Source organism: Pelobates fuscus, chromosome 9, assembly GCF_036172605.1.
Source record: "Pelobates fuscus isolate aPelFus1 chromosome 9, aPelFus1.pri, whole genome shotgun sequence".
NCBI lineage: Eukaryota > Metazoa > Chordata > Amphibia > Anura > Pelobatidae > Pelobates > Pelobates fuscus.
Window position 1 is genome coordinate 163,061,047 of NC_086325.1, and position 71,357 is coordinate 163,132,403.

A 71,357-nucleotide genomic window follows, 5' to 3' on the forward strand; every position below is an offset into this window, starting at 1 on the left:
TGTTAAGATTTTGTGCAATATGTTGCCATATCAACAAAGAACAAAAGCCTCTCTCCTTATTACAATACAGTCACTGAATTATATGGTAGACATGGCTCCCTGGGCTTATTGCTTTAAGGATCCTAAAGTTACTAACCTTTAACCCCTTAAGGACCAAACTTCTGGAATAAAAGGGAATCATGACATGTCACACATGTCATGTGTCCTTAAGGGGTTAAATATATCTAGGGGTCTGCAATATCAAACTGTTAATATACATCAAAGTACGGCCCATTCACTCGGACAGCATTATGAACAGAATCAGATAAACTATCCTTAAACTATAAAGGGTTTCTGTAGTTTCCATAATAGAGCTCACATGCACAAAATCAAAACACATCTGATTTTATCAACCTTATTTTTTTCCCTTGGACTATACAATGAAAAAACAAACAAACAAAAAAAACAAAACTCACTTACATTTATATTATACTTGTACAGGTTTATGTAATTTTCAATACCCCCCCTAAAAAAAAAAACCAAAAACTTTAAAATTACAAAAAAAATAAAAAATAAGGAGTCCTACCTCGCCCTGACGTCTAGCTTTGGGGGAGGGGCTGAAGAAGTTGTGATGTACAGAAAGGTCATTGCTGAGTAGAACAGTCTCTTTCTCCAAAATATACTGTTTTAGCAAAGGGGAAACTTCATCCCCAAAAAGTGCCTGATTATCCTGCCAAATCTGTCTCTTTACTTCCACGGCACAAGCCTTGTACAGTTCTTTATCTGCCATAACCAGCTTCAACTTCTTCTCAGGTACCTGAAATACACAGATTGATCAATTCAATAACTGTCTGAACACATCTTCGCTAGCTATCTACAGTCATCAAAGGCCTTAAAAGAACACTCCTTGTTTAATGTTTATCTATTTAGTAGATCTACCCCCAAAGAAAACATGCTTGTATTTATGACTGTGTTTTATTTGGGAGAATAATAATAATAATAATAATAATAAAAATATATATTAATAATAATAATAATAATAATAAATATATATAAATATATATATATATAAAAAATATATAATAATAATAATCTTGTTGCAGACTTTGTTAGCCCTTTCCTGTATCGGAAACACAGATTTTTAGTCTATTCCTGGGAATACATCATCGAGAAGCCTCCGAGCAGGAGCCGATAGAACACTCAATGAGAGACAGTACAGCTCTGAGAAAAGAGAGCCAAACCTCCCTGGCAGTCTGCGCTCTGTGTGAAGGGGTTTCTGCCCCCAGCTTTAAAAATTATCCATTTAATTTTTAGAAAGTGTCAAAAAACGACATGCTCAAATGCTCCTTTAGTCCTCTCATTCCGATAATCACGACAAAATTACAGGAAAATAATGCACTTAACTCCATGTACAGACATTTCATGTAATTTTAATTAATATCAGGCATATAAAAGAAATGAATACTGAATTTTGGACTTCATTTTCCATTCTTTTTTTTGGGCTGTCTATTAGGCAAGGATCAATAAAGCTCTTTGTTGTGGTCTTAACATTAAATAATAAGCATTTTTTTTCCTGGTACAAAGAAGGGTATTATATTAACCTTTGAAAATCATCTAAACACCAGTTTCCAAACTATGTTTTCACAAACATTTTGCCACCACCTGCAGCTGTGTACATCTAAAAGAATCAAACTGGGATTCGTATTGTATTCAGTGAGCACTTCTACATACAGCTAAAGGAAAACACCATACAAACATGTGCAGGCCACTTGTGAAAGTAATCGAATACACATTTTTTTAAAACAACAAAAGGTAAGCCAATCAGGGGCTTGCTTGATCATGCGCACACAGTTCTGTCACTTTCCAAAGATTCTCACTTTGCAGAAATTAAGGGAAACTTGCAGCAGATTATGTGACTTAAGGATTAAAAAAATAAAAACACTTTTGTTTTTAAATTTGAGGTAAGTCCACACTGGATTGTCCCTTTGTGACAGATTACTGACCAGTAAGGGGAGGGGACCAACCTACCTTTGGCAGATGCTTCATAACACACATGACTACTGGCTGTATAGAGGGCATCTTTACTAAAACAAAACACTTCTCCAAAAGATCCTCTAACTTCTTGTACCTAAAAAGAGATAAAACACAACAGAGCCAAATATAGAATATCATTCTGAAAACATCACAACAAAAAGTCCAATGTCATTTAAAGAGGAACTCTTCTTTACAGGATTTTACACAATCTAACTAAAAGCATTTTTTTTTGTTTTATCTGTTTCATTAAAAAGAAATCTCATTAGTTTTTATTTTTTTCGGTTTACATGCTGCGCCAGGAATGGCAAGTTAATTAAATTAACCCCTGCAGTACCTCTCCTCATTCTTTCCTTCCGACGCAATGACTGAGACCCTCTCCAGGAGTTTCTCCCTCAGCTCATCAAATACAGTCTGATGGAACTCCAGCCGTGGGATACTGTGCAAATCCAGGAATGGCAGAGCTGATTGCAAAGAGGGTAGCAGTACTCCATTTTCAATCTGTTAAAAAAAAATAATAGCAATCATGACATTTACTATTAAAAGGGTACTGCACAGGTCTACAAAATTAACCTAAACTAAGAATTTCAACAGACACAAGAGGTAATACAATGAATATACAAGCCAAGTTCTTCAGATGTACATTTTGTGTACATTTTGTGTCTAGAATTAATGAGTGGAGTGAGGTAGTTGTAGAGTAAGAAGATGAAACGGCATTAAATGTTGCGGTTACAAATTATGTGAGGTAAGACGGGATAGACTGCTAAAGAGAAATGCTTTAAGAAGGTACAGACTTTTCTCAAGCATTCCTCTCAATCAGAGACCAGTTATAAATTGAGAGTATCAGCTGACAGTTATAAATTAAGAGCATCCTATGATCAGCACCCACTGAAAGGAGGCAGAGGGGCCAGGACTTTGGGGGTTAAACCGTTTATAAAACAGTTTAACCTCATAAGACAAGACAGTGGCCAAAACCTCCAGAAACCATAGATCAACCAGTCACTTTTAACCCCTTCTGGACCACCTGGGTTTATAACCCCCTCCCTGCTCCCTGAGAGGTGAGTAGGCAGGGCAAATGAAAGCACCATTACACACAGACAGCACGCACACATACCCCACAGCCTCAACCTTTCGAATTAAAACTATGTTGTGAGTCAGGACAAGTAGCTTGTCATGAGAAACAAGTAGTGTAGGCTACTACTTTAATCCCTTGGACAAGTATACTTTTATTTAGTTTTTTTAATTTCCACACCCCTGAGGTCCGCTTGGCAGGGAACGGGTGGTGTATGTCTCTGTGGCAAGCGAGAAGGGGTTAGGTTTCTGTGCCAGGGAATGGTTAGGTTTTATGTCTTTGTGGCAGTGAGGGGGAGGTTTCCAGATCTCTGTGAAATGGAGGGGCTTGGGATGGTTCCAGGTCTCTGTGGCTGGGAGAGTTTAAGGTCTTTGTGGCTGGGAGAGTTCTAGATCTCTGTGGCAGGGGGTAGATGGGAGGGTTCCAGGTCTCTCTGTGGCAGGGAAGGGGTAGAGAAGGATCCAGGTCTCTGACAGGGAGGGGGTGGGGAAAGTTCTAGGTCTCCCTGCTGGCAGGGAATAGGTGGGTTCTAGGCATCTGTGATAGGGTGGGGAAGGTTCTAGGTCTCTGTGACAGGGTGGGGGTGGTTTTAGGTCTCTGTGACAGGGAGGGGAAGGTTCTAGGTCTCTGTGACAGGGAGGGGAAGGTTCTAGGTCTCCGTGACAGGGAGGGGAAGGTTCTAGGTCTCCGTGACAGGGAGGGGAAGGTTCTAGGTCTCCGTGACAGGGAGGTTCTAGGTCTCCGTGACAGGGAGGTTCTAGGTCTCCGTGACAGGGAGGTTCTAGGTCTCCGTGACAGGGAGGTTCTAGGTCTCTGTGACAGGGAGGGGGTGGTTCTCCCTGTTGGCCGGGAAGGGTGGGGGAGGTTCTAGGTCTCCCTGCTGGCTGGCATGGTTCTAGGTCTCCCTGCTGGCTGGCATGGTTCTAGGTCTCCCTGCTGGCTGGTATGGTTCTAGGTCTCCCTGCTGGCTGGGATGGTTCTAGGTCTCCCTGCTGGCTGGGATGGTTCTAGGTCTCCCTGCTGGCTGGGATGGTTCTAGGTCTCCCTGCTGGCTGGGATGGTTCTAGGTCTCCCTGCTGGCTGGGATGGTTCTAGGTCTCCCTGCTGGCTGGGATGGTTCTAGGTCTCCCTGCTGGCTGGGATGGTTCTAGGTCTCCCTGCTGGCTGGAAAGGGGTGGGGGGGGGTTCCAGGTCTCCCTGCTGGCTGGGATGGTTCTAGGTCTCCCTGCTGGCTGGGATGGTTCTAGGTCTCCCTGCTGGCTGGGATGGTTCTAGGTCTCCCTGCTGGCTGGGATGGTTCTAGGTCTCCCTGCTGGCTGGGATGGTTCTAGGTCTCCCTGCTGGCTGGGATGGTTCTAGGTCTCCCTGCTGGCTGGGATGGTTCTAGGTCTCCCTGCTGGCTGGAAAGGGGTGGGGGGGGGGGGTTCCAGGTCTCCCTGCTGGCTGTGAAGGGGTGGTTCTAGGTCTCCCTGCTGGCTGGGAAGGGGTGTGAAGGGGTTGGTGATGGAGTCCCGGACCTGGAACTGTTCTATGGCTTTCAGGGGTTCGGTGCAGTTGGCCAGAGTCTCCTTCAGATCTTCTCCGTTGGCGACACCGAGCTCCGGTAAACCAGCGAACATCCTGAGCTCCTCAACCCAAAACAACAGCACTTCCGGCTCCACTTCCGGTGCGGCGCACAACTCCTTCCCCGACAGCAGCGCTCCGGTCACTTCAGTTCCGGTGACAACGCGTCCTCGTTCATCGCCTCCTCCCACCTGTCATTACGTCACGTACAAACCCCGCCCCCTCTTTAAATCCACGGCCCGTCACGGTCGGAACTCCTCCCCCAGAGCATCTGAACCCCACCCCTAAACATCGTAGCCCCTCCCCAGAAGCACGGAAAACCCACCCCTAAACCGCGTAACCCCTCCCCTAACACAACTCCTCCCCATACATGTTACAAACTCCTCGCCAGGACACCGGGACTCCGCCCCTCGCAGGCAGAGTGTAATTACCCAGAGTGCAGTTCGCTCAGTGACACAGCCAGTGTCCCCTCAGAGCTCCATTATTGTTTATTATTATTATTACTTATTATTTATTATTTATTTATTATTATTTATTTTTACTTTTTATTATTATCCCCTTATGGATGTGTTCATTAAGCTGTATGTGTGTATTAGGCAGACCTAACTGGAAACAATATGGCAACATTTAAACCAAAATAGCTGATCTAGAAGATGCACACACCCTGACACAACAACACACACTGACATATACACACCCTGACACAACAACACACACTGACATATACACACCCTGACACACAGATAAACACACACATATACACACATACACAGGCAGATACACAGAAACACACACTGACACATACATGCACCTTCACATAGATACACACTGACATATACACACACAATCTAACATACATACACGCATTCATCATTTTTTTATTTGCTGCCTCCTTTCAGCTTACCTTTTGTGTCCAGGAGGGTGGCTTGCTTGGGATCCTACCAAAATATGTTTTAATAATAGAAGTTACATTAGTTACATAGTGTTCCTTACCACCCACTCCCCTCCCCTGCCCCATAGTGTTCCTTACCACCCACTCCCCTCCCCTGCCCCATAGTGTTCCTTACCACCCACTCCCCTCCCCTGCCCCATAGTGTTCCTTACCACCGACTCCCCTCCCCTGTCCCATAGTGTTCCTTACCACCCACTCCCCTCCCCTGCCCCATAGTGTTCCTTACCACCCACTCCCCTCCCCTGTCCCATAGTGTTCCTTACCACCCACTCCCCTCCCCTGTCCCATAGTGTTCCTTACCACCGACTCCCCTCCCCTGTCCCATAGTGTTCCTTACCACCGATCCCCTCCCCTGTCCCATAGTGTTCCTTACCACCCACTCCCCTCCCCTGTCCCATAGTGTTCCTTACCACCAACTCCCCTCCCCTGTCCCATAGTGTTCCTTACCACCGACTCCCCTCCCCTGTCCCATAGTGTTCCTTACCACCGACTCCCCTCCCCTGTCCCATAGTGTTCCTTACCACCCACTCCCCTTCCCTGTCCCATAGTGTTCCTTACCACCCACTCCCCTCCCCTTTCCCATAGTGTTCCTTACCACCCACTCCCCTCCCCTGTCCCATAGTGTTCCTTACCACCGACTCCCCTCCCCTGTCCCATAGTGTTCCTTACCACCCACTCCCCTCCCCTGTCCCATAGTGTTCCTTACCACCCACTCCCCTCCCCTGTCCCATAGTGTTCCTTACCACCCACTCCCCTCCCCTGTCCCATAGTGTTCCTTACCACCGACTCCCCTCCCCTGTCCCATAGTGTTCCTTACCACCCACTCCCCTCCCCTGTCCCATAGTGTTCCTTACCACCGACTCCCCTCCCCTGTCCCATAGTGTTCCTTACCACCCACTCCCCTCCCCTGTCCCATAGTGTTCCTTACCACCCACTCCCCTCCCCTGTCCCATAGTGTTCCTTACCACCGACTCCCCTCCCCTGTCCCATAGTGTTCCTTACCACCCACTCCCCTCCCCTGTCCCATAGTGTTCCTTACCACCGACTCCCCTCCCCTGTCCCATAGTGTTCCTTACCACCCACTCCCCTCCCCTGTCCCATAGTGTTCCTTACCACCCACTCCCCTCCCCTGTCCCATAGTGTTCCTTACCACCCACTCCCCTCCCCTGTCCCATAGTGTTCCTTACCACCGACTCCCCTCCCCTGTCCCATAGTGTTCCTTACCACCCACTCCCCTCCCCTGTCCCATAGTGTTCCTTACCACCCACTCCCCTCCCCTGCCCCATAGTGTTCCTTACCACCGACTCCCCTCCCCTGTCCCATAGTGTTCCTTACCACCCACTCCCCTCCCCTGTCCCATAGTGTTCCTTACCACCCACTCCCCTCCCCTGTCCCATAGTGTTCCTTACCACCCACTCCCCTCCCCTGTCCCATAGTGTTCCTTACCACCGACTCCCCTCCCCTGTCCCATAGTGTTCCTTACCACCGATCCCCTCCCCTGTCCCATAGTGTTCCTTACCACCCACTCCCCTCCCCTGTCCCATAGTGTTCCTTACCACCGACTCCCCTCCCCTGTCCCATAGTGTTCCTTACCACCGACTCCCCTCCCCTGTCCCATAGTGTTCCTTACCACCGACTCCCCTCCCCTGTCCCATAGTGTTCCTTACCACCCACTCCCCTTCCCTGTCCCATAGTGTTCCTTACCACCCACTCCCCTCCCCTTTCCCATAGTGTTCCTTACCACCCACTCCCCTCCCCTGTCCCATAGTGTTCCTTACCACCGACTCCCCTCCCCTGTCCCATAGTGTTCCTTACCACCCACTCCCCTCCCCTGTCCCATAGTGTTCCTTACCACCCACTCCCCTCCCCTGTCCCATAGTGTTCCTTACCACCCACTCCCCTCCCCTGTCCCATAGTGTTCCTTACCACCGACTCCCCTCCCCTGTCCCATAGTGTTCCTTACCACCCACTCCCCTCCCCTGTCCCATAGTGTTCCTTACCACCGACTCCCCTCCCCTGTCCCATAGTGTTCCTTACCACCGACTCCCCTCCCCTGTCCCATAGTGTTCCTTACCACCCACTCCCCTCCCCTGTCCCATAGTGTTCCTTACCACCGACTCCCCTCCCCTGTCCCATAGTGTTCCTTACCACCCACTCCCCTCCCCTGTCCCATAGTGTTCCTTACCACCGACTCCCCTCCCCTGTCCCATAGTGTTCCTTACCACCCACTCCCCTCCCCTGTCCCATAGTGTTCCTTACCACCCACTCCCCTCCCCTGTCCCATAGTGTTCCTTACCACCCACTCCCCTCCCCTGTCCCATAGTGTTCCTTACCACCGACTCCCCTCCCCTGTCCCATAGTGTTCCTTACCACCCACTCCCCTCCCCTGTCCCATAGTGTTCCTTACCACCCACTCCCCTCCCCTGTCCCATAGTGTTCCTTACCACCCACTCCCCTCCCCTGTCCCATAGTGTTCCTTACCACCGACTCCCCTCCCCTGTCCCATAGTGTTCCTTACCACCCACTCCCCTCCCCTGTCCCATAGTGTTCCTTACCACCCACTCCCCTCCCCTGTCCCATAGTGTTCCTTACCACCCACTCCCCTCCCCTGTCCCATAGTGTTCCTTACCACCCACTCCCCTCCCCTGTCCCATAGTGTTCCTTATCACCCACTCCCCTCCCCTGTCCCATAGTGTTCCTTACCACCCACTCCCCTTCCCTGTCCCATAGTGTTCCTTACCACCCACTCCCCTCCCCTGTCCCATAGTGTTCCTTACCACCCACTCCCCTCCCCTGTCCCATAGTGTTCCTTACCACCCACTCCCCTCCCCTGTCCCATAGTGTTCCTTACCACCCACTCCCCTTCCCTGTCCCATAGTGTTCCTTACCACCGACTCCCCTCCCCTGTCCCATAGTGTTCCTTACCACCCACTCCCCTCCCCTGTCCCATAGTGTTCCTTACCACCCACTCCCCTCCCCTGTCCCATAGTGTTCCTTACCACCCACTCCCCTCCCCTGTCCCATAGTGTTCCTTACCACCCACTCCCCTCCCCTGTCCCATAGTGTTCCTTACCACACACTCCCCTCCCCTGTCCCATAGTGTTCCTTACCACCCACTCCCCTCCCCTGTCCCATAGTGTTCCTTACCACCCACTCCCCTCCCCTGTCCCATAGTGTTCCTTACCACCGACTCCCCTCCCCTGTCCCATAGTGTTCCTTACCACCCACTCCCCTCCCCTGTCCCATAGTGTTCCTTACCACCCACTCCCCTCCCCTGTCCCATAGTGTTCCTTACCACCCACTCCCCTCCCCTGTCCCATAGTGTTCCTTACCACCCACTCCCCTCCCCTGTCCCATAGTGTTCCTAACCACCCACTCCCCTCCCCTGTCCCATAGTGTTCCTTACCACCCACTCCCCTCCCCTGTCCCATAGTGTTCCTTACCACCCACTCCCCTCCCCTGTCCCATAGTGTTCCTTACCACCCACTCCCCTCCCCTGTCCCATAGTGTTCCTTACCACCCACTCCCCTCCCCTGTCCCATAGTGTTCCTTACCACCGACTCCTCTCCCCTGTCCCATAGTGTTCCTTACCACCGACTCCCCTCCCCTGTCCCATAGTGTTCCTTACCACCCACTCCCCTCCCCTGTCCCATAGTGTTCCTTACCACCGGCTCCCCTCCCCTGTCCCATAGTGTTCCTTACCACCGACTCCCCTCCCCTGTCCCATAGTGTTCCTTACCACCCACTCCCCTCCCCTGTCCCATAGTGTTCCTTACCACCCACTCCCCTCCCCTGTCCCATAGTGTTCCTTACCACCCACTCCCCTCCCCTGTCCCATAGTGTTCCTTACCACCCACTCCCCTCCCCTGTCCCATAGTGTTCCTTACCACCCACTCCCCTCCCCTGTCCCATAGTGTTCCTTACCACCCACTCCCCTCCCCTGTCCCATAGTGTTCCTTACCACCCACTCCCCTCCCCTGTCCCATAGTGTTCCTTACCACCCACTCCCCTCCCCTGTCCCATAGTGTTCCTTATCACCCACTCCCCTCCCCTGTCCCATAGTGTTCCTTACCACCCACTACCCTTCCCTGTCCCATAGTGTTCCTTACCACCCACTCCCCTCCCCTGTCCCATAGTGTTCCTTATCACCCACTCCCCTCCCCTGTCCCATAGTGTTCCTTACCACCCACTCCCCTCCCCTGTCCCATAGTGTTCCTTACCACCCACTCCCCTTCCCTGTCCCATAGTGTTCCTTACCACCCACTCCCCTCCCCTGTCCCATAGTGTTCCTTACCACCGACTCCCCTCCCCTGTCCCATAGTGTTCCTTACCACCCACTCCCCTCCCCTGTCCCATAGTGTTCCTTACCACCCACTCCCCTCCCCTGTCCCATAGTGTTCCTTACCACCCACTCCCCTCCCCTGTCCCATAGTGTTACTTACCACCCACTCCCCTCCCCTGTCCCATAGTGTTCCTTACCACCGACTCCCCTCCCCTGTCCCATAGTGTTCCTTACCACCCACTCCCCTCCCCTGTCCCATAGTGTTCCTTACCACCCACTCCCCTCCCCTGTCCCATAGTGTTCCTTACCACCCACTCCCCTCCCCTGTCCCATAGTGTTACTTACCACCCACTCCCCTCCCCTGTCCCATAGTGTTCCTTACCACCGACTCCCCTCCCCTGTCCCATAGTGTTCCTTACCACCCACTCCCCTCCCCTGTCCCATAGTGTTCCTTACCACCCACTCCCCTCCCCTGTCCCATAGTGTTCCTTACCATAGTGCATCTTTTAGAGAAAAAAAATATGGTATCTAAAAGTCTACTCTTACCTAAGACTCTTATTTAGTTATTAAAAATTATTTTTAAAAAAAACTATACAATTCCTAACTTTCCTTGTTATCGAGAAGGGATTATTGTATCAATCGGTATTTTAAAATACCACTAATGTTTACATAAATATTTCTAATCCATTAATAGCATGCGCCTACATACATATAGAGAAAGGGAGGCACTATTGGGAGTTATTGTGCCCCTATAGATAGGCCTCCATTGCTTAGTTGTTTAGTGCAGTAAGTGTCACGCAATCTCTGAGTCACAGGTTCCACTAATGACAAGATTTGTGGCCTTTCATTATGCCTAGGTCAATAAAAGGATTGTAATGGAATTAGGCACTGGCCCATCTCTATTTCTCTCTATCTACATATTGTTTTCATTATTTCCCGTATCTGCCTACAACATGGCAGTATGTTTCACAATCAACATTTCTTGTTATGATTTAGAGTGTTGCAACCACTTTATTGTGAAATAATTGGCAAAGAGGGCTCGATTTTATCTGCACGCTCAATAAAATGATAAACAAAAACTATGTTTGTAAAACTGGCTTTTTATATACCAAACACTTTATTCACTAAAATAAGAATTCAAAGAGTTTTTCAAATATAAGGCCAAAGCAACCAAACTGGAAGATGACTTTTGAGAATTTGTCTGGTTCGGCAAGGTAATTTACACAAAAGGCTCCGAATGACACTGAATATGGTCTGGATTTTAGCTGGATCAAGTGCTGCCGGATGGCAAATAATTAAAGAAACACTATAGGGTCAGGAACACAAAACATGTATTCCAGACCCTATAGTGTTTAACCCCTTAAGGACCAAACTTCTGGAATAAAAGGGAATCATGACATGTCACACATGTCATGTGTCCTTAAGGGGTTAAAACATCATCAAGCCCACCTGGCCCCTCTTGCCTCCATAAATATAGTAAAATCTTACCTTTATTCCAGTCTGCTGCTGCTGGTTCTGCCCCTGATCTGCCTCATTGGCTGATATCATCTGAAGTGTTGATCTGAGCCAATCACAATGCTTTCCCATAGGGTTGGATGAGATTGTCAAGGAGGTAGACTAGGGGCAGAGCCAAACACAGCTCTGGCCAATCAACATCTCCTCATAGATCATACTGTGCATAACACTGTCCACCACCCAAATTTGTGACATTGCCCTCCTCCCGTGGTTAGGTGTCCCAAATGAAAATAAAGTACCCCTTCTTAACCCCACTAATAACAGTGAGGTGGGATCTAATAAAACTAATGCATGTAAACAAAAAATCATACTTACTATCGGATGTTTTCTTTTTTCTAAATCTTCTTTTCTTCAGTCCCAAAGTGGGACTAAATAAAATCCATAATAACCTGATGCATCTACTGAAACAAAACAACCCCCCCCCCCCCACCACCTAATTGACAGAAAACCTAACTGGAAAAATTAAAAACCAAATGTAACAAAAAAATAGATGGATCCATCCACCTTCGCCCCATATATTCTCCGCACAGAATGAGTTTCAAGCTATATCACGCTTTAAATTCACATTAGAACGCTCTGATTAGCTCATACGCCAAACAACCAGAGCACTCTCAAGGGCAAGTCTCATTTCTCTCGAGACTTTCAATGGGCGTCCACACAAGGGAGTGACAATGGCAAATGGCATACATTTTTGGGGGGGAGTGGTCAATTTTTTTCAACCCTTTCTTGTATATTTTATTAGTAGCATCTACCCACCAACCATGGATGGTGTCTGGGGGGCACTCTTGTCCCCCCATATTATAACTAATGTCCCCACCTGCCCCATATGCTTAAAGGCTCCAGGGGAGTCTCCCCCAATATAAAATTAGTAGACACCTACTGCTGGGACATTGAGTCCACCTGTATACATTTTGTAGCCTCTACCCACTGACTATGCCACTCTGTCTACTCCCCACCCATTATTATTTAATGTAATGTTCCCCACCCAATGCACACGAGTTGGTGCAGAGGGGGGAATTACGTCTGACCGGATTTTCGATGAGTAAATATGAGAATTGCAATTCTAGTTGTCTGAATTCTGCAATTTTGGTTAATTGCTTGTTGGTTTTCAATTCAGTACAATTTACTGTTTAGTGAATGAAGCACTCAATTCATACCACTGGGGGTAATAATCTATTGTTAAAAGTGTCATTTTTTTTTTGGATCTGGTTGGGTGAGGAGGGTTCAATCATTTAAAAAAATCACATGGTTTCTGATCAGATTTACACCAGGGGCCAATTATTCCAAAACATGCAGGTTTTCTGCAGTAGTAAAACCAACATTTATCTTTTGTCTAACTTGTAATCTTTCATTCACATATCATAAAAAACATGCAGGGTTATTCACTAAAGCAAGAATTATTGGCAAATTAGCGTAAATTCTAATTGAATTTTAAACGTAAGACCAAAATAACTAAATTGGCTTGGAAGGTTATTCTAGTGCTACTACTTTGGCCTTAAATTTGAAATTCACTTTGGATCTTGACATTTCTCACTTTAGCCATAAACCCTATCTCTGGTGATAAATATATTGTTTTTGCAATTAAAACTAACTCATGCTTCAAGTAGCAACTTTTTACCCAGAATGTAAGCGTTTAAACATCTGACCTTGAACCTTGTGGGCACTCAGGAGGGGGCGGGATAGTAACTGGAACAGCTGTCACTGACCATATAAACAGAAAGAGACTGTCTGAATTCCTTACATACACCATGGCACTGCCCACGTTGGTTATACTGCCTGTTACCTGGGTCCTGCTGGCTCTTTCTACTGCGCAAAACACCTGCCCAGGTAAGTGTTACATCACACAGTACTGAAGGTCTTAAAACTGGCTGATAGTCACATGCAAATAATTACACTCAGTCTGCTAAAGGCATTCATTAATTTAAACCGAAAAACAATTTCATGCAAAAAAATGGAATTTAACTGAAAATCATTTCTCCAACTCGGCTGTAGTCATAGTATGGCTATTCTAGTCTAAATTTAGCTTCTGAGGTTTTAAATTCACTACAATTCAGAGTGATTTGATATTTTTTAGACCAAATTAGCCATACTAAAAACTGACTTGAAGAAATTCTATTTCAATTCTAGACAATTCAAACCTTATAGAAGAGTTGACTGTTGAAAAGTATTTTGTGAGGTTTAGTCTTATTGAATGTTATAAACCCCAAACTGAAGTGATATGGCCTGCTTTATAAAAAGAGTAGTACATGCATGGTATGTCCTCCCAGCTGAAATGCCCGGTGGGGGGCTTAGCACAGGAGAGATAACGATATAAGCAGGAGCTTCTGGCAAACCCCAAGTAAGGAGTTGAACCATTCTAAAATGATTTGACTACAGACACTCCTCACTTATCGATCGAGTTCCATTCCTATGACCCAGTCGTAGAACGAATTGGTAGGTAAGTGAGGAGTTAAGGGATTCCCTGCTCTGGTGCTTTCGTCTATGTTCGGGAAAACTTCCCCGAACATAAACAAACTCACCAGAGCAGGAAATCCCTCTAATCTATGTTCAGGGAAATTTCCCCAAACATAGATTAGAGAGATTCCCTGCTTGATGCATTCGTCTATGCTTGGGGACGTTTCCCCGAACATAGACATGGGAGATTTCCCCGAACATAGATTAGAGGGATTCCCTGATCTGATGCGTTCGATTATGTTCGGGGAAGTTTCTCTAAACATAGACAAATGCACCAGAGCAGGGAGTACCCACGGCAGCTCGCACTTACCACTGGTCGTAAGTGCGAGCCGTCGTAAAACACGGAGGTCGCAAAATGAGGACCACCTGTACTTATAAGGGGCGGGAGCGCTACATCACTCATGTTGCTTTAACTATCAAAACTGGAAAACACAAATATAGCTTGGAGGGATCACTGGATCAAGTGTTTAAAATGCAGAGTAAGGAACAGCGCGCGCACACACACACACACACACACACAAATCAAAATTTTACAAGACTGCTTAAAATCACCTACCTCAGCAAACAAATATGGGGATTCAGTCACACTATATGGCCATATCGTGTTAAGCCCACCACTACATCACAGTAACCCAATATCCGTGGGTTCTAAACTAATGTTAACATGGGAGATTAACATGCTAACTGCAATACTTACAGCTTAAACTACTTCCAGAGACTCTTCAATGTATGCTTTCCTGTGGTCACCTTCAAATGAGCTCTATTAGTGGAAGGGTGGGTTTCTCAGAAGGAATCTGGTCTGGATTCCAAATATACATACAAAAAAGGTGAGTTGGAGGGCACACCCAGAACATACATTTCTCAGTAACTGTGCTGCTGTAAAGTTTCCCTTGTAAGTTTTTTGTGTGTGCTGTTCCTTAATTTGTATTTTGTATATATTTTTGTCTTTACGGCAGCACCACTGCTGAGAACTGCGTGTTCCACGAAATTTTCCTGGACATTTAGTTTTTATGTTTTAACTCGTACCTATCACTTAGAGAAAACGAAAACAGTGGTCAATTAAATTTTGTAGAATATAAAATTTTGGCTTTTCAATTTTGTAATGTCATTGGGTTTGCAGGACACGAAGACAAGTGATTTAAAATATTCCTGCTTTAGTACAGGGGAGGGCAATGAGCAGCTTAGCCTGGGCACCGGGAGGGACATACAAAATTCGAGATACTATTGTGAGGTTAATGCGCATGTGCAGCAAAACACTTCACTGCACCAATCAGCATCTCCTTATAGAGGTGCATTAAATTGCTTCATTTTAATTATCCTCACCAGAAAATAGATTTGTAATGTAATGTTTGTGTGACGTCCTCCGTGCAGTCTCCAGTCATAAGCTAAATACAGAGAGTTTATTCAATGTTCAGGAGGCTTTATAATTGCATTATTAACTATTTCTTTATTTCTAGAGGTGAAATTTACTGGCTTAAGTGGAACAGAAAAAGTTACTATTATTCAAGGATGTCCTGGTGTTCCAGGAACTGCCGGACCCAAAGGAGAATTAGGGCCCCAAGGGCCAAGAGGTACTATTATTCTTGTCAACTGGGACTGTTATGAATCTTATTCCTTTTTATGACATTATTGCTTATTTTTTTATTGGTACCACTGTGTCTTACAATGTAACATTTCCAATTGTAATAGAAATGCATTATCTCCTTTAGTCTGGTAGGTCAGAAGATTCACATTCTACAGAGTAGAGGGTCTTCGACGAGCCAGTGTACATAAAGATGTCCCACGCATTTTAGGGCATTAAACTCTCCTCTAGAACATGCAATGAAAATCCTGAGATACACGTATGAACTATTGACTTTGCCTAATAAAACATAAATATGTGTCTTCATTTTTATTAAAATGTTCTCACACTTTCAGGTGAGAAAGGTCTTCCGGGCATTATTGGTAAAATGGGCCCTCCCGGGTCAAAAGGTGAGCATAACATTGACTTGTATTGGTCCATTGGTCTATAAGGTCCATCATGTAGTTGATTTTCAGAGGTTTTATCGGGGAAGATACAACAATAAAAGAGGGGTCTTATTTATACCCATTTGTTATGTTTCCTAGATCTGCTAGGCATCAATCTGCTGTACTTATTGACGCAGTAGCTGCCTCAATTTTTTAAGAATTACACCTCTAATTGTCCTTGGCAAGCCTTATATCTAACGTCATGTTAGCTGTAGTTCTGTTGGGGACATTTTAAATACCTCTGCTCTAATTTTTAGGTCCTAATTATTGGGGACCTTTGTTCTTTATCAATGTCTCAGTATTTATTGGCTTTATTGTGACAAATAAGAGAGCTTGATTTGCTTTTTAGGAGAAAGTTCTTCATCCGGATCTCGAGGTTTTCCAGGTAAAAAATGGGACATCAAATTGTTTTTTTTTTTTTTTTATAAAAAAAGCTCTGCTTGTGATACAAATTTACAAAGGAAACCATTGTAATAATGGTAACTACTATGTTCTGTTTATTCCATTTCTTTTAATCCTTTGAGTGTCAGCTGGGTGTACACAATGTGGAACTAATACCTTGCTGTAAAAGTTCAAGCCCTCAGCCACCACAACAGAAAATGTTTTAACACAGTCCCAGCTTTAGAAGTATAAATAATGTGAGAGAACTATACATTTATATATAGACTATACATCTGAACATGTGATGCCATGTTTTCCCACGCGTTTCACTAGATACAGCACTCTGTTGTTACACACTCTGAACAGCATTACTCTTAGTTCAGTTTTTTTTTTTTTATCATAAGGAACATTCCAGGAATGATCGTTTTACCTGGATTTTCTAATGGCCTTGCACTGATACTGTATTTTTTTCCTCTATAATTTTATGTTAATAATTATTACCAGGACCTGCTGGTGTTCCTGGGCTCCAAGGACCAAAAGGTAAGATTATTTGTGTTGAAAAAATGCTTTCTAAAATCACTTGGGGAATATTAAATTCACTATAAAATGAATATTGAGGTCAATGATTTTTTGTTAAACTATTTACATGACAAAGCATGTAGTGTAATCAGTAATGTATAAATGAAGTGTTCCATTTTAAAACTAGCCACACGTGGCTTTTTATGCATGGACTCCACAGCAACATTACAGGGGTTACAGGGGTTTTATTCCAGGAGTTTCTGTGTCTGAGACATAATTGAGCTCTAAACAGGATAACTCAAATACCTCTCAGATAAAGGAAATAACATAAAATCTTACAAATCACCCCAAAAACATAAAACATTTTTACAGGAACCCCACAATTCTTATATAGCCTGTGTCTGAGCACCAAACATATCAAAAAGTGTTCAGTTCAGTGAAACGGAATCCCCATTCAGAAGAAGTTTCGACCGGCCGGCCACGAGGGGTGCCCCAAAAGAGTTCCAGAGAATCCAGGTCAGCGGCCAGTCTCTGTTTGGGGGTTCCTGTGCGAACACCAACGAACGCTCTCCCCGTGCTTATAGGTAGTGAATGCTCCTCCCAGTCGGTAGTCCCTATCCCCGAACGTGGTTCGTGTAGCTGGTCGGGAAAGTGTATGGCAGCAGTACCATCTTTGCCGGGGTTCGCAACAGTGTGTAGCCAAAATGAGTTTCACACGCTCAACGACCATGTACTGCTGCCTGTGTTCCGTAGACAAGATGGCCACCCAGTGAAAGCACTTGAATAAATCCTTTAATTGCGGTTAACAGCCGGGGGTGGTCGGTGTTCTGAGTCAATAAAAAGAGGGGGACCCCACAAGTTCTGTTCAGTTCACGAACGAACAGGGGGATACGGGTCTGTTTGGTAAAACTACACATAAGTTCGGGCAACCCCAAGGAATGATAACAGGTCCACCACACTTCCAACTGAAGAATCAGTCAGCAGGCTAATGCCAAGATTGCAATTTGTATCCATGACAAAAGAGTTTAATAAACTCTGCTATTAAAAGGATGACTCACAGATCATACACTAGAATGGGCTATGTTTGTTTTACCAATAACCTTAACCTGTCATTGTATCTTTTTCCATGCTTTTAGGTGAAAAAGGCTCTCCAGGTACCACAAGTACACAAGGATCAAAAGGTAATAGAAATTATATTCATATCTGCAGCAATTAATCTAGCTATTGGCTGGAAAAACCAAGATATTTGTGATGGGGTCCAACTGTTTTCTGCATCTTGAAATAAAGCCCCTTCATTCAATCAAATCATGTTGCCGTCTGACTTGTTTGGATTTTATTTGCCCCTTTTCAAAGAGTGTTCAAGCTTTGATCTCCAATTAATGGTTGACTCCAATTTCCTGCAAGATAGATTTGAAGAGCATTTTAGCTAGAAGGCGAAGCTTGGACAGTCAAACTGTATTCTATGCAGTTCTCAGCATATTAAATTTGATACAACATTGCCCACATACCTCCTTGACGATTTGGGAAGGATGGACAAAAAACATGACCCCCAGTTATTGATGATTCCATAAATACAGCACTACAAAGCTGTCTGTCTGTCACGGAGTTAGACATCATTTAATTAGATCCCTTTTATTTAATATGATCGCTTATATGTGTGTATTTTAACATGATTTGTTAAATGAAGACATCAAAGGGACGCCCCAAGTGCCTCCAGACCAGTGTAGAGTCCATTCTCAGATCCAACAATAAAAGTAAATGGCACAAACTGGAGAGGGTCCAATGCAGCTCTATTAAATCACAATAGGCTAAGTTTTGGCTCTTGTAATTCAATAAATTCTCATTGTGTCTAGTCCTTTCCTTGCGGAATATAAGGGCACATGACCATACTTAAAGATCAGCGTTTCGTAATTATCAGAAAACAAAATTCCATCAGCCAATCTTTATACTGGCAAAGAGCAGACCTCTCCTACATTAAAATCTAAAAATACAAAAGTTATATACCCCAAAGTAAAGTGGGAGGGGTATTCGGGGCTAGTTCTGTCTTTTGAATTTTACATTTAATTAAATAAATCGCTGGAAACAGATGGCCAACTACTATCTGTGTAACTAGAATAACTTAAAAGAAGATTTTATTTAATTAAGCTGATTATTTCATATTTTATAGGAGTTAAAAACTGCAAAGAACTTCTGGAACAAGGGAATACTTTGAATGGCTGGTACTTAATTCAACCCAATGACCGCAAGTCACTGATGGTGAAGTGTGACATGGAGACTGATGGCGGCGGATGGATAGTAAGTACAGATAACATCTGCTTAAAGGGACAGTTCATAAAAATGCTTATTATAAAAAATATACTGTTAAAGGGAATCTCCAATGCCAGGAAAACAATCTGTTTTCCTGGCACTGCAGGATTCCTCTCCCTCCCACCCCCCAATCCCCAGTTGCTGAAGGGTTGAAAACCCCTTCAGTGACTTACCTGAGGCAGCGACATGTCCCACGTCGCTGCTTCCTCCTCCCCCGTCCTCCTCCTTCTGACTCCGTCGGCCGGTGGGCAAGACTGCAATAATTACACTTGCAGGGTTAAGGGTAGTGGGAGTTGGCACCCAGGCCACTCCAATGGGCAGAAGTGGTCCCTTTAATTTGATAGGTATGCTAAATCCCAAAATATATATATTGTATATTCTATATATGTGCGTTAATAATGTGCTTTTTTTTCATTTTATTATTATTATTTTTTTTTAATACAGACTGTTTTTTCTCACTAAATTGATGAAATTAAAATCAGGTTGGCAAGGTTTACCTATTTTTGAAAAATGTCCTGCTCAACTCTAGTCCCATGTTGGCTATTTTATTTTAGAGAATTTAAGAGAACTATCACATTAATAAATATACTTTTTATGTATTGACACTGAAAAGGCAACTTCACTATTCTTTGAAAACCAAGATATAAATCTCCAGCAGGTATAAAGAGAATGCAAAACTATCTCTCTCAAAAGCCAGCGGACAAACGCACAATGTACCCATGCAGCGACTATACATTCCCCATGGCAATAATCAACATCATTTTCACAGATTCAAACCTAATGGACATTGATGACATTTGTGACTTACTTTGCAACAGCGGTCAAGTCACTGACACAGTAAATTTATTTTTTTCCACTTTTGGGATGCAAAGATTAGTCACCACTATTGTTGGTTAATCCACATCTGTTAAAGTGGCTCTGTCATTCATGCCCCATGAAATCTTTATGAACTTAAATACCGTACTTAAAGTAGGGACTAATGTATTTCTCTTTGCTTGACAAAACTTGCCAAAAGGCTGACCTACCACTGGTAAGTGTTTCATTACCTTACCACGGCCTTGCACATTTCGAGTGGGCACTTACGCATACGGCTTTTGATGTCCCCAGCACTACACGGTGCCCCAATGCCTTGTACTGACATCATTCACGGCAATTTATATGGTGCTATTTTATGACCTCGATATTCCAGGGTGACATCACTTACCTGTAACCAATCACTACACAATATAGTATATATAACTTCATGGTTATTCCTATTACTTGTATCTCTGTGCTAGCCCGGCCATTCTAAGGACTTGTGTGTTAGGGTAAGGTCAGTCCTGAGAATACGTTTTGTCTATTCCCCCCCGAAAGGCATTGTCATTGAAGTTCTTCACAGTCTATCTCCTCCATAGACATTAGCATGCATGACAGAGGAGTCCTGGTGTGGGCTCCTGGCAAAGGAAGTGCCAGAAGCTTCAGGTAAGTAAAACCTAAATTTCCCAACACCCCCCAGACATCCACATACCAAGCGGCGATGTTACCAAATATGCAAAGACCCCAGACAGTGACAGTGCAGCTTTAATTGTTACTGTTTTATATTTTTGGTCAAATTGCAATTATGTGAACGTTTATTATGTATCTGGCATGGGAGAAGGACCACAAAATCAAAGTGGACGTGGCTCAATTAAACTGTAGATCACAGGTGACCTGACATTATTCTATAGTTTTTGTAATCTTACCAAACATGTCAACAAGCGATGTTCAGTGATCCTACATCCCATGGTTGGACCTGTGTGATAATATTTAAATACTGCTATTAATATTGTGATTTATTACCACTCACCTAACAGACTGTATTACACAAGAGAAGTTTATCCACTAAGCTATATGCCTATTTAAACATTACACAAAGCATGCTAAATTTATACATCACCCCAACAGGTATTCCAGCGGCGCCAGGACGGCTCCGTGGACTTTTATCAGGACTGGAAAACCTACAAAAAGGGCTTTGGAAACCAAAACAGTGAGTTTTGGTTGGGAAGTGATAATCTTAATGCCCTAACATCAACAGGTAAAGTGGTGTTTTGTAAAATGTGCAGGTTTTATGTTTGTTTCATTTTTAAAAGTAGCAAAGCTCCTATAGCCTCAGAATGTAAATCTTGACATCTTTGGTCAAATGTCTAGGAAATAGAATGCAAAGTGACTGCAAAAAGGTTATTCACTACAATGTGACTTGTCGGGGATTCAAGGTTAATCTAAGGTTTTCTATGTATGGAATATAGATTGAATAATATCTGATGATATTCACACACACATAGAGCCTTCAGGGACCCTGTAGTTCTTTGTTTTAAGCGGTGATATAAACACTTATGAATGGCAGATGGCCAATAAACAGACTTTGCTTAAAATATATATAAATTTAATAATACACACCAGAAAATGCAAAGCAACAAAACAATACAACTATAATGCAATTTGCTATATTATATGTGAGTTTCTATCAACAAGTCAATGAATTTACTTGACGAGCCTAAGAGTCAACATTACACTTTGTCTCATTTATAATCTTATCAGCAAAGGACAATAAAAGCTATTGCAAACTTCACAGCAGAACCAGTATTCAGAATTATTCATATGACACCCCTTGCATTAATGATACAATTGTCATTTTATTAATTGGTTAAATATTAACCAACCCTGCCAAGTATATACCATCAGTTTAACTACAGTACGTTTATATAAGGTTTCTGGTAGCCTTAGTATATATATATTGAACTGATCTACTTCTAAATAAGGAATCAGGAATGTTCCGACTTGGGAAGTTATATCGGACTCAGGCTGCAGGTAGAATGAGATATAACTGTTCTATCAATAGGGATCAGTTCACAATATAGACACATAGGGCATTCAATAGTCCAGCTTATTTAATATAAAGTAAAGAGAAACCTTTATACATTACCAAGAGTCTAGGGTGAAGGAACTCAATTTGGGATTCTCCTCTCTGGGTGCTCTGGTGTGTAACTCAGTCTATTGCCCTCAGTCAGTCAATCTCCCCCTTTCTTAGCCCTCTGTTTTCTCATTTGATCTTTTTTTAAGATGATCTGAAGACATTGACCCTCTCCTTCTTTTATTTTTCTCCCTATTTAACCATTATTTCCCCCCCTTATCAGTTCTTGCCCCTTGTTTGTAAACGGGCGGTACCTGGGACCTAAATCTGGCTTTTGATTGGTTATGGGTGTATCTTAATATTTAATTATTAATGTGGCCCTAAGGGACTTTCATCAATAGATGGCACTATTTACCTAGGAATGAAGACCCGAATTAGATCATTGATGACCTGGTTAAATAAATGAATTGACCTTTAATTCACCTATACTGGGGATATTTCAAATTACATTAAATATCTGTCTTTGGTTATGTATATTCGTTGATTGAAACAGGGTTGGTTATAATAATAATCATGCAATATGTCTATATCCTGTATCCATCTAACCTGTAAGAATAACTGATTGATACATTCATCTTTACAAAGAAAAATAGAATCTAATTATATTAGTATATCTATATTACCTTTTACCCCTGAATCAGTCAAGGATGCAGTTTTAGACATTACTGTAGCAATCACACATTTAGTTTGCGTTTGTATATCATGCATGATTCCAATAGATTAATTTACGTTCTAATATCCTGAAAATATGGAAGCGACCTCAGACTTTGGGTTTGTATGGCTGACAAACAAACTGGATCGCCTGTGATGTTTATGCACAAACAATTGCATAGTTTGTATACCCCTTTGAAGCTCTATGAGTTTAAGTATCTCGGATTGTAAAGTCCCATTGAGTAATGAACCATTGTTCTCGTTACCCTTGTACACTTATAGCTCACAAATTAAACTGTAGATAAGTATTCCTCCTGTTTACTTCTTAAGGTTACAAAATACAAAGTTCCTTTGACCTGTGTTGAAACAGCATTACGTAATGTCCAGGCCAAGCTCACCAGCATCCATATTGTTTTTCTTTTAATATTAAAAATTATGGGGCACCAAATAGCACAACAATATTTTTATAGGTATTATAATAATTAGTAGTAATAGTTGTGGTATTGTAATTATATATCCTTTGTTGTGCGGTTTTGTGTGCGCTGTCACTTGCAATTTCTCTTTTGTTTTTTCACGTGTACAAATACGCGGACAAATAGCAGCACCATTTTTAATCCCACTATTAACACCAATATCACTCTGTCTAGTTTGTGTACTTTTTTTGTGTGAATTCCCACATCAGCGAATAACCCTCCAAATGTTCTTTCATTTAGAGAAATGTTGTGGAAATGTAGACTACATGGCTAGAACCTTCTTTGGAGAGAAATTAAGGGTCCGTACTCATATCATTTTTACAGAAAAAGGTTCAAATGCATCAGCTGACCTCGGAGCAAGGGTGGTAGAGGCTAATGATGTGGAGGATTTTTAGCTCTTAAATAAGGACAGTGGGAATCTAGATCATATGGTCATTTGGTTTTAGATGTCGTCCATTTCTGCACTAGTTTAGTACATTTGGCTGTTTTTTGCTCACAATGCTCTGTAGAGATGACACTTTTGATGCAAAGGAAAATATGTGTTTATTAACTATTATCCCACTTGGTGTATATTCACTAAATAATTAGCTCTACTCCAACATTCCTGCAGAGGAAATACATTCACCTAAATTTTGCTTATTTCTTGCAAACAGGCTCGCATCAGTTACGTGTCGACTTTGTAGACTTTGAGAACGCCAAGACATTTGCAGTGTACAAAGATTTTAGAATTTCCTCTGAAATAGAGAACTACAAGCTGACAGTTGGGGAATATACTGCGGGCAATGCAGGTACTTGGTGCTTTGTATGCGGATAAATATGTTATAAAACAACAGCTCAACAAACCGTAACTGAATATTAAAAACTCAAGATTGATAATAATGTCACAAACATGACTCAACGTACACTATGCCTAAAACAGATCGGTAACACACATTTACACCTGTTTATTGAGGGGATGAAAGTTCCAGGACTCTCTTGCAAGCGCAAGCAGTACTGGCATGGGTATGCGCAAGGGGTGTGTCAGCCATGCATATTCTCATCCTAATTGGAGGCCAGTTGGTCCCGACAACCATTTATTATGCTACGTGCACTTTTAATCATTTTTAAGTAAAGAAAAGAATGGTTATTTATTGATTTATAACACCTTTACATTTGTTTAAAGAGTTATTCCAAAAACACTGTTTTCAAGATTCCAAGCACCATGACCACTACAATTAATTGGTTTCACGCCGCAATGAAATGTGTTGTGTTGTGCACCCTTATGAATACAGGTTCTGCCACTCCCCTGTACTGTGTATTGCTGACCTCACCTACAAATAAATATTGTTTTCACACATATATTGTCCGATTCCCTCCTCATTACACCCAACTCTTTATTTCAGACTTCAGAGATGTTATAAAATTGAGTTTTTTAGACATCACAGCAGCCAGTATTTAGGAGAGGTATTATGGCATTTTGGGATAAATGAAAGATTATGTACAAGTGGAGATAGCCAGCCTTGACCAGAACATTGAGAACCTCTCTGCACCATTTGATAAGTCTCTTCTTATATTCTTTTTCTGATCCAGGTGATTCTCTCGTTTACCATAATAACCGACCATTCACCACCAAAGACAAAGACAATGATGGAGACCCGAATAATTGTGCACAGATTTTTAAAGGTGGTTGGTGGTATGGGAATTGTCATCACTCCAATTTAAATGGCCTCTACAATGGAGGGGCACACAGTAGTTATGCAGATGGTGTCAACTGGAAGACAGGCAAAGGCCTGAACTACTCCTACAAAGTTGTTGAAATGAAGTTCAGGCCAAAGTAATCTACTGAAGATAGAATCAAAGCTATATTAGACTCATTTGTATCAAGCACTTCAAGGACTTTGGATGACAGAGAAAGGAGATCGAATATCCTGCAAGCTTGGTTATTATTGAGTATTTCTTTAAATCCCAAAATTATTTTCTTTAAGAAATACAAATTATCTGCGTACAGTCAGTACAGCTCCACAAAATATCTGTGCTATACATGCAAATTAAAATGAAAGCGTTTAATATGTGATGGGATGGAAAATGTTAATATGGGAAATGAAAACAAAAGAGTGAATAAATAACAATACAGTATATCTAGAAATAAAGTATATCTGATGTTTGCTTTAGTACACTGTTGTTCTTTGATGTAATTTTTGCTTTGCCTCCCTTTCTGTTGGTTTAATTAGATTTTATCTTCCTTAGATTGAGGCTTCCAGATTATCATTATTATTTATTTTTTCACCTTATTGTAGTTTATTTTATTTTGATATTTCTTAGTTAGATTTAATCATCTCATTGTGGTGTATTTGCACTCCACCCACTAGGATTTAATTTTTTTTATCTTTTCTTCGTGGTTCAATTTGCAATAGGTGAAACTGACTACCTAGCGATTAAAGGGTTTCTCCCTTTACCAGCATGGTCCTTTAAAGAAATAACACAAAAGCTTACATGCGATTTCACACCAAGGTCAGAGGGAGAGGCCATGTCTCCATTGCTCTGTCATCAGCATTCTATATTCAGAACACTGAAGTGGTCATGGTGTAATGTTATGCCATCACAGTGTAGATGTAAAATCAATACCATTATCCATTTTAATTTTGCTCTAAATACAGAATATCAGTACTGTTACGTGGGGCTGACAGAGCCAGTATTATCAGATTATTAAAAATGTGCTTGAAATCAGGTTGGTTTGTGCCAATCCTTTCATACACATTTGCAAGTCAAAAATCTGAGTTAATCAGAAATATCATGTCGCATACCCTCAGGACATCACTGGTTAATTATAGCTCTCCTGGTGCAAGATCACCTCCTTAAAGCACTGAAAGGGGTAAAAACATATTTTTAGGATGCCTTGAATGTCCAAACTTGAACTGTATGTAGTGCAATGTATCTTATTCGTTGGCAGGGGTTAGACATTGCAGAGTAACCCGGGAGTAGAATTCTACAGCTAGATTTAGTTTTCATGATTACATTTTCTTGGTATGCAGCACAGCACATTAGAAAAATAAACAGTTCACTTTTAGGCTATGGAATGCAGATGGCTTTTTAATTTATCTTCTAATACAGGATAAAGATATTTTAAGTGAAGTGAAGGTGGACAGAGGAATCGCAACATAGAAGACTTGTCACATTCAAAATCCCAAGTACTTTTTGTTGATAGAAATTACGTTTAACAATTTTATTGCATTACTAAGAAGAATGGCATGCAATTTTGATGTAACAAGTACAATAGGAGAACAAGTAATAAAACCACTAATAAAATAAACAAAAAGAACGTACACATTTACACTTCCCCACTTACACACAAAATATACAGAATACCGACCGGCAAGTAGTAGTATCACAGTTGATTCAAAAGTTGTGCAAATTCTTAGTTTTCCGTAGTTACTAATATTATCATAAATTGGGTCTAATTTAGGGAGCCAATTTGCTCTCTTATCCACATCCAAAGAGTGTTAGGATGGAAAGATTAATAATCTAAACTGCAAACATAATTTAAACAATTATTTTTATTGGAGACGGCGTAGTAATAAATCTTACAAACAAATATTTAAGCAGTGATTGCAGAATAAATGGACACTAGTCGGACATCCCTAATAGCCAAGTAGTCATAAATATAACTAGTGATACCTTCAACATGCAGCTCACTCTGATGTCCGGGTACCCTCTTCGTAGTCACCCACCCGTTCCCCTGAAATTGCCTCTCTTTACTTTATTCTCCCCAAATCCTTTATTGTTAAATTACTTGCTGTTCCCATATGTAGTTATCTTTTGACGATACCACACCCCAGTCACACCCCTAAAATTAAAGTTTCCCTCTTTGTCCATTTTAAATGTTGGCAGGTATGTACATATCAAGACATTTTGAGAAGGTAAAAATCAAAACAACAATACTCTTTGTGAATCAGGAGAAATCCTTGAATCTCAGTTCTCGGGGCGGAATTTCATTTCGGTGGCTTTTAACGAGTAGAAACTATCGTGGAAAGAGTGCCAGATGATTCCTTTACCCTTGATTTTGTGGGGACCTTTCAGGTATTCCCCGTTCAGGTGGGAAAAATGGCAAGACTCAAACCACCAGCCTCCTTTGAAGTAATTGGCGCAGCTTTCCATGTTTTTAGGAGACTTGTCATTGTTTCGATCTTTCGTTGAGAATGCCTGATTTTTTTCAATTTCCAAGGAATTACCTAAATAACAGAGAAGAGGATATTGACATGGTCAAGAAACAGCCATAAAGAAGAGGACAAATGAAATCATGTCCTAGTCGGTCCTTATTATTAATATTTCTCCAGTGAGAGATGTTCAGGGTTCCTTGCACTCTCAGTATTTCAAAGTTGTTATTAAATTACATTTTTGAAGACTCTAATTAAAGGGAATTTATAGTCCGAAAAATAAAAAAAAATCAGGATAAGTTCCCTTCTATTGTTGGGACCTCTGTCCACCCCCTTTCGCTGCTAAAAAGTTAAGTTAAATAAAAGTTAACCTCTGCTACAGCTGCCAACTCCTTCTCCTCCTTTATCAGAATGCCTACAGACATCTTCCACCATCTCTTCCAATTCAGTGGTTCTCTTAGAGAAGCGTTGGGGATGAGATAAGCATGGACAGCAAAAAATGCCACATTGCTCCAATCAAATGAACTCTGTGAGCAGCATTAGTTTGAAAACCGAGTTTGACAGTCCTTAGAGGTGTTTCTATTAATTCAGCACAATCTCATTGTCCACTTCATTGAGATACATCATTGCGATGTCCTCTAGTGGTCGTTTAAACAGCCTCACATTATAGAATCATTATTAACAAGAGGCACCTAATTTCGAATTGTTACCTGCAGTACCGCCAGCATAGCTGCTGTAACGCAGAACATAATTATCAGACTCATTTTCAATGTAGAAGTCTCTGTACGTAGCATACGTCGAATTTCCCTCAAAATCCGCTAGGTCAATACGGAGAATGAACGAACCTGTTGATTAAACAGGAAGATTAGATCACTTTATAGCTGTCAATAATAAGATTTAAATACTCAAATGATCAAGTCTCTGCCATGACCTCCACACTGGATAATGTTATAGAATTTACTAAATATCTCATGGGAGGTAAAAAAATATCAACTCACTAGTTCACAGCACATGAACCAGATTGATGAAATGGTAGCACAGCTTGATGTGTGACTCTCTTTATATGTGTGGAATTCTGGGTATAAAACAGATTAGTGTTATGCTCCTACAGTGACTGGAGGATGTGGGCTATCTCCCAAGTGTCCCTATTTAGGAGGGACAGTCCCTATTTTGGACCCCAAACCATTTTCTATCCTAATGTCCCTCTTGTCTAGGAGCTCCATATTGTTGGTGTGTCTGAGTGTATCACAGAGCTCCACAGCTGTAATACTCCCAGTAATGTGTCTGAGTGTATAACAGAGCTCCACAGAAATAATACTCCCAGTAATGTGTCTGAGTGTATAACAGAGCTCCACAGCAATAATACTCCCAGTAATGTGTCTGAGTGTATAACAGAGCTCCACAGCAATAACACTCCCAGTGATGTGTGTGAGTGTATAACAGAGCTCCACAGCAATAACACTCCCAGTAATGTGTCTGAGTGTATAACAGAGCCCCACAGCAATAATACTCCCAGTAATGTGTCTGAGTGTATAACAGAGCTCCACAGCAATAACACTCCCAGTGATGTGTGTGAGTGTATAACAGAGCTCCACAGCAATAACACTCCCAGTAATGTGTCTGAGTGTATAACAGAGCTCCACAGCAATAACACTCCCAGTGATGTGTGTGAGTGTATAACAGAGCTCCACAGCAATAATACTCCCAGTAATGTGTCTGAGTGTATAACAGAGCTCCACTGCAATAATACTCCCAGTAATGTGTCTAAGTGTATAACAGAGCTCCACAGCAATAATACTCCCAGTAATGTGTCTGTGTGCATAACAGAGCTCCACAGCAATAATACTCCCAGTAATGTGTCTGTGTGCATAACAGAGCCCCACAGTAATAATACTCCCAGTAATGTGTCTGAGTGTACAACATAGCTCCACAGCAATAATACTCCCAGTAATGTGTCTGAGTGTACAACATAGCTCCACAGCAATAATACTCCCAGGTTTGTGTCTTTATAAATAAATGTGTTTAGAAATCAGTCTGTGTAAATAACATACATTGTTCTTGTTATAAATTACATTTTAGTTGTATAAATTATTAGTAAATCACCTAAAATATCTCGGACCAGCCCAGCCCCTGATTACAATTAAAGTGCCGCTCTCTGTCCATATGAAATGTTGTAGGTGTGGGTTAGGAAAACAGGAACAGCTCAAAGCTGGCGCATGCTATTTCTATTTTCAGCATAAATTATATAAAATACAAGCACGTGTCTTATTAAAATTACAGGTATTTCTCAGTTAACGACTTACCAGTTTAATGACTTTAGTGCAGGGAATCCCCGAATCTGAGTCTCGGGAATGCCCTCAAATCTATGTTCTATGTTTCCTCAATTCCCTGTGCTAACGAGCTGGTCTATGTTCAAGGGAATTTTCCCCGAACATAGATTTGAGGGATTCCCCACGCTCGTGAAGTGGTCTATGTTCAAGAGAATTCCCCGAACATAGGCCTGCTCCCTAGCGCATAGGGGACTTGGTTGTCACGCCGGTCTGAGGGATCCTCACTTACAGACCAATTTGCTTAATGACCTAGTCGTAGGAACGGAACTCGGTTGGTAAGTGAGGAGTGCCTGTATATATTAAAATAGTGAATATATCATTTCATATAAATTTTGATATATATTTTACAGAACATGCATACAGTTTTTAAGCTCCAGGGATCTGTCTAAATTTTTTTTTTCCAGGAGTCATTTCTGCTTTACCTACAATGTAAATATACATATTAATGTTTTAGGTAAAATACACAATTCTATTATAATTTTTAGATGTAAGAGTGGCTGATTTGGCAGATTTAGCCAAAAGCAAAGTAGGCACATGAAAAAAAGGTTTTGGGTCTGACTACCTAAATTCCACCCATTTTATCTTATCTCTTTTAGCATTTAGGAAAGTGAGCTTTAAATGCGAACTTGATATTTTACCCTTTGCTGTTAGACGGCGGATGTTATTGTTTCCGAGCCAAAATTCATTGAATTGGCTGCCGAACCCTTTTTTGTAGCTGTCCCAGTCCCGGAAAAAATCCAAAGAGCCGTCACTTCGTTTCTGAAAAACCTGAAAGAGAAAGCATGGATTTATTTTTGTTAATTGTCTGGATCAAGCAGAATTAATATTTATTATTGACGCTTTGCAAACCCAATATCAAGAAAACATTAGACGAGGTTAACTAGTTTACATTTAAGGTTACCTATTTTGAACATTTTGTAATACCATTGCTTGTTAAGTTAACAGAACACTCTGGACACCATGACAAACGTATCAGAATCAAGTTGTTGTGGTGCTAGGAGGACCCTGGTGCTGGCTTACCTTCAGGAATTAAATTGTTCACAAATGGTTTAATCCCAACGTCTTCTCTCCAGCACCATTTAGCTCTGCACTGTCCTTCTGCTTCTCTGGGATTCTTTAAACTGGATGAATGGTTCAACCCCTAAAGATAAGCCGGCACCAGGGACGTCCTGGCTCCATAACAACTTTGTTCTGATGAAGTTTTTATGGTGCTCAGATGTCCCTTTTAAGTACATTGTGCGATAAGTATGCAGTGAAAGAGATCACATATCACAAGACATATCTTCAGACAAAATCACAAAGGAAGACATGGAAGCTTTACCATCTGGTAGGAGGAAATAGGTAGGAAGTAGGTAGGAGCAATGTTCATGCACATAGCATTTGATAGGTTCTCCCCCCACCATTTTCTTATAACTGCTCTCCTTAGAAGAATGTGTGTGTTTAAGTCTCAGTACTTACGATCCATCCTCCACCATCAGTTTCCATGTCACATAGAACAGTCAGCGGTTTCCCCTCCTCTGGGTATATGGTGTACCAACCAGTAAGAGAGAAACCGCTGTTGAGAAGTTCTAGACAATTTTGAGGACCTAAAAGAAAAACAGATACAAACTCATACTGGATTTCTCAAAAAGCAGACTACACAAATGCTATTGAAAAACAGTAGATGCTTTTTCTTGAAATGTCCTGTGGCTCGTATTAAAGTCTAGGACAAAATAACCAACATGGAAACATTTACTATTATTAATGTTTTTTTCTGCAATTTATTTATGAAACTATAAATAATTATTAGTATTATTGTTAAAGCCACAACAAATTCCTCAGCGTTGTACTATGGGTGGACTAATGGACAAGTATTTGCAACAAGACGAGTTGGACGCACAGGAACATAAGGGTTGAGGGCCTTGCTCAAACCAGCTTACATTCTAGAGAGAGCTGGGGTATAGTGACACAAGAGATAAGGGAAGGATGTATTTCACGTACGGGAAAAGTAGGTTGCTAGAATAGTTTACAATGAATGCTTAGTTTTTTTTTTTTTTTTTATGACACAGTTGCAGGAGAGGAAGCAAGGTCGGTTATTAAGATGAAGGGAGGGAAGGCAGTTTAATTTATATGCTTTCCTAAAGAAATACATTTTCAACAATCATTTAAAGGAATGGAGACAGGGTGAGAGAATGGAGCAGGGAAGGGAGTTACATAGGAACTGTGCAGCCCTAGAGAAGTCTTGAAGGTGGGTTTCATAGGTCCAGCCAGAGTGTGGGGGCTGAATGGGACATACTTGTGTATTAGTGAGGATTAATCGATAGGAGCAGTGTTATTTAGTAAGAGATTTGTAACCAAGTACCAGAATTTTTAATTCAGCCCCCAATCTTATGGGAAGCCAGTGTAAGGACTGACAGAGGGGGAGACATGGGGAATGCAGGTGGACAGGAAGATGAGGCTCGCCACCGCATTCATTATAGATTATAGTAGGGCAAACTGAGAATGCGTAAAACCACGAGAAGCAAATTGCAGTAATCAATGCGAGAGAGAATTGCACATTGGACAAGCACCTTAGTTGCCTCTAATGTTAGATACGGGATGATAGCTATGTTTTTGAGATTGAAGCAGCAGGATTTGTTGATTGACCGAACATGAGTGGTGAAGGAGAGGTTGGTGTCAAAGGGAACACCTAGGCAGAGAGCCTACGAGGTAGAGCGGATGGAATCGCCATTGACTTTAAGGGAGACAGACATAGGAGTAGCAACACTTGAGGGAGGAGAGATGAGAAGTTCTGCTTTTGACAGGTAAAATTTTAGCAGAGAGGCAGTCAGAGGCATGGGTCAAGAGGGATGGGAGAGGACAGGTAGATTTGCATGTCATCCGCATAGAAATTATATTGGAAGCCAAAGACGCTGATGAGTTTACCAAGGGAGACAGTATTAATCAAGAACAGTAGGGGATCATGGACAGAACCTTGTGGAACACACACATAAAGGGATTCAGGATAAGAGGAAATGTCAGAATAAGAAAGACTGAAAGAGCACTGGAAGAGTTGGAGGAGCACCAGGAGAGATCAGTATCTTGTAGACCAAGATTACAGAGGATGAGAAGAAGTTGTCGATGATTGAAAGAATGTTCAAAGATAATTAGAAGAGAGTAGTGACCACTGGATTTAGCAGCAATTAAATTGTTGGATACTTTGGTCAGGGCCGTATTGGCGCAGAATCCATACTGATTAGATTTAACCTGTAAGGACCAAACTTCTGGAAGAAAAGGGAATCATGACATGTCACACATGTCATGTGTCCTTAAGGGGTTAAGGTTGAGTAGGTCAATCTCGCATACACAACTCTCTCAAGGACATTGGAGGCATATGGTAGTAGGGTGGTAGTTGGATGGGGATTCAGAGTCAAGGGTCAACTTGTTTAGGATCGAGATTACAGTTGCAAGCTTGAAGGAAATATGCCAGAGGAGAATGAGAAATTGAAAATTTTAGTGAGGGGCACAGAAAGAGAAGGAGACAGAGCAGGAATTAGATATGAGCGAATAGGATCAAGAGAATAGGTGGAGGGGCAGGAGAACTGAAGAAGAGTAGAATCCTCCTCTGGCATAGCAGATGCGAGTGAGCATAAAACAGAGGAGGGAACGGGGTTGGGGGAAGTATTGGTACAGTTAACAGAGAGGTTAGAGATCTATTCCCCAACTGCGGAAATCTTCTCAGTGAAGTGAGTTGCGAGGTTTGCAGCAGTCAAGTTATTTGGAAATGATAAATTGTCACATTTTTGCAGAGAACACTGTAACGGAATGCGATAGTATAGTCCACTATTTCCGTTGGTATCCCAGGTAATCCACAGTCAGAGGTTAGAAAGCAAGGCAATATTCCCAATCCTCCCAATAACCGGACGAAACACAGTTTGGGAGTCAACTAACTGGCTTTATTCACAGTGGCATATTTATACAGTTCCCCATGCAAGGGGTTTCCATACAGTGAATCCAGGGGATTTCTCCGATCATGCAATATACTTTTCCCAACAGGCTTTGCTGCACGAGAGGGATACTCCCACTAAAATGGACGATTAAGTGGATTATCCCCTCGTGCAGCAGAACTGACAATTTGTATTAAAATATGGTTTTTACGTTGTATTCGGCAGATTTATGTGACCGGACGTTCGGTAGATAGCTGGGATCTGAGCGCATCTTTTGGGAGAATACCGCTCAGCTCCCAGCTGAATTGACCGAACACCGCATGAAATACGTTTAACCATCGAGTTCGGTTTAAAACTACCGAACACCGATGGGGAACACAATGTGAGCAGAGCGGAACTCCCGAACGCTCTGGAAGTCCAGCGGTGTTCGTATCATCGAGTAGCCGTTTTTAGTACCAGGCGCTCGACGACCGAACACCGCTGGAGAGATCCTTTGATCCAAGATGGCCGATCGCCGCATGGTCGGTAGTCGAACGACGGCCACCTAGGAGAGCCTTTAATTACCGATTGCAACATTGTTGCAATCGGTTAATGAGTGCCACACGACTCTAAGCGTGTGGTCTACCTGGGGAGCCCGTATTCAGTTGGCGAACGGCCCGGATAGCCGCAATTCGTCAACCGAAGGGTTTGCATGCTGGTAGCTTAGGGCTGCCAGCATGCGAACGGTCATAGATAATACACACACAATGTAAAATATACAGTCCCCCCCTTTCAGCCTATGGACAACCTTGCTATATCACAGTCCAGAAGTGGCTAGGTTTGCCACAATGCTCCCCCAGAACCAAGCCGGCATACACAGTCTGATCCCAATGGAACGGCTTGGGGATGTCCGGGGGAGTACTCACAGATCATTTTTCAAGTTCAGTCTGTCTAGATAACCCGTCGGCGTTACCGTTTTGTTTCCCTGGCCAGTAATGAATTGTGAAGTCGAAGGGCTGTAGCGCCAAGCTCCAGCGCAACAGCCTGGCATTGTCCCCAGCCACACCAACGGGTTGTGATCTGTGAGTAAGGAAAAAGGTTGTCCATACAAATACGGCTGTAGCTTTTTGAGGGCCCACACCACGGCCAGGCATTCTTTCTCAATGGCGGCGTAGCTCACTTCACGGGGCAACAACTTTCGGCTCAAGTAAGCTACGGGGTGTTCTCCGCCATCTGCTCCCACTTGGCTCAGCACTGCCCCCAATCCAAACATTGAAGCGTCTGTGTGGACAAGAAATCTTTTAGTTGGATCAGGAGCAGTAAGTACAGGAGCATTAGTTAAAGCGGTTTTGAGTTGTTGAAATGCCTGTTCACACTCTGGGGCCCAGACAACCTGTCGGGGAAGGTTTTTTCTGGTCAGGTCCGTCAGGGGTTTGGCCAGGGCGCTGTAGTCGGGTACAAATTTCCTATAATACCCTGCAGTCCCTAGGAAAGCTAGCACCTGTGTTTTGGTCCTTGGGGTAGGCCACTTTGCCACGGCCTCAATTTTGGCTGGCTCGGGTCTCTGTTGCCCACACCCCACTCGGTGCCCCAGATACTGCACTTCAGCCATCCCTATGTGGCACTTACTGGGCTTTAAGGTTAACCCTGCCTCCCCAATACGATCCAAAATAGCCCCTATATGGTGTAGGTGTTCTTCCCAGGTCTGGCTAAATATGGCTATGTTGTCTAAGTAGGCACAGGCATACTCTTGAAAGTCGTCCAGTAGCCGATCTACCATCCGCTGAAAGGTAGCCGGAGCGTTTTTCATTCCGAATGGCATGACCTTGAACTGATACAGGCCAAACGGAGTGACAAACGCCGACTTGGGGATGGCATCATCGGCTAGGGGAATTTGCCAGTATCCCTTACACAAATCAATGGTAGTGAGATACTGGCCCCGTGCCATCTTATCTAACAGCTTGTCTATCCGGGGCATCGGGTAGGCATCAGACACCGTTTTGTCGTTTAGCCTCCGGTAGTCGACACAGAACCGGGTCGTGCCATCCTTTTTAGGTACCAGTACTACCGGCGATGCCCAGGGGCTATCGGAGGGTTCGATAACCCCTAGCTGTAACATCTTGTCTATCTCTGCCTTCATATGGGTCCGGACTGACTCAGGGACCCGATAGGGAGCTTGTCGCATCGGTAGCTGTCCCGGGGTTTCAACTCGGTGGGTGGCCAGCGGAGTGTACCCAGGCAAATTGGAGAAGGTAGCCCCTTTAGCCACAATCAGCTCTTGTACCTGTGCACGCTCTTGAGGGCTTAGCCGCTCCCCCAGCTGAACCCCCCGGGAGGGCTCTATCGGCTCCTCCGGTTCTAGTAGGTCAGGCAGGGGCAGATTCTCTTGATCCTCCGAGGCTGAGGCGCAGATCGCCGTCACATCCTCTACCCTCTCATGGTAGGGTTTGAGCATGTTCACGTGGAGCATGCGTCTCTTCCCTACCCCTGAGCAGGGGCCAATCACATAGGTGGTGTCGCATCTCTGCTCTACCACCTGATATGGGCCTTGCCAGATGGCCTGCAGCTTGTCTGTGCGGACGGGCTTTAAAATCAAAACCTTCTGTCCCACCTGAAAGCTGCGGTCTCTGGCTCCCCTATCGTACCAGCGCCGCTGGCGTTGCTGGGCCGCCTGAAGGTTGGTGCGCACAGTCTGGGTCAGCGCCTCCAGACGGTCCTGGAACTCCAGTACGTATGATACGATAGGGGTTCCATCTGTGTTACTCTCTCCCTCCCAGTGTTCCCTAATCAAATTCAAGGGCCCCTGCACCCTCCTCCCAAACAGTAATTCGAACGGGGAGAATCCTGTCGATTCCTGGGGGACCTCTCTATATGCAAAGAGCAGGTGAGGTAGGAACCTCTCCCAGTCCTTGTGAGTTTCTCCGAACGTACGAAGCATCTGCTTCAGCGTACCGTTGAATCTCTCGCATAGGCCATTGGACTGGGGGTGGTAGGCGGAATTGACTATCGGCTTAATGCCACATACCCTCCACATATGTTGGGTGACCTCGGCAGTGAATTGGGTGCCCCGGTCAGATACTATTTCTTGGGGAAACCCCACTCGGGAGAATACCTTCATTAGGGCTTCAGCTACTGTCTCAGCGTGAATATTAGTGAGCGCTACGGCCTCGGGGTACCTAGTGGCGCAGTCCACTATGGTTAAGATATATCTTTTCCCAGAGGGGCTGGGCTTTGGCAGGGGTCCACTATGTCTACGGCTACCCTGCTGAAGGGCTCTGCAATAATGGGCAGGGGACATAGCTTGGCCTTGTGGCAATCTCCTCGTTTACCTACTCGCTGGCAAACGTCGCAGGAAGTGCAATACTGTCGCACGTCCTTGGAAATTCCGGGCCAGAAGAAAGCATGGGTTAGGCGATACCTGGTACGGGTCATCCCTAAGTGTCCGGACAAGGGAATATCATGAGCAATTCTAAGCAGCTCCTGTCTATATTTCTGGGGCACCAATAACTGTTTTGTGGTCATTGTGACGGACCCCCCCACTTCCCTCTCCGCGATGCGGTATAATAACCCTCTCTCCCATGTGTACCGCTCCCCCTCTAGCCCTGCCTGGTCAGTGTGTACTCGGTCCCGATATACTTGTAGGGTGGGGTCGGTCTTTACCTCTGCCTCAAAGGTAGTCGGGGTATCCCAGGACATGTGAGTCGTGTGGGGGTTATGGTCTCTTACCTGAGCCTCAGAGTGTATTGGTGGAGCTGTGGTGCGAGCCTGCTGACGGGTAGTCACTGGATGGGCTTCCTGGTATGGAGCCTGGGGCATAAAAGCAGAAGTCATCTGGCCCAAGTCATTCCCCAATACGACATCTGCGGGTAAATTTTGCATAAGCCCCACTTCCACAGTCCCTTCCCCCACACCCCAATCCAAATGTACTTTGGCAGTGGGCAGCCTGTATACTGCTCCCCCTGCCACTCGCACTGCCACGGATCCTCCAGTGTGGGTTGAGCCAGGAACTAAATGTGGTGCAAGTTAGGGTGGCCCCGGAATCTCGGAGCCCATGTACCTCCTTCCCTTCCAGGGTCACTAGCTGGTGATGATGCTGCCGGTTGTCAGTGGCCCGGACTGACATCACCTTGTGGAGCACTCCTAGAGGTTCCTCGGTCTGGATGCTCAGTATTTCCTGGGTGGCCGGGGCTACTTGGTAGTGATGAGCAGCGGCCCTTGGTGCCAAGTTTTGTCGCACCTGGTTCCACGCTTGTCTGCTCCTGTTCTGCATGCACTCTCGGGAGATGTGTCCCCACTGTTTGCAGGTGTGGCATTGGATGTTAGCCTGACCATTGTATCGGGAGGGGGGTGGTGGATTACTTGGCGTGAACCTGGCCAGGGGTATGGTGGGGCCAGTAGGAGTAAGGTTACTGGGTGGCCCGGCGGGTCGAGAGTAAGTTTTGCTTTGGAGTCCGTGATGCCTCTGGGCATCGAAATGTTGATCCGCTAGTCGAGCAGCTTCGGTTAGGGTGAGGGGTTTTCGATCTCTCACCCATTCTTGCGCCTCTGGGGACAAGCCATTAAAGAATTGCTCCAGCAGCATTAACTGCCGCAATTCTTCCATCGTGGTAGCGTTGCTGGCTTGTATCCAGCCTTCTGATGCTTGGTCCAGCTTGTGCGCCCACTCCGCATGAGAATCTTTCTCGGGTTTGCGCAAGCCTCTGAACTTGCGCCGGTATGCCTCTGGGGTAATGGCATACCTCTCTAAGATCGCCCTTTTTACTTTTGGGTAATCTTTGCTGTCCTCTCGGGGCACAGCGCGGTAGGCTTCTGCTGCCCTACCCGATAATTTGCCTGCCAGTAGCGGTACCCATACTGCGGGTTCCAAGTCGTGTAAGTCACACAGCCTCTCGAAATCTTGTAAATACCCGTCAATCTCATCCTTTTCTTCACAAAACACTTTAAATGCGTGATGTGGGATTTGGGGTTTTACCTGTCCGTATATGGAGGCAGTAACAGACTCTGCCCTGGGCGGTGTCTCCGGAGTGCGGTTTGCCATCAGATAATCCTGTACATCTGACATCAGCACGGTCAATATTTCCAAGGGTACTGGCTGCGGCAGAAATTCCATCCTGGTTCTCAGCTCTCTCTGGTATGGGGTCTCTTCCATGGCTGGTGGAGGTGTAGCGCTGCGAGCTCGGTCTCCCTCCATCAGTTCAGTGATCAGCACAGCTTTGGATTTGTTGCTGGATATCTTACCCCTGGCTTCCAGTAGCTCCTTTAATGTCTGCCGTTTCAGTACGGTATAATCAATCTCCATACGAATTGCCCTTGCTTTCCTTGTTCGGTAGTTTCAGTTTACACGAACACTGCTTTTCGGCTGTAAGGTTTGGATCCCGTCGCTTGCCACCAATTGTAACGGAATGCGATAGTATAGTCCACTATTTCCGTTGGTATCTCAGGTAATCCACAGTCAGAGGTTAGAAAGCAAGGCAATATTCCCAATCCTCCCAATAACCGGACGAAACACAGTTTGGGAGTCAACTAACTGGCTTTATTCACAGTGGCATATTTATACAGTTCCCCATGCAAGGGGTTTCCATACAGTGAATCCAGGGGATTTCTCCGATCATGCAATATACTTTTCCCAACAGGCTTTGCTGCACGAGAGGGATACTCCCACTAAAATGGACGATTAAGTGGATTATCCCCTCGTGCAGCAGAACTGACAATTTGTATTAAAATATGTTTTTTACGTTGTATTCGGCAGATTTATGTGACCGAACGTTCGGTAGATAGCTGGGATCTGAGCGCATCTTTTGGGAGAATACCGCTCAGCTCCCAGCTGAATTGACCGAACGCCGCATGAAATACGTTTAACCATCGAGTTCAGTTTAAAACTACCGAACACCGATGGGGAACACAATGTGAGCAGAGCGGAACTCCCGAACACTCTGGAAGTCCAGCGGTGTTCGTATCATCGAGTAGCCGTTTTTAGTACCAGGCGCTCGACGACCGAACACCGCTGGAGAGACAAAGGATCCAAGATGGCCGATCGCCGCATGGTCGGTAGTCGAACAACGGCCACCTAGGAGAGCTTTTAATTACCGATTGCAACATTGTTGCAATCGGTTAATGAGTGCCACACGACTCTAAGCGTGTGGTCTACCTGGGGAGCCCGTATTCGGTTGGCGAACGGCCCGGATAGCCGCAATTCGTCAACCGAAGGGTTTGCATGCTGGTAGCTTAGGGCTGCCAGCATGCGAACGGTCATAGATAATACACACTCAATGTAAAATATACAGTCCCCCCTTTCAGCCTATGGACAACCTTGCTATATCACAGTCCAGAAGTGGCTAGGTTTGCCACAAACACTTTAGGGGCTCACATAGAATTCTATATAATTGTACTTTAAGAAAAAAAGTCTTACCTTTAGATTCGTTGACGCAATCTGATTCCTCGATATCTCCCTTTTCACCTGTGTGGATAAAGATAGAACATAAATATGGGCTATAATATACATTAAAAATACGGTTTCTACATTTTTCAAGATTCTACTGAATCTGGAGTGGTAAATTAATATCGAAATATATACATACATGATTTTGAATTATGGGATATGAAGACCAAGTATGATGCAAAGACAAATGTATGGTTTCTGGTTACATAGATTGATATTTTTCCTATTATGATGTTGCAGCAGTGGTAACATCACTCTGCCTTATTCCCAGGTTTAAATCCTGGTCAGGCCATCTCACCAGTAAGTGTCTTTGGGCAAAACATGTATTGATATATATATGCGCCTCAGACCCTCATAGATTGTAAGCTTGTTTCATCATAGTCTTCTTCACCTATAATTATCTCCTTTTTATAATAGTAAAGCACCGTGGAATATGTTGGAGCTATATAAATGCTATAGAGATTTATTGAATGTTGTATAGAATATTAAACTTTGCACACATCTCATAGAATCTGATCATACAACACAATCTATTTACATGCAATAAAAACAAACAAATGATTAGCGTAAAGGCGCTATATGGACAAGACAAGTCAGTGATGCTGAACTCCACTGTGAAATCAACCACTAAATTTCACAAATTGATGATGAAAAACACGATAACAAATGGTGGACAGCACACTTGTGTACCATAAACACATAAAACCAATAATTAGTGTGGAATGTGACAGTGAATCCAGCTGTCACTATAAGAGAAGTGCCGTCTTTGTCCCCTCGTAACGTCTTACCCCTTACCCCTTCTAACCCCCTCATTTGAGGAGTAATATTTCCAGAGAGGACAAAGATGGGGCCTGGAACTTACATGATACCTAGGAGGAAACCAGGAGTTCAGAAGGGGTCTGTAAAGTGCCAGAAATGATGCGGCAAGCCTGAGAAGGCAGGTCGTGAGTAGATTTTGGCCCCAATTTTCCACTTCTATGAATGGAGACTTAAACAGCTTTTGTCAATATTCACCTGAGGAAGGCACACCAGCCGAAACATGGTGTGCTATATTCGGGACTTGAAGGACTTTTATGCTACACCTTACTTTCTGCAATATAAGACTGTTACGTTGTTGTTTAATACATTTGTGTACTCTATGTTAACTTGATGCTTGTCATTATCATTCATTTTGGGAGGATTCAACATCAGAAGATTTAATCAAGGAACTTTACCATCCCACATTGGTTTACTTGAGCCAGTCATGTACAGGTTCATACAAAATGTGAGTGGGATGCAATAAAGATTAACCTTCTATTGTGTTAATAGATACTGTGTACAACTATATTGCCCTATATCAGTGTTTTATCTTATAGTGACAGCTGGAATCACTTTTATATGGGTATATTCTTTATTTATGAATCAATTCACTGTCGCATTCCACACAATTTATTTATATCCTGATGTTGTGTTCCAAGCAAAGGTCATGTTTTCACCATCCCATTCAGGAACTTTCACTTTGTGGCCACCCTGGACCTGTGCGTATTCTGCAAGCCCTATCTCTTGTCTTATCACAGCTCCTTCATAAAACCACGAATATTGCCCTTGATAGGCTACTAATGCCAGCTATGGTGTGGCTGCTATCAGCTTGGGAAGTAGTTCCTTTTACATTATCACCATTAAGGCTTACCAGATTATCTTGTATGGCCATATGAGTTAAACTTGTAGAAACCAAAAAAACACGATTCAGTTGTTTTCTGTTGCTTACAGTAATTACTTCTGCCAAATATTAAAGGGAATGATAGGGGAAACTAACCAAATCTATCTTACTCCACAAGTAAGATAGATTTGGTTAGTAATTTCCCCACCTTTTAAAGGACTGCCCTGAATCATGTCCTTCTAGGCACTTAGCAAGCTGGGTAACAGGTCTGGGATAATACCTTCATTAAATCTCACAGACATTAACTCATACTAAAACATTAAAGGACCACTCTAGTGCCAGGAAAACATACTCGTACTCAGGGTCCCCCTCCCGCCCGGCTCTGGAAAGGGGAAAAGGGGTAAAACTTACCTTTTTCCAGCGCTGGGCGGGGAGCTCTCTGCCTCCGATCCTCCTCCGTTCCGCCCCGTCGGCTGAATGTGCACACATTCAGCCGGTCACATAGGAAAGCATTTATAATGCTTTCCTATGGACGCTTGTGTGCTCTCACTGTGATTTTCACAGTGAGAATCACGCAAGCGCCTCTAGCGGCTGTCAATGAGACAGCCACTAGAGGATTTGGGGGAAGGCTTAACCCATTAATAAACATAGCAGTTTCTCTGAAACTGCTATGTTTATAAAAAAATGGGTTAACCCTAGCTGGACCTGGCACCCAGACCTGGCATTAAGCTGAAGTGGTCTGGGTGCCTAGAGTGGTCCTTTAAGGGCAAAACACCATACAGAACATTTAAAGAAGATGTGAGTCTAGACCCTTTCCCAAAAGGGTTCCATGCACTCCAACATATCATTCAAACTACAATGTAGAAAGACTCAGGTGATGGTTTGAAATGATTGAACTGATTCAACCGATGTGAATTATCTTTATTAAGCAATAGTAAGGTGAATATTCTTTACCTTGAACTCCAGGCAATCCACTGGGTCCACTGTCACCTGGGAAGCATAGAGTAGATATTATAATCTCTGTGATGGTCATGTTAGGAAGATGCCCATCTCTTAATTATACTATGGTATCATACCTACCATTCAGGGTTATTCAGTAAATTGGTCATTTCTGGGAATTCACCAGAGAGTAGTAATTTTATGAGGACATCACAATTTATATATAAAAGTAGCTGAGCTGTAATATGTTTATAGTTTGCCTATTTTGGGCAAAACATTTATTTCATGGTTTAATGACTAATTAAAAAATAAATAATTAAAAAAAAACAACTCTAAATTTCATTCAGCTTCTTTCTTTTGGAAAAAAAAGATGCATGTAGGTGGGATTAAACATTATACTGAATCCTTTGGCTTATAATACCTAATAAAAAAAAACCAGACAATTAACAACATTAAACATAACAGACGGGATCATCAAATATTTTGCTTATGGGTGTTTCAAAGAAATCTGCTTGTAGTTTGGGGAATGCAGATTCCCCAAATATCACTGGAATGTGTAAATTATGTCTGTTTTAGACATATAACCCAAAACCTACCTTCCCTACCTGAATGCAATGAAAACCATATAACCAATGCCGCTAGAACATGCACACAAGGACACATGACGTGTGTGACATGTCATGATTCCCTTTTATTCCAGAAGTTTGGTCCTTAAGGGGTTAAAACATAAGCAGTATAGTGGAAGGTACATTTCGCCACACTGTGTTAAGTTATGTGTAATGCAACATACTAATCCAATTAATTTCCTAGTCAGCACTGTCAACAAGGGAAACACTTAAAGAGTATGTTATTAGGCCATGTGATCCTTCTAACCAGACATCATATTTAAATAGATTTTTTCCAGTATCACCAACAAAGCAAATTATTTCATAAAACCACAAAGGAATCAGGACAATTCTTTTTGAAGTGGTTTATTTTTTCCCGTTCTTTCATCTATTCAGATATCATTCCAGGCCATATCTTTTAATGCCTATATTTTACCCACTACAAAGTATTGCTGATACCAGGAGCGTGCCAAAAACCCAGGAAAGACTTACTGCAAGAGCCTTCTGCAACTAACCTTTGAGTCCAGGTAGACCCTGTAGTCCATCAAGACCAGGAAGCCCATTTATACCTGAAATCAAAATATATTTAGAAGAAATACTAGAATAAGCCATAAGAGTTCCAATGGAAACACTAAAAGAATCTTCACGGGAGGTAGTGCCAAAGGGACACTCAGAATAGCAAGCGGTTTTAAGAATATAAATACTTGTGATTAGTCAATAATTAGACTCATAGATAGCAGGTTGCTTCTTCATGAGGGGCTAGTCAGTGTGTCTGTGTGTGTGCATCTGTATGTCTGTCAGTGTGTATCTGTGTGTCTGCCAGTGGGTGTTGTTTTCTGTCTGTCAGTGTTTGTGTGCATCTGTATATGTGTGTGTATCTGTGTGTCTGTCTATCTGAATGTGTATCAGCTTGTGTATATTTGTATCTGTGTATCTGCATGTGTGTCAGTGTGTGTATCTTCATGTATGTGTTTCACAGTGTGTGGGTGTGTGGCAGTGTATATGTATATGTGCATACATCTCAGCATTTAAACGCCAACACTACACACAAATAAACACCTGTATGCAAACGTCAACACTACATACAAACACACACCCCTGCATTCAAATGTCAACACTACATACAAACACAAGCCTCTGTATCAGACAAAAAAATTATATATAAACACACCCCTGCTTTAAAAAACCAACACTACACATAAATGCATGCTTGCATTCAAACGCAAACACTACATGCAAACACACCCCTACATTCACACAAACATACTCCATACAAACACATGCTTAAAGTCACACACAAATACTGCTCCGTGCTAAATACAATGCTGCAAGCATGGGGAATCTGTAGATCCCCAGCTTTCACAGCATTGTTGAAGTTGCACGGCAGATGGGGATCTATCTTTTAGCCACCCTGTGTACATACACAGACAGCCATACACTCTGTATGTCTCTGTATGACTGTCTGTGTATGTATTCAAAAGGAATAAATGCAGGCAACACTCCAATAGTAAGGATGGTATATTTATTGACAGGTGAACCACCCCATAGAAAGTGCGACGCTTCGGCTCAGCAGAGCCTTATTGCATGATTAAAGCTCTGCTGTGCCGAAATGTCGCACTTTCTATGGGGTGGTTCACCTACCAATAAATATACCATCCTTACTATTGGAGTGTTGCCTGTATTTATTCCTTTTGAAGACTTTACTGGTGGATCCAGCGATGTCCGCCTGACACACATGTTTTTTTTTGTTTGTCTGTGTATGTATGTCTGTGTATGCCTTGTCTGTATGTCTCTTTATGACTGTCTGCGTATGTATGTCTCTGTATCACTGTGTATGTATGTCTCATATCCCTTTCTCTATGTTTCTTTATGTCTGTGTCTGTATTTCTCTCTGTGCCTGTGTCTGTAGGAATGAATGTCTGTGTTTGTATGACAGTGCACCTGTATGTGTAGATTGTATGACTGTTTGTTTGATTGTGTGCCTTTTGTGACTGTGTGTCTGTATATCTTTGTGACTGTGTGCCTGAATAACTATGTCTGTGTGCTTGCATGGTTGTGTGTCTGTATGTTTGTGTATTTGTGCATGTATGTATTTTTGCCTGTATCTATGTCTATATGGGAGAAAAAGAGAGATAGATAGGGGCTGTAGGTGAAGTAAGAAATACAAAAGGGTATGAGTGGATATGAAACACTAATGGGGGTAAGAAATTGAAAAGGGGGGCTACGAAACACAGAGGTGAAGATGCATTTTTTTGGGGAGAGAGGTGATGGGGCGTCAAAATGCATCTTCGCCCGTGTAGTCAAAAATCTTTGCACCGGCCCTGATTGCAGGGTGCATGACACCCTGACCACTGCATGACCACTTTATTTAAAGTGATCTGGGTGCGTATATTGTAAGTTATATTAAGGATTTAGCAAATTACATCATAATCCAGTTTAGTCCACTCACAACCAGGGCATATCATGCAAATGAATAAAAATAGATACATTGTTTAATTTCTCCTCTTTTCTGTATGCTTTCTCTATGTTGACTGCAAGGAGCAAAGCACAAAACCACAATGATATACAGGTAATGCCCATGGTTGTAAGAAAGAGGTGTGGATTTCTACATTTAATCCTTTCATTCAGTTTTAAACAATTATTGAGCAGTTGAACACTAAATAGGGTTCCCTGCCTTCCCACAACCCGGCCCTTTTGGAGGTGTGGCTAAGGCAGAGATTGCACACTTCCTTGTAGCCATACTGGTTCATACCAGCAATGGCACTGTGATAGGTTGACAACAGTCAGCTGACTCTCTCAGCCAATCACAGCCACCCATTGCTGCTCAGGCTAAAGCTTCCTCATTAGCCCAATCATCACAGAGGGGAGGGGCTGCTGGGGACTATTGTTTAGCATTAAAACATTTAAAACAGTTTAATTCTGAATAGAAAGAAAGTGCCATGGGACAATATAAAAATTTCACCGACATGACGCAATTATGGTGCTTACAATGTTCCTTTAAATTCTTTAATCAATTTTACAATTATATACCTGGTGCTTCAAACCCTTATTAAATATGGTAATGTTGGATCTCTGATAAATATATAATAATTACCTTTGATACCAGGAGGTCCAGTAAATCCAGACAATCCAGCAATACCTTTTTAATGGGATAAAATGAAAACCCATTAGTTAACAAAAAGCAGACATATTAAGAGATTTGGGATATTAATAACAGAGAGACATTATGACATGATCAGAAAATTGGATCTCATAAACTATTAGAGGAATCCAGCAGCTTAGATGATAACCTGCACAGTAGCGTCATTGGTGGTTTGATACCAACAGGTCAGAACAATCTGAAATAAAGTTCAATAGGATTAAAGGAACACTTCACTGCCCAAATAAATAAAAATAGTTAATCACTATTTAGTTGATATGCCTCCAATGAAAACATACTTGCATTTAATTATGCATTTTTTTTCCCTTTGGGGGTTTATCTAAAAAAAGATTGTAAAAGCTGCATATCTCTTGTCTGCAGCCTTGGCAAGCCCTCCCCTTCTAACCCCGCCCAGACTCTCTGTAGCTGTCCAATCACAGACTTTCCAATGTAGATCAATGAGAAGTCTGTGCAAGGCAGGTGCTCTGGGCAATTGCTGCCTCTTGAGTTTAGCTTCACTGAGCTAACCAAACCAGGAAGTTAACAGCCATGGGATGTAACCAGGTTCATTTATAAAAGTGCTAAATTCTGTTGAAATCTGCACTGTTTGCAAAATGAAAAAATAGTATACACCCTTTACACATAACCACTTCGGCAAGCTAAAGTACGCAGATGTTTGGAGGGTCTTTTTAAATGTGCAGCGGTTGATTCTGTTTGACATTGCTGTGTGCTTGGAAAAATCAAGTAGCATGGGGCTAGAGTGTACAAGGCCTTTGTGGTTGGGTAACCTTTTTGCCCTTCTGGTCCAGGTTCCCCTTTTTCACCAGGTAACCCAGAAAAACCTGGACATCCTTGCAGGAAAGCCACTCTATTTACATCCCCGATTTCGAAGAGTTTGACATCTGAATGAAAAACACAAACAAAAAACAAGAATTAAAGAGTAGCAATATGACGCATACTTGGTCATCCTTCCTGGCATAAAAGACACTGTGACACAGGTCAGCACTGGATACTTTATATCGCCCCCAATGTTGGCTCCTGCTCTCCATGACCACTTTCACTTCATCAGATCTTCATTTACCTTGATTTTTCTGGTTCCCCTCTCTATATCTTCATAGCATCTAAAAGAGTGGGTTTCCCTCTAGGCTACACCTCCCATTTCTCTTCGTCCTTCGTCCAATCTGACCTTCTTGTTGCATATTCCTCCACTGTAACATTATGCAATCTCACACTATGACTATCCTAGTTTCTTCTTCTGAATAGCTTTACTAAACACATAATTCTTCAATTGCTTTGCTTAGTTTACATTTGCTGCTTCCAAGTATCTTCTACACTTTTATAAACAAAATATGAATACCGCACTCAATCAATAGTACAAATAAATGTTAAACCTATGCTTAATTTCACAGTATTTAATGTAAAGCATATAAGTATAATTCATAAAGATAATGGTATATCATCAGATTGTCACATAATTCATCTTATATACACAAACTTTGTACAATATCTATCTAGACACAGTGTCTTCCTATGCATACTGAATAGTTCAAAAAAGATGAAAAAGTGAAAAAATGAAAAAAGTGAAAACAATGAAAAAATGAAAAAATGAAAAAAAGATAAAAGAAAAAATGAAAAAAGGCAAAAAAAGAAAAGAATAAAATATGAAAAGACTGCAAAAATAGAAAAAATAGAAAAATGGAAAAATACTGAGAACAAAAGGAAAAATGCAAAACATAAATAAGATGAAAAAATGTATATCAAATATGAAAGTCCTAGTAAGTGGCAGTCCAGTATATAGTGCACTATATGTTTGCCCACTATCTGTGGGTAGGTCTCACCAATGTCGTCTGTTTCTTTATATCTGAAGGAAGGTGCTGTAGTCTGTGAGAGATGGTCTGGATGGAAGGGATGGATAAAACGATATCCTGATGTTAGAAAGAGTGATCACCACTCTGTATCTGCTGGTGGTTGGTCAGATCTCTTTGTAGTCAAATGAAGTCAATCGGTAGTATAAGGCTCCTTTGGAGATGGACTGTAGTTTCTAGGAGGGCTTTCCTTGTGAGCTTTCCTGGTAAATGGGCTGCGCGCTCGGGACATATGCGTCCCTTCGGTGGCCCCAGTGTCCGTGCTGTCAAAAGGAAAACATCAGGGTTTAAATATCTTCAGATTAGGCGGCAAACCCTGCCGCATTAAGTCCCCGGTCCTACTTCCGCATTCCGACGCATACGTGCGTCATTGCGTCATGCGTATGTCACACAACTTTATTGAAAACGAGCAATCTAATAGAATTCTTAAGCTAGCGAAATTACAGGTTGTTTCTATTACCACAATGCTTTTATAGATACAAATGAGTATCGGACCCGGCAGTAGGGATCTATATATAAACCCCAATGGGAATAAGGATATAAATTTCATATAAACAATGGATTAATATGTACATCAATGATAGTGCATAAGTACTGCATCAATGAATGCATATCTTATAGACAGACTTATATATACTTAAAACACAGAATAGTACATTGTATCATTATGTAAATGCTCACCTGTAACAGGAGATCAAGAGGGAAAAACGAAATCTTGTTGTGAGAAAGCTAGTTGGGTAACCAGCTGTATGGAAAAGAAAGAATAACTATTATGATCTCCGGTGGAGATTTGGAAAAATATTGAAAAATGTACAAAAAATTTTTTCAAAAATTTTTTTTAAATAGACAATGAAAAGGAGGGGGAAAATTTTTTTATTAAAACAAGGTAACTAGTACAATGCAATCGACCTGTCTATTATGACCCCATTGTGTCCCTAGACCCTGTCTGTAGGGGACCCTGTAATAGCGACAGGTAGCGGACCCTGAGAGGGTCAAATTGTTGGCAGGAAAGAGCCACGGACCAAAATTGGTCAAGGGGAGCCTATGTACGGAGCACAAAATCCCAGATCAGACAATGGTGAGGATATTGAAATATAAATATTATAAGAAATGTTTAAGGTCATAATCCTCATTGAGTCCTAGCGGTGACAGAGTCTCTAAGATACTGATCCATTTAGTCTCTCTCTGGAGTAAGAGCTTCTGTCTGTCTCCCCCCCTTCGTAGGGGTGGGATTCGATCTAGGATTTGGAACCTCAATTGGTTCACGTTGTGGCCATGCATTTTAAAATGTCTGGGTACCGGAGCTTCCACTTTATTATGTAATAATGCCGCCCTGATGCTCCTTTTGTGCTCCCCTATCCGCTCTTTCACTGGCCTGATGGTCTCCCCCACATAAAGGAGCCCACAGGGACACTTTAGAGCATACACGACAAAGTCCGAATTGCATGTGTAGTAATCTTTTACAAAAATTTTTTTACCTGATCTAGGGTGGACAAAGTATTCCCCCTTAATGACACTGTTACAATGTGAACAGTTAAGACAAGGAAAGGTGCCCTTCTTAGGTTCTGAGAAAAACCTAGTCTGTTTTTTAGAGGTACCAATGTCTGACTTCACCACCATGTCCCTCAAATTGGGGGCCCTCTGGTAAGCAAAGAGTGGTGGTTGTTGGAATATTGGGGGTAGTTGGGTATCTCCCTTGAAAAGTTGCCAATGCTTCAATATAACTTGTCTAATGTCCCTATTAAGTGGGGTATATGGTGTGACAAGTGTGAGTCTTTCTACTTTTTCTGTGGTCCTGGTTCCCGATAGAGTGTCTTGTCGGGAAAGGGTATCAACCCTCTGTCGCTGGTTATCAACCACCTGTGTGGGATAGCCCCTCTCTATGAATTTCTTGGCCATATAGTCTAGGCCCGTGATCACCTTATCCTCCTGTGAGACTATTCTTTTTACCCTTAGTAGTTGGCTATATGGTAATCCATTTTTTAAATGTGTCGGATGAAAGCTGGAATAAGTCAGTAGGTTGTTGCGGTCAGTGGGTTTTATATACAAATCACTCTGCAGGCAGTTACCTGTCCTCTGGACCTGGACATCCAAGAAGGGAACAGTCGTGATGTCGCAATACATGGTGAATTTAATGTTAGCATCCAGTGTGTTTAATGAATCAAAAAATTCCTGTAATTGGGCCCTCGTGCCGCTCCAACAAATGAATACATCGTCTATATATCTTTTCCAGACCAGACATTTGGAGAATAAAGGATGCGGATAGATACACGTTTCCTCCATACGGTTCATATAGATATTCGCATATGTTGGAGCGACATTCGAGCCCATGGCAGTCCCTTTGATCTGCTTGTAATACTTGTCACCAAAGGGACTGCCATGGGCTCGAATGTCGCTCCACCATATGCGAATATCTATATGAACCGTATGGAGGAAACGTGTATCTATCCGCATCCTTTATTCTCCAAATGTCTGGTCTGGAAAAGATATATAGACGATGTATTCATTTGTTGGAGCGGCACGAGGGCCCAATTACAGGAATTTTTTGATTCATTAAACACACTGGATGCTAACATTAAATTCACCATGTATTGCGACATCACGACTGTTCCCTTCTTGGATGTCCAGGTCCAGAGGACAGGTAACTGCCTGCAGAGTGATTTGTATATAAAACCCACTGACCGCAACAACCTACTGACTTATTCCAGCTTTCATCCGACACATTTAAAAAATGGATTACCATATAGCCAACTACTAAGGGTAAAAAGAATAGTCTCACAGGAGGATAAGGTGATCACGGGCCTAGACTATATGGCCAAGAAATTCATAGAGAGGGGCTATCCCACACAGGTGGTTGATAACCAGCGACAGAGGGTTGATACCCTTTCCCGACAAGACACTCTATCGGGAACCAGGACCACAGAAAAAGTAGAAAGACTCACACTTGTCACACCATATACCCCACTTAATAGGGACATTAGACAAGTTATATTGAAGCATTGGCAACTTTTCAAGGGAGATACCCAACTACCCCCAATATTCCAACAACCACCACTCTTTGCTTACCAGAGGGCCCCCAATTTGAGGGACATGGTGGTGAAGTCAGACATTGGTACCTCTAAAAAACAGACTAGGTTTTTCTCAGAACCCAAGAAGGGCACCTTTCCTTGTCTTAACTGTTCACATTGTAACAGTGTCATTAAGGGGGAATACTTTGTCCACCCTAGATCAGGTAAAAAATTTTTTGTAAAAGATTACTACACATGCAATTCGGACTTTGTCGTGTATGCTCTAAAGTGTCCCTGTGGGCTCCTTTATGTGGGGGAGACCATCAGGCCAGTGAAAGAGCGGATAGGGGAGCACAAAAGGAGCATCAGGGCGGCATTATTACATAATAAAGTGGAAGCTCCGGTACCCAGACATTTTAAAATGCATGGCCACAACGTGAACCAATTGAGGTTCCAAATCCTAGATCGAATCCCACCCCTACGAAGGGGGGGAGACAGACAGAAGCTCTTACTCCAGAGAGAGACTAAATGGATCAGTATCTTAGAGACTCTGTCACCGCTAGGACTCAATGAGGATTATGACCTTAAACATTTCTTATAATATTTATATTTCAATATCCTCACCATTGTCTGATCTGGGATTTTGTGCTCCGTACACAGGCTCCCCTTGACCAATTTTGGTCCGTGGCTCTTTCCTGCCAACAATTTGACCCTCTCAGGGTCCGCTACCTGTCGCTATTACAGGGTCCCCTACAGACAGGGTCTAGGGACACAATGGGGTCATAATAGACAGGTCGATTGCATTGTACTAGTTACCTTGTTTTAATAAAAAAATTTTCCCCCTCCTTTTCATTGTCTATTTAAAAAAAATTTTTGAAAAAATTTTTTGTACATTTTTCAATATTTTTCCAAATCTCCACCGGAGATCATAATAGTTATTCTTTCTTTTCCATACAGCTGGTTACCCAACTAGCTTTCTCACAACAAGATTTCGTTTTTCCCTCTTGATCTCCTGTTACAGGTGAGCATTTACATAATGATACAATGTACTATTCTGTGTTTTAAGTATATATAAGTCTGTCTATAAGATATGCATTCGTTGATGCAGTACTTATGCACTATCATTGATGTACATATTAATCCATTGTTTATATGAAATTTATATCCTTATTCCCATTGGGGTTTATATATAGATCCCTACTGCCGGGTCCGATACTCATTTGTATCTATAAAAGCATTGTGGTAATAGAAACAACCTGTAATTTCGCTAGCTTAAGAATTCTATTAGATTGCTCGTTTTCAATAAAGTTGTGTGACATACGCATGACGCAATGACGCACGTATGCGTCGGAATGCGGAAGTAGGACCGGGGACTTAATGCGGCAGGGTTTGCCGCCTAATCTGAAGATATTTAAACCCTGATGTTTTCCTTTTGACAGCACGGACACTGGGGCCACCGAAGGGACGCATATGTCCCGAGCGCGCAGCCCATTTACCAGGAAAGCTCACAAGGAAAGCCCTCCTAGAAACTACAGTCCATCTCCAAAGGAGCCTTATACTACCGATTGACTTCATTTGACTACAAAGAGATCTGACCAACCACCAGCAGATACAGAGTGGTGATCACTCTTTCTAACATCAGGATATCGTTTTATCCATCCCTTCCATCCAGACCATCTCTCACAGACTACAGCACCTTCCTTCAGATATAAAGAAACAGACGACATTGGTGAGACCTACCCACAGATAGTGGGCAAACATATAGTGCACTATATACTGGACTGCCACTTACTAGGACTTTCATATTTGATATACATTTTTTCATCTTATTTATGTTTTGCATTTTTCCTTTTGTTCTCAGTATTTTTCCATTTTTCTATTTTTTCTATTTTTGCAGTCTTTTCATATTTTATTCTTTTCTTTTTTTGCCTTTTTTCATTTTTTCTTTTATCTTTTTTTCATTTTTTCATTTTTTCATTGTTTTCACTTTTTTCATTTTTTCACTTTTTCATCTTTTTTGAACTATTCAGTATGCATAGGAAGACACTGTGTCTAGATAGATATTGTACAAAGTTTGTGTATATAAGATGAATTATGTGCCAATCTGATGATATACCATTATCTTTATGAATTATACTTATATGCTTTACATTAAATACTGTGAAATTAAGCATAGGTTTAACATTTATTTGTACTATTGATTGAGTGCGGTATTCATATTTTGTTTATGATATTGATTAGGAGGTTTTTTAGTAGGGTTATACCTCGAATACCGGCACCTAACACGTAATTGAGTGCCAGCACATATTGTCTTTTTGTATATCTTCTACACTTTTCACATCACTGTTAGCCTTTGTTGCTCCACTGGAAGCCTATTCCAGGTATCTACTACCCTTTTTATATCACTGTTAACATTTACTGCTTCCACTGGAAGACTATTCAAGGTATCTACTACCCTTTCCATATCACTGTTGACCTTTGCTGCTCCCACTGGAAGGCCATTTAACCCCTTAAGGACCAAACTTCTGGAATAAAAGGGAATCATGACATGTCACACATGTCATGTGTCCTTAAGGTATCTACGACCCTTTCTTTATAACTGTTAGCCTTTACTGCTTTCACTGGAAGGCTATTCCAGGTATCTACTACCCTTTCTATATCCCTGTTACTGCTCCCACTGGAAGGCTATTCCTGGTATCTACTACCCTTTCTATATCACTGTTACTGCTCCCACTGGAAGGCTATTCCAGGTATCTACTACCCTTTCTATATCACTGTTACTGCTCCCACTGGAAGGCTATTCCAGGTATCTACTACCCTTTCTATATCACTGTTACTGCTCCCACTGGAAGGCTATTCCAGGTATCTACTACCCTTTCTATATCACTGTTACTGCTCCCACTGGAAGGCTATTCCAGGTACATACTACCCTTTCTATATCACTGTTACTGCTCCCACTGGAAGGCTATTCCATGTATCTACTACCCTTTCTATATCACTGTTGGTCTTTACTGCTTCAGATTCCTAAATGTATTCACTGCAAAGAATGCAAATAAATGCAGCAAATTCCAATTCTGCCCCGACGGTGGTTAAAATGCATATTGACTTTAACTCAATCATCTTTTCTCTAGAACCACATTCTCTACGGAAATCATTTTGCTATTAATATTATTATAATCCAATAGACTATTGTGTACTACAAGAGAAACTACTTTATCTAAAATACCGAGCTCATCGACTATGTCATTAGCAAGTACCGTAAATTCCGTACCTCAGCTGCCCTTACTATGTAAAACAACCCCCCTCTCCAAACAAAAAGCACATACAAAATGTTTTAACCTTAATCCTTTCACTGACAAACTGGGTGAGAAATGATTATGTGACGCCTTCAGAGCAACGCAGGTGGAATAATATCCCCTACCATTTGGAGAATCTCCAGAAAATTAATTACACTAATCTGGAATATGCTCACCCAGGTAATTGTAGATCTCTAAATACTCTCTTCTTCTCCGTTTTAGACAATTCCATTTGGGAGTCTGATCAGCTACTTCCTGGTATGAAGGTGGTCATTGAAAGTTTGGGCAGTTAAGGATATGAAGCTGTACTCACCAGGGCAGTTGCCTCCTTGAGCGTTGGAGAAGGCGTTGATTAACCCAAACAGCAGACACACGACTCCCTTCCATGATAACATTATGTCTGTGGCTGTCTTTGCTAATGATCCCTCTGGGAATTGCGATTTATCATTGTCCAACGTACAAATAGTACTTTGACTCTTTCTCTAAATATTTGTCATTTACAACTTCCCAAAAACCCTTTGGCAGTCTGTCAATATTACCAAATATTAGATTTTGAAAGCTTCTGTTTCTGCAGAGCTGACTGATATCAGTATATATTTACCCACACAGGGAAATGTTTATTTTTCTTGTACTGACCAAAAGATATGCAATTTATTTAGGGTAACTAATTAACTATCTAAAGTTTTACCTCCGGCCATGACCTCTGGTCAATTTTGTTGTTCAATAATGAAGAACTTATATATAGGGTTACAGTTTTCTAACCACCTGTTGTTTCTTTCCTTAATCATTTTTTTTCTTAAAAAGTTTATATTTTAATTTTCTCTTGTTGAGAACATCAGTTATATATTTAGTGGATTTCACATTTGTTGTAAAAACACACTTCTTCTGCATATCCCTGATAGGATCAACAGACTTGCTTCCCATAACAGGTTAGGTTAATTAACTTGTTTTGTTGTGACAGGTAACCTTAAGTGAATATCACGAAAATACGTTTTTTTTTTTAAAGAAAATACAGAATGCGGGGAGGTGGGGAGGGTAGGAAGGGGGCACACGAGCAAAAGGAGGGAGGAGACAATTAAGCTTTCAATTTCAAGCACAGCGCGTAGTGAGGGGTGTAACTAGCACCCGGCATACTCTGCACATCAATATTCCTTGCTCTATGACAATTTATAATAGCAGAAGTAGTCATGGTGGTTGGAGTAACCCTTTAACAAATTGCACAGGAAAACAAACCCTAGAAAAGGTACAGAACGATCTGCAATACTTTGATAATTCTCTCTAATTGCCATGATTTATCTTATTCTGTAATGAGTATATTACTTTCTGTTCACTCTGTGCTTCTGACATTTTTTATATCTACAGTACGTTAAATGTTTCAAACGATAACGAGCAAAACATTCTACAAAGAATACAATGTTAATGTAAATAAAGTGCAACAGTGAAAAAAGTGCTAACGCCGTGCAATAAATTACACACTCTAAGGTGTCACTCCAAAAACACCAACACACAAAGTGTATAAGAAACAGTGTATGTGTAATAAGCAGATATAAATACAGAACACCCATACAATAGTATGTTTACAATATAATAAAAACCTGTAAAATATAAACATAAAGATATATGGTGTAGATTACGTCATTTTCCCCAGCCAGAAGAGTACACAGACTCGGAATAAGTAGGATCGAAAAGCAACAAAACACGCCAATTTTGGATGCCGCCTTTATTAACAGGACAATTTTAACGTAAGACTATTTGCACTTTGAAAAAGACCCAGAAGGGGTTGAAACGCGTTAGTGCGGACATTTTAGTTTTTTGTTTTTTTTTGCTCTCTATTTGTTTTTATTATTGTGTGGAATAAAGATTTGTTCTTTAGAGGAAAAAGAACAGCTCAATTTCTTCAGACACAACGGAAATCGGATTCTTATATCAGAACACCCATACCAAGCCGCCATAGTCTGAGTCAACTTTTACTGACTCAGCAGTATGTGAGTGTGCCATTTTATCATCTTTGCATACCTGTATTATTTTTGACATACTACACCATATATGTTTATGTTTATATTTTACAGGTTTTTATTATATGATAAGCATACTATTGTATGGGTGTCCTGTATTTGTATCTGCTTATTACACATTCACTGTTTCTCATCCATACAGTTTGGCTTACCAGAAATCAAACAAATGGGGACCGAATCAAAAAATCAAAAGGATACAAAAATGGGCCAATCAGTGTACTGCAAAATACACATATAACATGATATATTATTATCATGGTTTCAAGAACGTTGTGTCTTTAAGAACTGTGATAACCCCTGCCTTAGAATGGGGTATAAATATGCCTAGGATTTGCCACGGCACTTGTCTTGAAAAAGCCTGGTTTACACAGGCGAAATGGGTTGATAGTGCTGAGCAGCATCATAGCTTTTGAACAGTTTCAGCAGTACAAGGTATCAGTGACCTTCAGAGGTGCCAGTGACCCATCTTGGCCCAAGTTCATGGTGCGGCTCGCGTCACTGCACCGATGGAGTGGTAACCCTATGCTGAACTGTGTGCTGAACTGTACTTTGTGCATCTCTGGTTGTCCTTGGAAACAAGCACCACATTCATTTTAATATCGATTGGTTTGCAATTCAACTAAGTTTTGGCTTTGAGTCTGTGACTTTGTACACATTAAGTTCTTATCCTAAGTTTTTCTTGATATTTTGATATTGACCTTGGCTTGTGTTTGACTTCATGTATTTTTTGGAATTCTGACAGGCTTGTTATTTAGTTTTTACGTATTTTTATTATCCTGACCTTGGCTATTACTGACTTTGTCTTTATCTTTATTAACGTTAAGTCTGGCCACTCTAAGGCTCGGTAATACATCTATATTAGAATCTTTATTTGTGGGATTCCCCATTTCTTGTAAGTTAGGGTTCAACCCTGTGACATCTACATTGTCATGAGTCAACCCATTGCTTAAGTTCTAAGGATTGCATGGCTCAAAGGTCCATTTAAATATATTATATTACTGAGTGGTGCACACTTTTCAAGCTAGCCCACAGAGAGGATGTATTTGTAAAATTAGCATTTAGGAGATCCTAGGAAATTTCCTATTCTATTTTGCACACGAAAAAACTTGAGTTTAGAAAACATGAATAATATAATTATTTAGTGACTGCCCCCTAAATTGTGTTTTTTCCCCCATTAATTGTCTCTATTTTGGCGCTACGGGCAGAATACAGAATTGCGTATTAAAACAAACATGTCCAATCATTGTGCATACCCAATGATCTACTTGCTGCAAAATCTCGTGGTCACTACTCTATCCTAATTCTCCTTGACCTGTCTGCGGCTTTTGACACTGTTGATCATCAACAGCTTCTTCTCATCCTTAGCAATATCGGTCTACGAGATACTGCTCTCTCCTGGTGCTCTTCCTACCTCTCCCAGCGCTCTTTCAGTGTTTCTTTCTCTGGCTCTGCTTCTTCTCCCCAACTCCTCTCTGTTGGTGTCCCTCAAGGTTCAGTCCTTGGTCCCCTACTGTTCTCCATCTATACTGCCTCCCTTGGTAAACTCATTAGCTCCTTTGGCTTCCAATATCATTTCTATGCAGATGACACGCAAATCTACCTGTCCTCTCCTGATCTCCCCCCGTCCCTCTTGACTAGTGTCTCTGACTGCCTCTCTGCTATTTCTAACTGGATGGCTGCCCACTTCCTTAAACTAAACTTGACCAAAACTGAAATTCTGGTCTTTCCTCCCTCAAGTGTTGTTACTCCTGTGTCTGTCTCCCTCCAAGTCAATGGTGCTACCATCAGCTCCACCACGCAGGCTCACTGCCTAGGTGTTCTCTTTGACTCCGACCTCTCCTTCAAACCTCATGTTCACTCTATCGCCAAATCCTGTCATTTCCATCTCAAAAACATTGCGCGCATCCGCCCCTACTTAACGCCAGATGCGACTAAGGTGTTGGTCCATTCCACTGTACTTTCTCGGCTTGACTACTGTAATCCGCTTCTCAGTGGTCTTACGTGCTCCCAACTTGCGCCGTTACAGTCCATAATGAATGCGGCGGCGAGGCTCATCTTCCTGTCCGCCCGCACCTCCCATGCCTCACCCTTCTGTCAGTCCCTACATTGGCTTCCTATAAAATATAGAGCTCAATTTAAAATTCTGGTTCTTGCTTTCAAATGTCTACATAATGCTGCTCCCACCTATCTATCATCCCTTATACACAAGTATGTCCCGTCTAGGCCCTTACGATCTGCTGAAGACTTACGTCTATCTTCTATCCGTACTCCCACCTCTGATGCTCGCCTTCAAGATTTCTTGAGGGCTGCACCGTTCCTGTGGAACTCGCTTCCCTCCTCCGTTAGATGCTTACCCAGTCTCCACTCCTTCAAAAAATCATTAAAAACCCATTTCTTCATAAAAGCGTATTAATTAAACTCTTAATAGCTCCCAACTGATTCCTCTTCTGCAACTGTCACTAGTCTAATACTATCCTTAAATTTTGTGTCATTTTACCCCACTCCCACTAGCATGTAAGCTCATTGAGCAGGGCCCTCAACCCCTCTGTTCCTGTGTGTCCAACTTGTCTGGTTACAACTACATTTCTGTTCGTCCACCCATTGTAAAGAGCTGCGGAATTTGACGGCGCTCTATAAATAATATAATAATAATAATAATATCGATTGGTTTGCAATTCAGCTAAGTTTTGGCTTTGAGTCTGGGAATTTGACCAATCACCCGATCGTCCCAAATTCAGATGAACTGCAGTTCAGACTAAAACGAATCTCCAGGTTTACCTGTTATTATTATGTATCAGTAATGAACCTATGGAGGGAGACAATTTTCAGTCTGTTCAGATATGTTCAGATATGACCCCCGATGCTGTCCTTTACATTATACATTTTTGTGATTAAAGGGACACTCCAGGCACCCAGATCACTTCTGCCCATTGGAGGGGTCTGGTTGCCAACTCCCATCACCCTTAACCCTGCAAGTGTATGTGGTGGACTGTCAAGGTATCACCGCCATGAATATCCTTTTCCCATAATTATCATACGCCAATAATCCACAGGTTAAAATATTGCCGGTATTGCATAATCACCTACACATGAGCCAAGGCTTAATGCAGGGATATGACTGATTGTAATAGAGAACAGGCATCACATTTATACAGTCAGCAAACTCCTCCTCTAAACCTGGGAGATAATTGAGTCAAAAAATTTACTAAACTCAATTATCTCCAGGTATAGAAAAAGGTAAAATGTTAAAACACCCCAAAAGTACCCCCAAAATACATGGGAACCCCACAAAAGTCACATCTCTGGGTAGCCTGGAGCATTCTATGAATGATTTTCTCTGTGGTTTTCATACAAGATACATAACGTTCCATGTTCTAATTGGTCTCTGGGGTGGTCTTGGTTCGAGAAACGAACAAAATAACAAAAAGAGTCCCTTTAACTTTGAAATTAATATTACATTTTTTTAATGAAAATGTTATTTGGACTATATTTTCATATCCTGTACTGAGTCACAATAATAACACATGTGATATTGTCAAGACATACTGCATGATAAAATGTGGAAGGCCAATAATAACAGCTCTCCAAAGGGCAGATAGCTTGGGCATTTCAGACAATTACTGTCCCAGCCAGGCCACCAATCGTAAGCCATATAACAGGGTCAAAACATTGCTGTATAGGAACTTGCTTGCTAAGTACATTTGTTTTGAATTATTTGGTTTTATGTTTTATTTTTTTATGTTTTACTTTTTATTTTCTTAACTCTTGGTCTTTCCTTCTGTCTGTCCGTCTGTCCATCTGTCTGTCCATCCATCCGTCTATCTTTTTCTCAGTATCCACATTTTAAAATTTTTTTGGTAAATTTTACATTTTTGGTAAATTTTACTAATTATATTTTTACTTAATTTTTTTGTATTTTTAATTAATGCTTTTTTTAAAAAAAATATTTTTTTATTTTTTTATTTTTTTTATTGGAAATGTTTAACATCTTAATAATAAATCTTGAACTGAAAACAAGTTATCTTATTGCAGAATAAATCGATGTCAAGATCTACCATGCCAAACAGCCATAGATAACACTATCAATATTGTCATCGTGGACCCCCTTACTATTGCAGGCCATGGCAAGTCACATGCTTTTTACTATGTAACATTGGTCACATAAAACCTCCCCTGCACCTACTGGGCCATTCCACTACTTGTTTTTTTATGAAAAATTTAAAAAAGGTAAAAATGGAATTTGAAAAAGTTGACGTGATTATTTATCAGGACGGATCTTCATTTGTGTGGCTTTTAGTGAGTAGGAGCTCCCCCGAAAAGAGTGCCAGATAATGCCTCTACTCATGATATCTTGAGCGCCACTCAGATATTCCCCATTCAAATGAGAAAAGTGACAATCTGCAAACCACCAGCCGCCTTTGTAGAGATCTGTGCAGGGAGGCTGGCTTTCATTTGTCTTGTCATTGTTGCGATCTTTTGTTGAAAATCCGCTGTCCTTTTGAAGCTGCAGTGAATCACCTGATAAGATGATAGTGAAATAATCAAGTTATTTTTTTCAATAATAATCCTTCTACAATTTCTGTCTTCTATTCTCCATCTATCTGACTTCAGGAAGTTCCTCAGAGGCCCCCTTTTTCAAGGAACCTTAGTTCTCCGTTGATCTTAGATGTCTAGATTGTAAGTTTGTAAGCTTGGGTCTCTCTATAACTTGTGTTTCCTGTCCCTCATTCTCTCTAATTGATTTTGAATTGTTACCTGCAGTACCACCAGTAAAGCTGCCATAATGGAGAACATATTCTTTAGACTCATCTTCAATAAAAAAGTCACTGTATGTGGCGTACTTCGATATGCCCTCAAAATCTTCTAAGTCAATATGGAGTGTGGATGAACCTGTTAATCAAACCAGAAAATTACTTGATAATTGAAAAACATTTTATAACTGTCAACAATGAGATTTAAATACCCAGGGTGCAACATGGATATATACTGGGGGTAACGAGGATATTCAGCAGCACACCCACAGTTTAACAAGGTTCAGTGGTGCCATGTTTGAGTTCAGATATACCTAGTGTATTATGCAAATGATGTTTAATCTCACAAACAAAAATTACCTCTTAATCCCTAAATAATGTATCTAATGAATATCTCACATAGGGCACAGTGTATACTTTTTTTATATTACAGGGCACTAGATTATTGGACTCCCTGATTAACTACTGTTCGATAACCTACTGTAGCAAACTTACCTGATCCTCGTGCCCACGATGCTCCACTAAAGTTGTCGGACCGAATGATCAACATGGCCGTGCAACCTGAACAGAAAACTACATGACATACTTACCATTCAACCCAGCAAGCCCTCTTTCTCCTGGTTTGCACGGGCCGAAATTCACGCAGTCATCGCTTCCCTGCATATTTCCAAATGCTGCCCGCTTTAATTGCATGTCTTTTATTAGTTTAAATGTGCTTATACTAAGTTTTTCTTGATATTTTGATATTGACCTTGGCTTGTGTTTGACCATGTATTTTTTGGAATTCTGGTTCCGGTTTGTTTTTTAGTTTATCCATATTTTTATTATCCTGACCTTGGCTATTACTGACTTTGTCTTTATCTTTATTAACGTTAAGTCTGGCCACTCTAAGGCTCAGTAATACATCTATATTAGAATCTTTATTTGGGGGATTCCCCATTTCTTGTAAGTTAGGGTTCAACCCTGTGACATCTACATTGTCATGAGTCAACCCATTGCTTAAGTTCTAAGGATTGTATGGCTCAAAGTTCCATTTAAATATATTATATTACTGAGTGGTGCACACTTTTCAAGCTAGCCCACAGAGAGGACGTATTTGTAAAATGAGCATTTAGGAGATCCTAGGAAATTTCCTATTCTATTTTGCACACGAGAAAACTTGAGTTTAGAAAACATGAATAATATAATTATTTAAAGACAATAAAATATTGGGACAGTTTTTATACCCTACAAGTTATATATATTCTGCTCCCAAGTGGTACAGTACGTCTGCTTTAATCATTATTTAGGTAAATACTATACAATATCACTTGGCACCACACAATATAATATACTTATTCTTCCTTATGTGATATAGTTTTATTATATAGAGATACATGTATGTGTGTCAGGCCTAGCAATTGGCAGAGTTGTAGCAACACAGCAACATTTTTTAGGGTTGGAAAATACATATGTTTATTGATACCTTTGACTACTATCATGCACCGACATTGCCCACTTTCAGTCAGTTATTGAGAAGTTTTGTGCATACTTCTCCTATTTTCAACATTTAATTCTGCCCACAAGATTCTTAAAAAATGTATTTATCTCCAGCATGTGAAAGGTGGAATGGAAATCTGAGGTTGAACTTGTTATCTTACCCTTTGCTGTAAGACGGTGGATGTTATCGTTTCCGAGCCAGAAATCGCCCAGTTGACTGCCAAACCCTTTTTTGTAGCTTTCCCAATCACGGTAAAAATCCACAGAGCCATCCCTACGTCTCTGAAAAACCTGACAAAAAATGCATAAGAGCAAGTATTAGGTGTTGTATTGACATTTACATGAAAATTTTTACTATGTTCTTTACTGTTAGAACCTGCATTTTAGACTTGCGCAGAATTATATAGATACTACCGGTCTTAAAATTACATTGATTGGCTAAAGTGACTTTGTAATAATAATATGTTGGAACATTCAACAGAAAATGGTATACTGAATAATTACTGAGAAATTAAAAAAAAATATATACTATCACTTTATTCATCAAAAATTGTCATTTTAATGAAAATCATGGGTTTTGCAGATTCAAAACGTACGATCCATCCTCCACCATCAGTGTCCATGTCACATAGAACAGCCATCGGTGACCCACTGTCTGGATATATGGTATACCAGCCGGAAAGAAGGAACCCGCTGTTGAGAAGTTCCAGACAATTACGAGGACCTAGGGAAAAGGAGAGAGTGGGGAATATTTATGAAAGTGATTGAAGTCACTGTGGAAACCAGTAAAACCAGCAGGGGTTTTGCATCGCTGACCCCTCCCAGCCCTCGAAATCTTACCCTGAGCTTCAATGATGCACTCCCCTTTGTCTCCTTTATCGCCTGTAGGGAGGTTGAAATATGACAATAACTGAATAACATATTTCACAGGGTCACAGGTGGAAGATAAAGCGAATACTATCTAGTTACATTGTTAGATAGGCTACAAAAGAGACATGTGTCCATCAAGTTCAGACTTGCTGTTGATCCAAAAGAAGGCAAAAAAACAACCAAAAAACAGTTTTTCAAATTTTGCAACAAACTAGAAAAAAAAAATTCCTTCTTGACCCCAGAATGGCAATCAGATTTATCCTTGGATCAAGAAGCTATTACCCTACAGTTGAAAAATTACATCATTGAATATTATGTTTTTGCAAGTATGCATCTAGTAGCTGTTTAAACATCTATACAGACTCCGATAAAACCACTTCCTCAGGCAGAGAATTCCGCATCCTGATTGTTCTTGAATCTTCTTAGTCTAAACGCATGACATTGTGTCTTATGTATAGTCCTGTTTGTGAATAGATTATTGCACAGAGATGTCTCCTGTCCCTGCTTTCCATTTCTCATGGTCTAAAAAAATATAAATATTCCCAAGGCAAGGCATGATTTCTCCCTGCCTTAAAAATACTTGTATACATTGTGCAATATTTTCAGCTACATCTGTATCAGAAGGTGTAGTTTTATGAATTTTCTTTTAAACTTATTTTTTATTTAATGTATTGTCGTCTGTCTGCCAGTCCACCTGTCCATCTGTCTATATATCTCTGCATGTCTACCTATATAGTTCTTTTTTTATTTGTTGTATTTTAAGAAATTATAACCAGGAGGGCCTCTACAATTCCTCTCTGAGATAGCCAGAGAACTGAATAAAAGCTGATGTGCCTTTCAAAATGGTCTTGTAAATGTTTGATGTTCAGGTATTTATCGAAAAATTACCTGTAGCTTCTCTACATGATTATACTCAATAAATACTCTAATTCCACAGTGCTGTTGGCATCGTTAGCATTGTCAACTTTTTATGCTTCCATTGATTTATGTAATTCTGGGCACAATGATCCACTGACCAGGGATTGCCTACATATAGTACAGTTTGTTTCCTATTTAAATTAGCTATTCTTCGTACCCTCACCCTTTCGTAGCAATGGTAACCCTTAAGCACAATTATGTATTTTATTTACCGTAACTCATCTTGTATTTGACTACTCTAATCTTTGTAAGGATTCACATTGGATATGACATGTAAGTGTGCAAATTTCTAGTTTTCTGACTGAGCTTGTGATTTGGATATAGTTTAACTGGACATAGTCTCACTGGCCATGAAACGATATAACATGTTTTATGTAACTTACAGTTGCCACTGGGTCTGATTTATCTATACCTATACATATACCTGTGTGCTAATCGAATTGTACTTTGGATGGATAAGTAATTTTTTTATTATTTTTTTTATTTAGCTACTATTACAAGAATTGATGTAATTGTATGAACTATGTCGTATTAGTATGCATGCTAATATTTAGAATGTTATGATGAAATAACTTTACCTCTAGCTCCTGGTATTCCCGGCTGTCCTGGTGGCCCTATATAAAGAGATTAGATGCCATAATGTTTGTCAGTGTATTTAGAAAATAAAGACAAATAATGGCATTTTGGGTGCTTTATTACTGTTATCACAGAGTATGAAAAAATTAAGCAAAAAAACTCAGAAACAAGTCAAACCTCAGTCTTAATTTTTTTCACCTGAAATACATAATATTTACATCTTACCTTTAGGACCAGGGAGCCCTGGTAACCCATTGTTCCCAGGAGATCCAATTGGACCTACAATTGAAAGAGCCATAAGAGAAGTATGAGACCAATTCATTAATCCAATGAGGTCCATAAAAAATAACACAGTATCCATTCTTTTGCAATCCCTCCAACAGGGTCAGTAAGTTTGGAACATACATACAGTAAGTTTGGAACCAAAATGTTCATAAAAATTATGAGCCATAGAATGTAGATATGTTAACTTAGAGTAAATACAGTATATACAATTACCTGGATAACATCAAGCATCTGTATTATATAGGATATTGGCAACTCATTTTCCATCAGGCATATGTATCCATATAATATTACCTGATCCCTCCCTCATTGGTTGCTATTTAGCAATATTGTATTGTTTAGCCATGTAGGATACAGCACACAGCTGATTGGGGAGAGCAAGTAAGGGCTTAAGAAGTGATGCAAATCAGACTTCAACAGAAGGGGTTAATAAACAAAGAAATCAAGGCGTATTGGCGCTACCAATTGTCACAAATATAAAATTGCTGGTGCAGTGAAACGTGTTTCCCCCAACACTTAGAGATAAATAATAAAACAAAACATAGTGCACAATGTATATATATATAACGCTAGACCCCTCATGTAGAGTAAAACTCACAGGATTTAGAGCCGTCCCAGGCTCTATATAATATGCAGGAGGGTGCCTAAAAAGGCTAAAACGATATCCTTGAGGAGAGCAGCACGGCACCGCAGAGTAAATAAGAAAAAGTCCCAGATACAATACTTTGGTCCAGCAGCAAACGTGCTTCAACCCCAGCTGGAGTCTTCTTCTCTGCGGTGTTTTATTTAGGCTTTGTGCCTAGTATATTTTACTATTTATGCACTGCTTATTGTCCCTGTTTTAATTGTTTATTTGTTCAATAAAGTTTGGATTCTGCACTTTGTATCCTGTGCTGCTCTCCCCAAGGATTTCGTTTTATCCTTTTTAGGCACCCTCCTGCATATTATGTAGAGCCTGGGACGGCTCTAAATTCTGTGAGTTTTACTCTACATAAGGGGTCTAGCATTATATATATACATTGTGCACTATGTTATGTTATTTGTGTTTTTTAGATTGATCCCGAATTTCGGTTCATTTCGTTGACTGGTGCAGTATTTATTCTATTGTTTTATTAATTTAAAAATTGCATTAATGAAATAATCACACTCATTTTAAAGATACATTATTTAAGGTTGCCTCTAGTGTAACATATTACATTATTAATTATATAAATACTTATTTTCGGGTACATATATAATATTTACCTGTGGCTCCAGGATACCCGGTAGCCCCAATAAATCCAGTAACACCTTTTCAATAAAATAATAATAAAAATCATGATTAGTGAATTTAGAAAAGTAAGAAAAGGGAAATTGCACATCATAAACGTGTGCAGAAATCTAGCATAGTAAATACTAACATACACATGTCACTAGTGGTTTTATATTAATTTGTGAGGTTTGTTTATAATGTTTAAAATTCATAATATGGCACATTTATTGTGTGTTTGAATAAATTGAATGAAGGAAATTAGGAAACACACACACACACACACACACACACACACACACACACACACACACACACACACACACACACACACACACACACACACACACACACACACACACACACACACACACACACACACACACAGAAACACACTAAACTCTTGTTGCCTTGTCACCTTGTAGCCCTTGTGGTCCAGGTTCTCCCTTTGAACCAGGCGGTCCAGGCACACCAGAACATCCTTGTATGGAAACCACATTTAAATCCCCATTTTCAAAAAATTTGACATCTGAATTAAAAAGCACAATACAAAAACCAATTAAAATACAATGATCAGATCAAGCATGTACAAGCAGATCCCCTCTCTAAGCAGTTCTCTCTTTAGTCAATACATCCATAGGAGTTACTCTGCCTGAATATGATACAAATTAAGAAACATATTATACAGTGTCTTCCCACTGGAAGGTTGTTCCAGGTATCTACTCCCCTTTCTATATCACTGTCCTGCTCGCACTGGAAGGCTATTCCAGGTATCCACTACACTTTCTATATCACTGTTACTGCTCCCACTGGAAGGCTATTCCAGGTATTTACTACCCTTTCTATATCACTGTTACTGCTCCCACTGGGAGGCTATTCCAGGTATCTACTACCCTTTCTATATCACTGTTACTGCTCCCACTGCAAGGCTATTCCAGGTATCTACTCCCCTTTCTATATCACTGTTACTGCTCCCACTGGAATGCTATTCCAGGTATCTACTACCCTTTCTATATCACTGTTACTGCTCCCATTGGAAGTCTATCCAAGGTATCTACTACCCTTTCTATATCACTGTTACTGCTCCCACTGGAAGGCTATTCCAGGTATCTACTACCCTTTCTATATCACTGTTACTGCTCCCACTGGAAGGCTATTCCAGGTATCTACTACCCTTTCTATATCACTGTTACTGCTCCCACTGGAAGGCTATTGCAGGTATCTACTACCCTTTCTATATCACTGTTACTGCTCCCACTGGAAGGCTATTGCAGGTATCTACTACCCTTTCTATATCACTGTTACTGCTCCCACTGGAAGGCTATTCCAGGTATCTACTAACCTTTCTATATCACTGTTAGCCTTTCCTGCTCCCACTGGAAGGCAATTCCAGGTATCTACTTCCTGTTCTACATCACATATAGCCTTTCCATGTATCTTGTAGGCTTTCTATAATTATTGGTAGTAATTCGGGCAGGCAGATACGAATGATGCACAAAAACCAAAATACACACACATTAACAAATAATCAACACATAGTTAATACTTTCTTTGCATTTAGGATTTCTTACAATTTACAATAATTCCTAATTTCACAGCTGTACAAATATATCTAGAAATTATTACTATTTTTTAGCAGGATGGCTGACTTCACATTATAAAAACTCAGTGATATGCTCTTTTAGCATTCTATTCTGTGCAGGCGATACTCTGCATTATTCGCTGTTCATTGCCGAAGCGCAATTATTTTCACAATATCGATTTTCCACGGTCAAAGTGCACATAATGAAAATTCTATCCCCGGAATGCTCATTATTGTGACATTCTTCATAGACCGTACATTTTTACAATTATTTTGGAATTCCAGCTTTTTAGCGCATGCCCCTTTTAGAAAGGCAATTATTCAAACCGCACCAAATTCCAGCAGTATGATAGCTTTATTGTTTGTTTGTTTTTTAAATCATGTTCAGTTTTTAATCCTGCAGTTTATTGCCACAAATAAGTATTAAATGGTGGCAGCTAGAGGGGTATGCAAAACGGGCAGTGCAACGAAGGTGGAATAAATTGTCGCTTGTAAAATTCCCAGAAAGTTGATTACACTGATCTAGAATATACTAATCCAGGGTAGTTCTAGATCTCTAAACATTCTCTTCTTCACCAGTAATTCCATTTGGGAGTCTGATCAGCTACTTCCTGGTATGAAGGTGGTCATTGAAAGTTTGGGCAGTTAAGGATATGAAGCTGTACTCACCAGGGCAGTTGCCTCCTTGAGCGTTGGAGAAGGCGTTGATTAACCCAAACAGCAGACACACGACTCCCTTCCATGATAACATCATGTCTGTGACTGTCTTTGCTAATGATCCCTCTGGGAATTGCGATTTATCATTGTCCAACATGCAAATAGTACTTTGACTCTTTCTCTAAATATTTGTCATTTACAACTTCCCCAAAAAAACCTTAGTCACCCTTTGACAGTCTGTCAACATTAGCAAATAGTAGATTTTGAAAGATTTTGTTTCTGAAGAACATGGTCTGATATCAGAATATATTTACCCACGCAGGGCAATGTTTATTTCTCTTGTATTAACCAAAAGATGTGAAATTTACTTAGGGTAACTAATTAACCAGAGAAAAAGTGGACCCAAGCTGTGGGGCAGCTTCAGGAGCACAGGAGTTGGGTGCTGCAGGGATGATTCTAACCAATGTGGCAGATTTAAAAATTCAACTTTATTATGGGCACCATAACAACTGTATGGTCCCAGACAGATATATACATATAGAGAAAGGAAACTTAATATCCCACAACCACTATGAACCAAACGGGGAAAGCAAAAATGTATCAAAAGTAGTACCTATGAAATGGCTATAGGAACCTGTGGAAGCTAGCCCTGCTGTATACTGCTTGTGAGTGGAGAAAGACTGAGAATGTATACGCAGAGGCTAGGTGACAGGTATTGTACAGTGCAGACTAATGCTCTCCAGCTGCTGACATCAAGCAAAGACAACCAGTGGGTTAGTGTGGAGACGGCGTTACTACACTTACCTGTAGCATACTGACGTTTAAGAGTGTGGACACATCTGTGTCTCCCTACCCACATCGGGCTATCTCCGTCTAGGAGAGTCTGTCTCGTCCAGCTGTTACACTGGCAAGCAGCTGACACAAAGCAGAGACAGCAAGCGGGTTACTGGGAGACAGGTTATACTGCACCTTATGGTAGCGTCTTCACGTTCCAAGTGTGGATACATTTGTGTCTCCCTACCCATATTGTTTCCTCTCCACACATAGGAGAGCCTGCTCCGTCCAGCTGTTATACCGGCAAGCTCTGTAGCCAGACTATCTGTCTGGGGGGGCCCCTTAACTATTGGCATCGATTAGAAGCCTTGTTATTAAGTGAGTTACAACCCCCTCCACCTCCTCACAGTCTGTCACCGCTAGGCACTCTCCCTGTTTGGTGGATTGTGCCATCACCAGCGGTGCAAGTGCTTTTGAGTAATCCCAGTACGGAGTATAGTCTCTTTCCAAGGCAACATCCGATTCCTTTATAGACAGGATTGAGTGTACTCTATTATTGACTCACAGTAATCCATCATTTGGTCTGAACCGTGCGGTTCAACCTGTTCCTGTCATTCTAGAGCTGTCTTCACTCACTTATCCCTGTCGTAGAGGTCAGCTGCCACTAAGAGCATTAGTCTGCACTGTACAATACCTGTCACCTAGCCTCTGCGTATACATTCTCAGTCTTTCTCCACTCACAAGCAGTATACAGCAGGGCTAGCTTCCACAGGTTCCTATAGCCATTTCATAGGTACTACTTTTGATACATTTTTGCTTTCCCCGTTTGGTTCATAGTGGTTGTGGGATATTAAGTTTCCTTTCTCTATATGTATATATCTGTCTGGGACCATACAGTTGTTATGGTGCCCATAATAAAGTTGAATTTTTAAATCTGCCACATTGGTTAGAATCATCCCTGCAGCACCCAACTCCTGTGCTCCTGAAGCTGCCCCACAGCTTGGGTCCACTTTTTCTCTACTTTGTACACATACAAGGGTTATGCCCTCCTGGGTCTGCAGACACACTCTAGTTCCCACCCACTGGGAACACTTGCACTAACGTGCCATTTCCTTATATTTATCTAGTTCTAGAGGTTTCAATACCTATAGAGTGTGCCATCATATCTTTTATTTTAGATCACCACGAGGTGTAATCAATCATGAGTAATTTCTTGTCTCAACTGAAAGAGACGAACCAGTGGTGCACGGATATTGACTCCGTGTTTTCTGACAAAGACGTAACATACCTACCTGAGCAGGACAATATTAACGCTAAGTTCAGAACGTTATCAAATTTGTGTAAACAACAAATCCGGCTAGGATGGGAGGTCACATCATTGCAAAAATATACGAGCAAATCAATGATACCCAGGGGATTGAGAATACAAACCATCCCCAATCTTGAACTAGATAGTCCTGAGCTTCTGAAAGAATGGGAGGAGGCAGCAGATGTCTGCTCCAACAAATTTATGGATATCCTACTTAGGTTTGAATCAGATAGGCTTAAAACAGTTAATGAGAAAGTCAACACGGCAGTAGAAGGGATACAGAGCTATAAAGACGATCCTTCCTTCAGTGTGCAGGAACAAAGGCTGCAGCAAAATCTCAATAAATATCAGAACAATGTAAAAAGCCGAAAACATAGTAAATTCATCAGAGACAATGATGATTACAAAAAAGGAAAGGTATACAGAAGGTTCAGGAAAACCACGAGAGCAGACTCTGATCAGTACATGACCTCCGATTATGAGACGTCCGACACAGACAA

The 71,357-nt window shown here is 41.6% G+C and overlaps 4 protein-coding genes across 4 annotated transcripts in view; 1 reads left to right on the forward strand and 3 right to left on the reverse strand.

Annotated features, from left to right (window-relative positions):
• Positions 1-4,801, reverse strand: part of NELFB (negative elongation factor complex member B) — a 14,095-nt gene extending 9,294 nt beyond the window's left edge. Inside the window, exons 1-4 of the mRNA XM_063432935.1 lie at positions 4,600-4,801; positions 2,348-2,511; positions 2,008-2,107; positions 566-796 (exon numbers count right to left, since the gene is read on the reverse strand). Of these exons, the coding sequence (XP_063289005.1) occupies positions 566-796; positions 2,008-2,107; positions 2,348-2,511; positions 4,600-4,701 (597 nt within the window). The 5' untranslated portion in view covers positions 4,702-4,801. The remainder of the gene's footprint in view (positions 1-565; positions 797-2,007; positions 2,108-2,347; positions 2,512-4,599) is intronic.
• An 8,315-nt stretch (positions 4,802-13,116) lies between these two features.
• LOC134573278 (ficolin-1-B-like) lies at positions 13,117-25,247 on the forward strand. The gene is made up of 10 exons (XM_063432936.1): positions 13,117-13,221; positions 15,306-15,419; positions 15,766-15,819; positions 16,205-16,240; positions 16,741-16,776; positions 17,892-17,936; positions 18,923-19,050; positions 20,986-21,115; positions 23,769-23,903; positions 24,685-25,247. Exons 1-10 carry the CDS (start codon positions 13,143-13,145, stop codon positions 24,930-24,932), a joined length of 1,005 nt encoding a protein of 334 aa, XP_063289006.1. The 5' UTR covers positions 13,117-13,142; the 3' UTR covers positions 24,933-25,247.
• Positions 25,248-26,649: 1,402 nt separating this feature from the next.
• Positions 26,650-54,950, reverse strand: LOC134573280 (ficolin-1-B-like). Its single transcript, XM_063432938.1, has 10 exons — positions 54,706-54,950; positions 47,012-47,125; positions 46,179-46,223; positions 43,600-43,653; positions 42,495-42,530; positions 39,872-39,919; positions 31,037-31,164; positions 30,217-30,346; positions 27,959-28,093; positions 26,650-27,323 (listed from the first exon to the last, which is right to left on the reverse strand). Exons 1-10 carry the CDS (start codon positions 54,785-54,787, stop codon positions 27,064-27,066), a joined length of 1,032 nt encoding a protein of 343 aa, XP_063289008.1. The 5' UTR covers positions 54,788-54,950; the 3' UTR covers positions 26,650-27,063.
• A 5,403-nt stretch (positions 54,951-60,353) lies between these two features.
• On the reverse strand, positions 60,354-68,953 carry LOC134573279 (ficolin-1-like). The gene is made up of 10 exons (XM_063432937.1): positions 68,787-68,953; positions 66,954-67,064; positions 66,532-66,576; positions 65,227-65,280; positions 65,004-65,039; positions 63,478-63,519; positions 63,234-63,361; positions 62,799-62,928; positions 61,163-61,297; positions 60,354-60,925 (listed from the first exon to the last, which is right to left on the reverse strand). The coding sequence occupies exons 1-10, from the start codon at positions 68,929-68,931 to the stop codon at positions 60,666-60,668; spliced, it is 1,086 nt and encodes a 361-aa protein (XP_063289007.1). The 5' UTR covers positions 68,932-68,953; the 3' UTR covers positions 60,354-60,665.
• Between the last annotated feature and the right edge of the window lie 2,404 nt (positions 68,954-71,357).

What these genes read in the sequence shown, in the direction of transcription:
- LOC134573278 (XM_063432936.1), top strand. Translation starts at nt 13,143, where the DNA reads ATGGCACTGCCCACGTTGGTTATACTGCCTGTTACCTGGGTCCTGCTG. An exon ending in TGCGCAAAACACCTGCCCAG is followed by an intron (nt 13,222 to 15,305) that starts GTAAGTGTTACA and finishes CTTTATTTCTAG; the next exon opens with AGGTGAAATTTACTGGCTTA. An exon ending in GGGCCCTCCCGGGTCAAAAG is followed by an intron (nt 15,820 to 16,204) that starts GTGAGCATAACA and finishes TTTGCTTTTTAG; the next exon opens with GAGAAAGTTCTTCATCCGGA.
- LOC134573280 (XM_063432938.1), bottom strand. Translation starts at nt 54,787, where the DNA reads ATGTTATCATGGAAGGGAGTCGTGTGTCTGCTGTTTGGGTTAATCAAC. An exon ending in CCGCCGTCTAACAGCAAAGG is followed by an intron (nt 28,094 to 30,216) that starts GTAAAATATCAA and finishes TTTAATCAACAG; the next exon opens with GTTCGTTCATTCTCCGTATT. An exon ending in CTATGCTGGCGGTACTGCAG is followed by an intron (nt 27,324 to 27,958) that starts GTAACAATTCGA and finishes TCTGTTATTTAG; the next exon opens with GTAATTCCTTGGAAATTGAA.
- LOC134573279 (XM_063432937.1), bottom strand. Translation starts at nt 68,931, where the DNA reads ATGTTGGACAATGATAAATCGCAATTCCCAGAGGGATCATTAGCAAAG. An exon ending in TGGACCACAAGGGCTACAAG is followed by an intron (nt 66,577 to 66,953) that starts GTGACAAGGCAA and finishes TTTATTGAAAAG; the next exon opens with GTGTTACTGGATTTATTGGG. An exon ending in GTGCATCATTGAAGCTCAGG is followed by an intron (nt 63,362 to 63,477) that starts GTAAGATTTCGA and finishes CCTTTTCCCTAG; the next exon opens with GTCCTCGTAATTGTCTGGAA.